We start from the raw sequence: 72,089 nt of genomic DNA on the forward strand, positions 1-72,089 counted from the left end.
GCCACCAGGTTTGCCGTGACAGTATCAGGGATACTGCTCCTGATGGCTTGTAGTCCATCTTTGTGTGGAGTGTTGGTGTAGAGGGCTTCTCCATCCATAGTGGCTAGGAGGGTGTTTTCAGGAAGTTCACCGATGGATCTTAGTTTCCTCTGGAAGTCAGTGGTGTCTCAAAGATAGCTGGGAGTGCTGGTAGCATAGGGCCTGAGGAGGGAGTCTACATAGCCAGACAATCCTGCTGTCAGGGTGCCAATGCCTGAGAATGTAACTATTGCAGGTGATAAATGTCAACCTTTAATGGCATTAATTTTATGCCCATTAATTAAGTGCAACATATATGCACAAATGAATTCTCTGCACATTTCACAAAACTTATCCTGAACTTAGAATCATAGAATATCAGGATTGGAAGGGACCTCAGGAGGTCATCTAGTCCAACCCCCTGCTCAAAGCAGGACCAATCCCCAATTTTTGCCCCATACCCCTAAATGGCCCCCTCAAGGATTGAACTCACAACCCTGGGTTTAGTAGGCCAAAGCTCAAACCACTGAGCTATAACTTGATGGCTTTAGTGAAATGACTATCACCTTCCCTGAAGTTTAGTGTTATACTCTAAGGGAGATTACTGTGTGTTGTATGTTTGTTTATTTTTTTGAAGCCGATTACATTTCCTTGGGAAGAAGCCATCTGTCATGTTGCCTCGGCATTAGCATAAGGTAAAGCTGTATTCCTAACTTGGCATTTCCTTGTTCTTAGGAATTTTTGTTGAGGGGCAATATAGAATCATAGAAACATAGAACTGGAAAGGACCTTAATAGGTCATCTAGTCCAGTGGTTTTCAAACTTTTTTTCTGGGAATCCAGTTGAAGAAAATTGTTGATGCCCGCAACCCAACAGAGCTGGGGATGAGGGGTTTGGCGTCTGGGAGGGGCTCATGGCTGGGACAGAGGGTTGGAGTGTGAGGGTAAGGGCTGTGGGGTGCCTGGAATAAGGGGTTCAGGGTGTGGGAGGGGGCTCTGGGCTGGGGCAGCGGGATGGGGTACATGAGGGGGTCAGGGCTCTGGGCTGGGGTTGCAGGTTCTGGGGTGGGGCCAGGGATGAGGGGTTTGGGGTGAAGGAAGGGGTTCCAGGTTGGCGGGACTCAGGGCTGGGGCAGGGGATTGGGGCATGAGGTTGGGGCACGGACTTACCTCCAGCGGCTCCTGGTCAGTGGCACAGCCTGGGTGCAGAGGAAGGCTTCCCACCTGTCCTGGCACTGCGGACCATGCTGTGCCCCAGAAGAGGCCAGCAGCAGGTTCGGCTCCAAGGCGGAGGTGCACAAAGGCTTTGTGCGACTCTCGCCCACAGGCGCTACCCCCCACCCCCAGTTCCCCTTGACCGGTTCCCAGCAAATGGGAGTGCGGAACTGGTGCTCGGGGCAGGGGCAGTCCACAGAGCCCTGTGGCCCCCCCATCTAGAAGCTGGACCCACTGCTGGCCACTTCTGGGGCTCAGCACGGTGCTTTAGCTGGGCAGCACCGCCGATGGGACTTTTTACGTACCAGTCAGCAGTGTTGACCAGAGTGACCCAGTGCCTGACACGCCGCAACCCACTACTGGGTCGTGACCTGACCTTTGAAAAACACTGATCTAGTCCAGTCCCATGCACTGAGTCAGGACTAAGTATTATTTAGATTCTAGACCATCCGTGACAGGGGTTTGTCTAACCTGTTCTTAAAACCCTCCAGTGACGGAGTTTCCACAACCTCCCTAGGTAATTTGTTCCAGTGCTTAATTATCCTGACAATTAGGAAGTTTTTCCTAATGTCTAACCTAAATCTCCCTTGCTGCAATTTAAGACCATTACTTCTTGTCCCATCCTCAGTGGATAAAGAGAACAATTTATCACCCTATTCTTTATAACAACCTTTTTTGTCCTTGAAGACTGTTATCATGCTCCTGTCTCAGTCTTCTTTACTCCTTCCTAGGCATTCATTTCCCATTTTGTATTTGTGCAGCTGATTATTCCTTCCTAAGTGTAGTACTTTGCATTTGTCTTTATTGAATTTCTTCCTGTATTTCAGACCATTTCTCCAGTTTGTCAAGATCATTTTGAATTCTAATTGCATCCTCCAAAGCACTTGCAACCGCTTCCAGTTGGTATTATCCCCAAACTTTATAAGTTTACTCTCTATGCCATTATCCAAATCATCTATGAAGCTATTGAATAGAATCAGAGCCAGGACGGATCTTTGCAGACCCCTCTTGATATGCCTGGAAAAGCTTGACTGTGAATCATTGATAACAACTCCCTAGTATGGTTTTCCAACCTTATAATAGGTTCATCTAGGTTTTATTTCCCTAGTTTGCTTATGAGAAGGTCATGTGAGACAGTATCAAAAGCCTTACTAAAGTTGAGATATACCACATCTACAGCTTCTCCACTATTCACAAGGCTTGCAACCCTATCATAGAAGGATATTAGGTTGGTTTGACATGATTTGTTCTTGACAAATGTATGTTCACTGTTACTTATCACCTTATTATCTTTCTAGGTGCTTACAAATAGTTCGTTTGATTATTTACTCCATTATCTTTCTGGGTACCACTGCTAAGCCAACTGGTCTAATCTTCTCTGGGTTGTCTTTATTCCCCTTTTTATAGATAAGTACTGTATTTGTCCTTTCCCAGTCCTCTTGGATCTCTCCCATCCTCGATGAGTTTTCAAAGATAATCGTTAATGGCTCAGAGATCTCTTCAGTCAGTTCCTTAAGTATTATAGGATATATTTCAGACTTAACTAACCTTAGTTCCCCTTAAAATGAAGTTTTTGTTTATGGTACATATAAGGAAATTAAATTGCAACTTTAACCTGAAAAGTGCAACTACCAGTGCTTTATAATATACATTATATATAAAGACACAACATAAGTAAATAGATACTGTGTCCCAAATTATGAAAAGAGGCCTCAATTTTTGGTTGCCTAATTTAAAAAAAAACTGGAGTTAGATTCTTGCTGAGACTTTAATGGTATGTCTACACTACATGGTAAACCCAGGCTCTGGCTCAGATATGAGCCCAAGCACCCCATCCATCTACACACAAATCAATCTGACACAGCTGAGCAAGCATTCAGGACTGGGTACTAGGACCCTGCTACATGCATGGGTCAGAGCCCGAGTCTTGTTGTGACTCAAGTCCAAGGCCTGTCATTTTTCAGTGTGAACACAACTCAAGCCATAGGCCTGAGTCAGAAGGTCTGCATATGGATGCATTAGCACAGCCTAGAGACATGGGTCCAACAATTGTAAACTGAGGTTTAAAATGTAGTGTGGACACTCAAGCCCGGACTTGGAAACACCGAGCCCACAAATCTGGGTCCCATAGATGTGGGTTTGCATTACAAACATACCCTAAGAGCCCTTTGCACCCTCCCAACTTTGAGTTGGAGTAGCCCCTGGAGGAAAGCCTAAATATGGTAGCCTCTTGTTGTCCAAACTCTTCACTTCTTCACCTACAACCTTGCCCCAGGAATATTCCCTGTACTGTCACTTATGAGGGAGTCCTGCACCAAGGCCATTCTCACTCCTATGATCTACAGCCTTTATGCTGGTCAAGCCACTTTACCTGTAAAGAGGGACTAAAGTGGAGGTGGGAGCCTCACCTCATAGTTTCAGAAGTGCCTAACTCCTACAGCCTCAATTGACAGCAATAGGCACTGTGAATGGTCAGAAGAAATAGTTAAAGTTATCTGAATCTTGATATATTTGACTAAACAAAGTGATCATGATTTTTTTTCAGGTTTTTCCTCAACTATAAAACTGGACAGAACTTTCTCTCTTCCCATCTTTTCTTGTTTTTGTTTTTATTTTTTTTTTTATTTTCTACCAGCTATACTGCTCAACAGTTCTGAAAGCCAGATCTTCAGTGCCAAACCTGAGGCACACAAAAATGTTGCAATTTTGGCCTTATACCTTTATTCTAAACAAACCTGTATTTACCAGACCCTGTTCTGAGCAAAAATGGTGATTCACAGTTAGTACCACCAAGAAAACATAACTGCATATAGAAATTTCCATCTACTCATAAAGGTGAGACCAAGCACAGCTGCAGAACTCTGTGATGCTTTCACTCTGATTTAAGAATATACAAAAATGATTCGTAAAGACTGAATTCACCACTGACATGGTAAAACACCATATGCTGTAATACATTTCCCGGAAGTAGTGCCTCCAGAAGGCAGTATTTGGGTAACTGACAATTAACCTAGTGACAGCCATGGTTTTGTTTGTGCATAACCAGCAAGCAGCCAAAATAATTTAGTTAGTAACATTTTGAAGTGAAAATATACATAAATAGCTGATCAATGAGCGACATCCGAAATTAAAGCACTGTTGCAGTTGACCGAAAAGTGTTGTAAGATAAAAAGTATTTAAAAAAACTTTAAAGTACACAGTATTAAACCAAAACACTATAGGTCAAGTTTTGCCAAAACAGGAGTCTGGAGTCAGACTTCTAAATCCATCCTTAGGCACCTAAATACCTATTTGCAAAAATGCTAAACTTCCAATAACTCCTTTTAAGGTAAATGGGAGTCGTTGATGTACCACAGTTTTGAAACTAAGTCACTTTGTTTAGGTGCCTAAATTTAGTCTCTTGTTTTGGAAAATCTTTTCCTTAAATGCTTTTGCTCATTTCTCTCAGTATTAATAGAAAGTCTTTTGAAAGAAAGAATGACAAACCAGACACATACAACTTTTTTTTAAAAAATAATTTAGTGCTGCTAAAAATGGCTGGATTGACAGCTCTGGAAATGGAAATTCTGCATGTATCGTAGACGTTCTAGAATAGAGACTCTGAAATGATGTGTCCATGCTATCCTGGCCTGAATGACCACTTCTAGGGCTGAGGAAGGGGAATCTGTCTCCTTGCCCATTCAGGGCTTGGCATGACTATGGAGACTACCCATAAGGGCTCCAAACATTGCTAATTGTGTTGTGGACCCATTAATGAAGAGATGCTGTCATTGCATTCCCAATGTTTTCATCTGCTTCTATGAGCTTGTGGCCTCCTGACATTGCACTGGGCTGCCCTGAAAGCATGAGAAAACCTCCAAAAGCTTTTGGCTCTGTTTTGAATAAGATGTTGCTTTTTGAACTAAGTGTTGCCAATCCTGACAATTATACCTCGAGGCTTGTGATAGGAGGTGTTTCACTTAAAGCTCCAGCTCTTAAAGACAAGTGATTCTCTGAGAATCTCAGCTTTCACTGAAATACAAATTAATTTTGTACACCTCATTGGTTGCAGAGAATACCTTGAAAGTATGAGCCTACAATAGTTCAAAACTCAAGAGACAAAGCCTTTGGGCTTGGCTACACTTGCGAGTTACAGAACAATAAAGGAGCCCAGGATGCACTAGCTCACTATCCGTCCACACTGGCAAGGCACGTAGAGCGCTCTGACTCCGTGGCTACAGCGCTCTGGGACTCCACCTCGGCGAGTGGAATAACGTTTGCTGCGCCCCCACTGGAGAGCCACAGCATCAGTGTGAACAAGGAGTTGCATTACTGCGCTCTGCTCAGCCTCCGGAAACATCCCATAACCCCCTAAGTCAAGTGGCCACTCTTGTCATTGTTTTGAACTCACTGTAGGAATGCGGATATGCCCTTTGAAAGCTCCGTTTCTGACAGCTGGCTGCTTATCTGCTCTGAGACAAAGCAAGCCATTAGTGTGGATATCTGTGTGTGAGAGAGAGAGGTGGGGGGGGGGTTGCTGCTGTCTGAACTTACAAGGGAGCATGCTGACATGCTCTCAGCCCCCCAGAAACACACTCTCTCTCCCCCCACATACACACAACACACTCCCTGTCACACTCCACCCCACCCCACCACATTTGAAAAGCACATTGCAGTCACTTGCATGCTGGGATAGCTGCCCATAATGCACTGCTCCCAATGCCACTGTAAGTGCCGCAAATGTGAACACGCCAGTGTGCTTGAACTTGTCAGTGTGGACAGACTGCAGCGCTTTCCCTATTGTGCTCTATGAATGCTGGTTTAACTCAAAGCGCTCTACATCTGCAAGTATAGCAATGCCCAAAGAGAACCCCTAGGTTTTTTTTTTTTAATTTTAAACTGGTCTCATGATTATCGAATCTTTGGAATTGGCAATACTGTTTCTGTGTTCATACATTAAGTCAATATATGTGCAATCCTTCTGCCAGGGTGTCAGCAGTAGCCAGGTTCAAGTTTCTAGAGGTTCCATCTGAAAATTTAAACAACATGAGCCCCCACTCAGAAACTGCATACATCATCCTGGGGCACCCTTACTAGATAATACATCCCCATGTGCAAGCACTGAGTCCAGAGGTTTAAAACAAAGATAATGTTATTGGGGGGAGGGCTGGTAGGAAAGGTGTCAAAAGAATAAATTTGCAATTGCCAGCAATTAATAAACAAACAATATTGATTAGGTAAGCCTCTCCAAGGTGTCTTAGGACTTGTCACAATCTCCATCCTCCTCTTGAAGCTATGAATACCCAATACATTCTAGCCACTTCCCTCCTGCCCAACTCCCCACTCACCATTTGTTGGCTAGGGACGGAGGAGTCCAAGACTGCTGGCAGGTCAGTTTCCACCCCCTAAGGAAAATCCTTCCTGGGCTGCTGTAGGGCCCTACTTCCTGACCCACCTGAAGTGATTTCAGTTTTGATTAGACTCATACTAAAGTCTCTGAGGGAGATTGCTATTCTCAGTAGATTAAGTGCAACCCACCTCAGTACCATCACTTGCCTCTGCCCAGCTCTGTCTACCAGCTAAGCTTAGTTCTGCGCATCATTTCAAAGTTGCCTTGATTCAACTCTGTCCACCATTCCAAACCATTCTCTGTCTTAAAGCTACCTATGTGCTGAGTCATCAGCAGGAAATGATTCCTATATAGGATCCCCAATTGAGTCCTTACCACCAGAGAAGCAAACAGAGCTGAAAAACACCTTTAATCTACTACACGCTCCCTTACCCAACTGCATGTGACTGCAGTAACAGTCAGGGTGACCCTTGCGTCAGGCATATTTAGTATAGTCCTTACATTTCCCTACAAGAATAAAAGCATTTTATTGCTCCCAAACTCAAAATTTACCTGCATTTTAACCAAATTGCCCCAAACTGTTACAAAATTTTAAATGTAATTGTGGCCTGGCCCATTCAGTCATTTTCCTTTGCTCACCAACTGGTGCCAGTAAAGGGCTCCCTCCCCTACAGAGCCCTGCCAATCTAGAATTCCCAAGGAACTTTAGGGAACTCTTCTTTGTATTCACCAACAAGGGTGAATAGTGAGTTCTTTTCTCTCTAGGGGTTCAGGTCACATGGCTAGCATATATATATATATATATATATATATATATATATATATATATATATATATATAATATATAAAGCCAACCAATGATTCTAAATGGGCAAACTCCTTGTTAACAGGAGAAAGATCTCAAAGAAATGTTTCTGTTCCCATCAGCCTGCAATGAGGAACAACATTCAAGCATTACAGAATGATTAGACCAAATACAATGAACAGGTACTAAAATTGCCCACATAGCCAGTACTACAATGCTTATATTCATAACATGTTAATTCTAAAGTGAGACTTTATTTTAAGTTGGTTTTGTAATTGTTTTGTCATAACATTATTTAAATGAGTGTTAATTTTTTAAATGTATTGTTCAATATAAAAAGCAATATTTCATTGACATTGTGTGGCATAAAAGGAGCCATTCAACCCAATATCACATCAATGAATACATTGATATTTACTGAGTTTTACAGATTATTTTGTTCTAAATATGCATGCTCTGTTAAAGGCCCCTTCAAATTAATTAAATTTTAATGTGCTTTAAATAATACTCATTTGCATATCACGAAAAATATAGTAGAATGTTTTATAAAAAGTAGCTACTTCAGATGCAAATTAGATGCTTTATAGATTTCCCCCAGTTCACTGACAGTCAAAACATACTTTATGTATGAACTAATTAGATGCAAAATGTCTGCTGTTCACATTCACCAGTTATTAATTTGCTTTTCTTTTTTTCTGTAGCATTGAGGGTCTGAATTGAATACTGAGGACAGAGCAGGTTGAAAAATGCTTTCTATTTTCTGAGAAAATTTCTAACAAAGCAAATTTTGTTTCATTCAAAAGTGCACAGAATGTGTTTATTTCACAAAGCTGGTTTTCTTCTACCTGTCTGTCTCTTTTTTCCCACTTTAGAAAAGGGTGGGAGGAGAACCTAAAAAAAAGGAGGGGGGTTTAAAAACCAAATAAATCTATGAAAAAATTCATTGTGGTTAAAAGCCCATGTTCATACCACACCCCCCAAAAAAAGTATTGAGAAAAATTCTACCAGATCTAATTTAGGGCCAGCTGGTGTAAATGAGTGAAGCTTCACTGAAGTCAATGGATTTATGCTAATACACACTAGCAAAGTATCTAGGCCTTAGTGCCCAATGTTTACATGAAACAGGATAAAGAAATGGATAAAGGATAAAAAAAAAGGATAAAGAAACTTCCTGATGGGAAGGCCAAAAAAGAAGCTTGCCAAAACTGAGACAAAATTCTGGATTGTTAGTTACAGTAACTGTTCAGCTCTTGGGAATGGGCTAAATTCTCCTCTTGGATCAGCACAGTATCTTTCCATTGAATGTTCTGAACTGGTTCTGGAAGTTTAAGTCAGAGATCAAGGAAATTGCTGCCCAAATAAAGGAAAACATCACAACTATAATTTACAAATGCAGTTTTGCTTCAGTTTTGACTTTCTCCCTTATGTCTCTGCCACTTCCAGTATTTCTTTATGATATATAAAAGAGAGAACTTACTGAAGAGCAACAGCAAAGGAGGGAAAGCAATGTGACATTAGGAAACTAAGGTGGAAATAAGATCTTGGCAATAGATTGTTCGTGACAAATCGTCCTGCCTCATTAGCACAGGTTGGAAAACCACACGGTGCAAAACATATGTTTACTGTATGTTCCAAACCATGAAATGGCAGATGAAGTCCTTGTGCAGCATAGAAGCCGAAGATATTTTTTTGATGAATCAGGACCCTTGGCTGCCAAATCTATTCCAAGACTGCTTATGGGAGCTTGTTTGAATCTGAGTGAACAGCTTGCAACAGCTCCCAAAAGTACAAAAGACAAAGTACAGTATTAGGCTTCCTGGCTAAATGAAAGAGGTTAGCTACATGAAGGCAGAGTGGACATGAGGGACCTCTAAGTCTGGCAGATCTCAACACTAATCTGACAGTATAGGTAGATGTACAATACCTGAATAAATCACTGAGTGGTTTATACTCTCCTCAGCATAAGAGACATTGCTTCTGAGACCAGCATGCAACAAATAAAGGGTTGAGTCTCTTGATGCAGGTTAAGCACAAGCATTTAGTTGCAGAAACCAAATATATTAACATTCATAAGTTTGGGCTTTCTTTTAATAATGTTGCTCTACAATTTAATGTACCCTTTTCTACTGCAGTTTAAAGAAAACCAAATGGCCTAGATATTACTATCCACATGATGAAGAGAAGCAAAGGAGCAGGCAAGGCTCGTAATAATGAGCCAAACTCACAAACTGATAGTTGCATTAACAGCATCACATGTTTGCCATTAAAATGGCCTTTCACAGAGCTCTCACCTTATCCCATGGCTTCTTCCTCAATTTCCACAGTTGGTTGTACCTCAGTGTCACTCTCCACTAGTATAGTAACTTAATTGAGTCCTGGCTATATTAGGAAAACTCCACTCTTCCTGAGGTAAATAAAAAGTCCAAACAAACAATAGCTCCCACTAGCCTTTCTTTGCTTTCCGCTCGATACATAGAACCATCCCTTGGAACGCCCAGCCGTGGGCCTAAAAACAAAAAGTTAGAGCTTAGCACACATCCAAAGCACTCTTTGTTCCCTTTGCCTGCAGCCTCTTCTTTCACTTTGCTGGTCCCTCTCTAGGCCTCCTCGTCATCCTTTTTTCATGCTTCTTCTCAGTGTCCTTCCTGGGCAGCTATCTACAGGTCCTATCTAGACCAGATTCTATCCACCACTCTCACATGCTGGGTTCTATTTTATGAGGATATTCAAATATGCTGCTCTTTTTAATTCTCTTTGCCTCAGTAGACAGACCCAGAGCTAATTTCTTCCCAGGAGGTAGTGTATAGGAATAGGGTAGCATCCCTTGACATAATTTCTGAGTGCTGCAGTTGAACTCACCATATTTTATATTTTAGAAACTGCCAGAAACCAGTCAAAGCAGCAGCCAATACGTAGCCAGACTTGGCACGTTTCTATATATTTAGTAAACATGGTTATTTGGGACCCAAGGGTGCCCATGTGGTTTCTTCACATGTTTTTTGTTGTATAAAGATCAAAAGATCATTACCTAGACTTTAGCCCAACTTTTCCAGACTGTCTCAAACAGAGTGCCAATACAGGTCCTACTCCCTCCTTGATCTTACTCAAAGAGAGCCAAAAAGATGATCTATTTCCTTACTCCTTTTGCCAGCATACATTGCTGCCTACTTTCTAGTCTCCAGGGTCCCTCAACTACACTTCTCAAAATTCCTCTGTTCTAGGCTGAACCAGGATCAGGGCCATGCCTGGCCAGCAGACTCCCTCCCTTAAAGGGCCAGCAAGTACTGTTACACACAACATAAATAGTGTGTGGTTGGGGCTTTGCAGAAAATTGGGGCTGTGGGCTCCCCGGCTGCAACAGGTGAGGGTTGGAGCTGGGTTTGGGGAGGGGCATCCCATGACAGGTCGGGGCCGGGGTGCCTCAGCTGGGGCCGGGCCAGGCTGCCTGGGTTCAGACTGCTCCGGTTGCAGCTGGGGCCGGGCCACCCGGGTTTGAGCCATGCTGTGCCACCCCAAAGGGGTTCAGGCTGGGGTAGGAGCACACCGGCCCCACAGGTCCAGGCTGCAGCATAGTTGGGGCCGGGGGGGCCACCCCAGCTGTGGCAGGTTGGGTGCCGGGCTAGATTGGGGTTGGAGGAGGGGCGCAGGTCTCCAGGCCGGTTCCCTGACCACCTGCATGGCATGAAATAGGCTGCGGCCATGCACTTTACAGGGAATTTAGATGTAAGGTTATAAGAATGGGGCCTTTAATCTCTTTTGGCCTCGGCTTCAGTTGTCTCATTTGTAAATGAAAGACAATATTTACCCAACTTTGTAAAGTATTTTTGAGATCCTGAGATGTGCAAGCTAAGTATTATTTTGAAATAGAATTATTGAAAACCAAAACTATATATAAAATATAATCTTGCTAATTCATCATAATAAATTTATTAATTTGAGATTAAGTGAATAAAAATGAAGATAAACATCACAAGGTATATTTTTGCTCGTTTTGTTTAACTCAGTTTTGTTTTATTTATGTGAATTCTAATTTAGGGCCAGATTCTAATAGCCATACATTGAAAGGTACTTTGAATTAGCACTCTTTGACTTGCATGGGACTAATTGTGCAATAAGAAATTATTTGGTATAATTAGGGAATCAGAATTTGGCCAGTAGTATTTATTGTAGGGTAATATATATTTTGCAGAGATAATGAAGTCTTTGTGTATGAAATCTCATTAAATGCTAATATTAAATCTTTGTTTAGAACTGAAAATCACCAAATTGGAGCAAAGTATAGGGTGCATAATATGTAAGAAGTGCAGATTAGTGATACTGTCAATTTAGCTAATACTAAATTGATCACTTCAGAGCACACTGAAGATATAAAATGCTGTCTACATGTTAAATGATATTTTCTTTCTTACAATATATGTGATCAAGACAGTGTGCCAATTTATTTAAGCTTAGTTCTAATTTTTTTAATTTAAAGAACTGAATTTAGAAAGAAATGAAACCTGCTTACCAAGCTCTCCACTTCTTCAGGAATAAATTTCTCTCCTCTATCACGTCAATGGAAAAAGTATTTGTGCAATAACTCACAGAACATGGGACTAAATATTTTTCTGAATAAAAAATAACAGTCATATCAGGTAAATAAAAGTATCATCTGCATATCTGACATTGGATTTGCAAGATCTAAGCTTCAACTGATCTTCGATATATTTTAGATAATGTTCGTGTAAAACAGAGAATTTATTCATCCTCACACCTCTGCTCCTCCCTGGATCTTTATTTTGTTTTGTTTTCATTTTATTTTTTCATCCTGAGAATCTTCCAGTTGCTTCTTCACTTAGCTCCATGGACTGGTTATATAAAATGTTTAATCAGTTATCATACAGGTGTCTGCTTGGGAAGATATTGACAATAGAATTCAAAATTACCTTGGAGACATTTTAAATTCTGTGAAGCTCCCATAATTTAGCTACAGATTATCTACTAGTCATGAACCTGTGACCTTCAAATTAAGTGAATTAAATGAGCTTAATAAAAATATTAACATCCCAAATGGATCGACTAGGCACTCCATTTTTAACTCCGGATAACTGGATGATTTAGTATTTCTCTTTCCCACTCTCTATCAACTGCCAATACATGTCTTCTCTGTAAACCATCAACAAAAAGTGTTATCTGGTGTACAGCATTCCCACCAGAAATCACATTACACCACTGCAAAATATTTAGCGCTAAGATGCGTAAATGAGGATCGGAGTATATGAAACTTATAACATAATAACATGTATTCTGTAATTCATAGGCAATAATTCTTCCTCCAAACACACCAGGGTTATAGATATTCCCTAACATAGGTTTCTCAGAGTAAGAGGGTGTGTTAAGCTCAATTTGTTCATTTTCCACACATGCAATCAGTACCTGAATGGCACATAAGAGTTTAGAAAGAAAGGATATGTAGTACTAAGTAGGCATTTTTGGATGCTTAAGAAGTCAGTTTGATGTTTGGCTGATAGAAAAGAAATAGAAACAGTAAGTGCACTGCGTAAATGAACGTAGGCCACTTCAGAAGTAAAACAAGACGTGAGAACAGGTGACATTTTTGCTTAGCAGTATCAACTCTCTGGTCACAGTGAACAGATTCATAAAGAATGTTTCTTATTTCAAAAGAAATTATTGCTGAGTAAAGCAATTTTTGAAAAGGGCGAAAGGTTTCTTGTTTGTTTTTCTAAAGTGTTCAGTGCTTATTCTCATATGAACTTTGCCTAAAGATTATGCTTGAGAAACTAGAAACCATGGTTTCATTTTAGAATAAATACAAATAAAATAAACCTAGTTTTTAAACACTTTTTCATCTTTAGCTCTCAATGTGGTCTACAAAAGATTAGTATCATTATCCTTTATTATAGAAAACCAAACCTTTTTAAAAAAATTACGTTGACATTCATAGGTGGTCCTTATTAGTGTTTACATGAATTTCTAAGATGCAAAAAGTATCTTGAAGGCCCATAACACCAAGTCACTTCTGTCTCTCCACATCAGAGGAAAACATGAATACACATGAATACACAAAATATCCCACACATATCAAACTGAGGTGTGTGTGTGGGGCGGGGGGATATACCAGTTCACTTTATCCCGTTTAAAATAAATAAATAAAATCAAAACGTTGATGTATTCCAACACGAAAATAAAGACTGTGTTTGATTTTTAGGACAAGTTATTTGGTTTGAGGGGGACTAGTGATACAAATGTTCATAATGGGTGTTCACTGTCCATCTAAATACTGACTTCAGCTCGGGCCTTCAGGAATTTCATTTATAATAGTCTGTTTCATATATGTACACAATATATTAAAACACAGACAAGATGGGTGAGGTAATATCTTTTATTGAACCAACTTCTGTTGGTGACAGAGAGAACCTTTGAGCTTACACAGAACTCTTCTTCAGATCTGGTCACAGCTGTCAGTTAAACTGTCTGTGACACAGCTAAATAATAGGTGGAACAGATTGTTTACCATAAATCGTTAACACATTTCTTGTAGGGGTGAGGACTGATATGAACTCATACAGGATCTTCGAGACCATAGTGATTGTCTGGATTCACCCACCTTCTCTGACCGCACACACCTAGTTGTCACCTGCCACCCCCACACTGGAACCCATGCTGGGATCATCCAACAATTACAACTCATACTTGAGTGTTTTGCCTAGCTATGTGTTCCCACCCCCTTATTCAATGTGTAAAATACCCAGTTATACAGCTCCAACATGTCTGATACCACATATGCAGTGGAACACTGGAGCATTTGGTAGAGATTCAAGCTTGTAGATAGCTCTATTGGGCTACATTTTGGGTCCATGAGAAAACAAATGTCAGACAGGCTGCCATGCTCTGGACTTCAAGCAGCATTTTCACTGGGAGCACGTAACACTGGTGATATGACTTCCACTGGCTGCCTGTGTTTGTTTTCACATTTAAAGACCTAAATGGGTTTGGTCTGTATTTTCTGAGAGACCTCTCTTCTCACCCCATATTTCCACAGTTGCAATCAGCAAAGTTGCTCAAGCCTGAGTTCCCCCAACACAGATGAGAGGCATCTATGGGCAAGAGGTTCTTTGTGAGGGCCTCTTGACTCTGGAACATGACACAGGCCCTAACTCTCTCACCCAAGCCTACCCTGGTCTGCCAGAGCTGAGATTGATAAGTCTTCCAGGCATATTGCAAGGTTCACCTTTTCACTCAAGAGGATGGGGTATTTGAAAGTTGTGATGTATGGAGGGGGAATGAACTATGATTAGAGCAAAAGTGAATTTTACCATTTTAGTATAATGTCAATTATTGTAAGCAAAGCTCAGAGGATGAGATGGTGCTTTTAACATTCATGTTTTTAAAACTGAAATAGGCACAGATTTCCCTCCCTCCGTTTGCCTGTATTGCCTGCTAGACTACAATCTCCTTAGGGCAGGGACTGTGTCTCACCAGCTGTTTGTACAGTGCCTCGCATAATGGCTCTCCAATTTCACCTGGGGCCTCTAGGTGTTATTGGAGTATTGACAAAAGTTATTCTCAGTTATCCTGAGATAAAGCAGGACAAATAACACAAGATACTATTTCCAGTGGATATGCTGTGTAATTACTGCCTAGTTTCCTTTAAATAATACTGAATTTGATATTTCACAATAATTATGCATAATTCATGTCACTACTGACTACTGCATATGCTTTATATGACTGCAAATGTAGATGCAGTAAATAATATACTTGTGCCTCATATGAAGCTGTGGTTAAGGGACTGTCAGAGTTTCTATTGCAAATCCCTGTGCAAAGAGGTTTATAACTCAGCCATACAAATGTCTCTGGACTTCAGCTAAGGTCAGATTATGATCAGTTTTCTTTTAAACTTTATTGCTGTGTATCAATCAGACAATCAAAAACACTCCTTAGTAAAATTACTGTATTTCAAATCATTACACAAATAAAATTCAGTGAGGAATGGAACAAAAATGAATGATCCAAGCTCTTACTAGGCCAATGCCAAGCAATCGCTTAGTAACTGATCATTTAAAACAATTTTGTGCAACCCTGCTGAGACTGCACAAGTTAACTGACAGCATCATTCTTTGACAATGTGGCTACACAGGTAGAAATTATCTTCCAATTCCATTGATAACGCACAAGCCAGAGGAATCCATTTCAATTTTTCAAAGCAGTTATGGCTCTACAGAGCTGACAAAAGTGAAAGGTAATAAAGTCTCAGAGTCACTTTCGTGCGCCAGAGATTCGCCCTAGAATCGAGCTGAATCACTTGGTGCAGGAGTGAGCTAGTGAGACATAGTGGATGAAGGCCCACAGCATCCACTTCTCTGAGGGCAAATGACCTGCAGCTTTAACTTATTCTGGGCCAAGCAGTTAAAATTCAGGGAGAAGGATTCTGCCTCCTATCATCCCCCCACCCACCCCACACACTTCTCCATCACGCCTCAGCTTTGTATGGACTCAGTGGAGAATTAATCCCTTATTACCCCCTCTGTTTTCATTGAAGAAAGAAGGTATAACTCTGAATACACAGTAAGAGCACATTTGTTGACACAGACATTTTACAGTAATAGTGTGGGAACACCGTGTAGTAAAATCTCATTTAGAGGGTACATTAGTGATGGAATGATAAGGGAAGTGTGATGTTACACCCCATATTGTTTATGGAAATATACTTATGATATGGATATGTGTCGTGTTTAGATGTTGCTTGTAATTATTAGAAGTGGGAGCACTGGCTGTTGGGAGTCCGAAAGGACAGGAAACAGGAAGGCGGGGGAGGAGTTGAGAAGCTGAGAGAAAGCTACAGCGGGTGCAGCAGCAGCTTGGTAAAGAGGTTTCCACTTTGAAAATAAAATCCTGTTGAAGCTTGTTAGTACCTTGCCTGGTTGATACAACATTTTGGCGATGAGGATGGATCTTCTGCCTCTGAACCCACCTGCACCCTTTCTGCAAAGCCCAGGTGAGCTTCCAATTGCTTTTACTACCTGGATCCATATGTTTGAGACTTATCTACTTGCAATCACTGCTACAGAGATTTCTGAAGTAAGAAAGAGTGCTCTGCTAATCCACTGCTGTGGAGCAGAAGGGCAGAGTATGTTTTACACTTTTTCCTCTTGCAGATGATAAATATGAGACTGCACTCACTGCATTAATGAATGCTTTTGTGCCAAAAGTGAATGTATTAGCTAATCGCTACAGATTTCACCAGCGTGAGCAGAAACCAGGGGAAACTATAATGCAGTATATTGCTTCCCTGAGGAGTCTGATTGTAATTTGTGACTTTGGGAATATGGCAGATGAGATGATTAGAGACCAGCACATTGAGAAAGCAACCATGCTTCATGGAAGAGAAGGCTTACTTCTAGAACTAAAACATACACTAGAAAAAGCAATAACCATTGCTACTCAGTCTGAGGCAGCTACAGGTGAATCCAAAATAATGAGCATGGATACAGAAGGCACAGCCCAGGCTGTGACTCCTTTGCAGAAAAGTTCACTACCACTGCAGAGACATAATTTCAAGCGGAAAACTAATGAAAAACCACCGAATCAGCAAATTCAAAATACAGTAAAAGCATGTTTTCGCTGTGGGTCCCCACAACACCTTGCAAGCTACACAGGATGTTTGGCAAAAGTAGCTCAGTGCAATCATTGCAAAAAGATTGGACATTTTGCTAAAGTATGTCACAGTAGCCAGTTCAATCAACAGGTGCATGCAGTTACAATACCAGATGTTACTGTGCTGAGCATGGAAAAAATCACGACTGCACATATTCCAGAACAGATAAAGTGCACTGTAAACGTTTCCTCCATACCCTCAGGCAAACCACACTATATTCAGCTAATGTTGGACACTGGCTCAGCAGTATCTATACCTTCTGATTCCATCTATCTGCATTACTTTAAAGATGTGCCTCTTACTGAACCCAAACTTCACTTGGTGTGCTATTTGAAAAACCATATTCCAGGACATGGCTGCCTGCCAGTAATATTTACTTTTGGTGATTTCTGTGTAACTGCAGAGTTCTACATTGTCCACAAAGGCACTCCTATCCTTGGCAGAGATTTATTGGCTGCTTTAAATCTCAGGGTAGTTAATGGATGGATTGATCTTCCTCAGCAAAGCACTCTTGTGGTACACACACCAGTTTCAGCTGGGACCCAACACCAGGTTGAGGAGAAACTCTGCTGTGCTTATGGGTTTCTGCATAAAGTTAAAATGTGGAATAGTGTGATGCCTGTATGACAGAAGTTACGGCACTTACCATTTTCAGTCAGGGAAGCTGTTTCAGGGGAAGGGCTTAGAAAACTTGTTCAAAAGGACATTATTGAAGAGATCGACTCCTCGGAATGGGTTTCACCTATCGTAGTGATGCAGAAGAAGGGTGGAGGCATACGCCTTTGTGTGGACTTACGGAAGCCAAAAAAAGCTATTGTTATTGACAGCCATCCTCTTCCTCACATAGAAGAAGTATTTTCAGAACTCTGTGGAGCAAATATGTTCTCTACTCTTGATTTGCAGAGCGCATATCACCAGGTTATGTTGAATGAAGATAGCAGAGACCTCACAGCATTTACTATACATGAGGGACTATTTCATTTTAAAAGTGTTTCATATGGTCTTGCATTTCAAAAAATGTTGTCATTAATTCTGAAGAATCAACATGGAGTTCAGTGCTATCTGGATGATATTATCATGTTTGGAAATACTTCTGAGGAGCATGACAATAATCTGCAGTCTGTACTAAATTGCATCAACACAGCAGGCCTCCAGCCCAATAGGTCCTAAGGCAAATTTAGACAAACTGAACTCTCCTTTATGGGGCATACAATTTTACAGGATGGACTAAAACCTGATCTAGATCATATCCTGGCAATTTCAAATACTACTCGTCCAACAGATCTGCAAACCTTACCTTCCTTCTTGGGTCTTACCTCCTGGTATGCAAAATTCATTCCCAATTATGTTTCTATCATTGAACCATTACGGGAATTACTATGGAGAAGTTCAACCTTAGTGTGGACAATGGATGCCAAAGCTAGTTTTGAAACAGTGAAAGAATTGATTGTACATAGTCCAGTACTTTCACTGTTCAGTCCTGCATTGCTCACAATTGTAACTACTGATGCTTCTGATTATGGACTTGGAGCTGTTCTCACACAACTGCATGAGAATAACAGAGAGAGGACTGTTGCATTTGCTTCAAGGACACTAAGCAATGCTGAGAGAAAATATTCTACAGTCAAAAAAGAAGCACTTGCTTGTGTCTGGGCTACTGAAAAATGGAGAACTTACCTGTAGGGCCGCATGTTCAAGATGCGCACAGACCACAGCCCTTTGATGACATTGCTCACCACGAAAGGACTGGGAAGAGCAGGATACCATATTCCTTGATAGTCTGCAAGACGACTCTCTTTCAATTATGAACTGGAATATAAGCCTGGAAACCAAAATGTGGTCGCTGACTACCTTTCTTGCCTGCCTTTGCCTTCACCAGATGGTCCACCGGAGGATGAGAATGTATTGGTTGTGCTTATTACAAGCACTTTCACTGCAGTTACAAGAGAACAATTTGAAGCTGCTTGTTCACCGTGTCCAATTCAAGAAAAACTATGGGAATTTCTAACAATGATGGCCCAGGCACCCTAAAAAACTTGACCCAGTTTTGCTGCCTTATTTTAGAGTTCGGGATGAACTTTCTTTGTTTGATGGCTGTGTGCTAGGAGGTACACACCGGCTACTTGTGCCAGAAGAATTACAGTCAAAATTCATACACCTGGCACACAATACTCATCAAGGAATTGTCAGAACCAAACAATGACTATGGGATCTGTATTGGTGGCCAGGGATGGACTCTCAAACTGAAGCACTCATAAAATCCTGTGTCACTTGCCAAATGCATGATAAGACAGTAGTGACATGGACCCCTCCATTACAGCCTGTTCCTCTTCCTGAATCTGCATGGGAAAAAGTGGTGATTGACATTGTAGGGCCCTTTGATACTGCTCCAAGTGACTGCCATTATGCCATCACTTTAATAGACTATTTCAGTAAATGGCCTGAGGTAGCTTTTACATTGAAAATCTCTTCTGCTACAGTAATTAAGTTCCTCTCTTCAGTTTTAGCAGGGATGGTAACCCCAAAGAACTGGTTTCAGAAAATGGTAGTCAATTTACTTCCCTGGAGTTTGAAACTTTTCTAGCACAGAGGAACATTTTACATAGAAGGTCATCCCTATATTACCCTCAAGTCAATGGGGAAATCAGACGGTTTAATAGAAGTTTGAAAGAGAGTTTGCAAACGGCTAAACTGGAAGAGCAACTGTGGATAACCTTCACTACTGATTTCTTGCACGCATACTGGGCTACACAACATGCCGCAATGCAAAGATCACCCACAGAGTTACTGGATGGGAAAGAGATGAATACTAAACTGAACATTGCTGGATTGTTAAAGACATGACCTGATGCCCCAACCGAGGATGATGTGAGAAAAACAGTTGAACAGAACCAAGTAAAGTATAAGGCTTTCCCAGAGAAGCAGCAGGATGCTAAGGAACCAAAGTTTGAGTGTGGTTCCTTCATTAGAATATGAAAACCTGGAATTTTATTCAAAGGGGACCATAAATTCATAGCTCTTCTTAAAATCATAGAGAAGAAGGAACCTTACCCCATATCAACTTTCTGATGGGCGGATATGGAATGCTTCTTATCTTGCACCTGCCTATGCACCAAGAGGAGACTATACCAACACCCAGTCTGCATTGGATGACTTCACCGTAGTACCAACACAACAAGACATTGCACTGGAATCGGGGCTTGAGAGACGGCCTGTCAGACCCAGACAACCACCTGTCTAAACTAGAGACTATATTACGTAGTATCTACAGTGTTTTCAGTGTAATATTTCTGCCAACAGTATATTGTCTAGTTTCATATTTGTTCCCGTGGTTAGAACAATAATATTCATTTTAAGTGGGGGAGTTTCTTAAGAGAGGAGGGAATGTGGTGTTTAGATGTTGCTTGTAATTATTAGAATTGGGAGCACTGGCTGTTGGGAGTCCGAAAGGACAGGAAACAGGAAGGGGGGGAAGGAGTTGAGAGCTGGGCGAGAGCTACGGAGGGTGCAGCAGCAGCTTGGTAAAGAGGTTTCCACTTTAAAAATAAAGTCCTATTGAAGCTTGTTAGTACCTTGCCTGCTTGATACAACATTCTGGCATAACTGAAATATATTTTATGCAAGATGGGACTTGTAAGGTATCATTGGAAAGGTTATAATTTACTGAATGTGATTATCCAATTTGTATGCATGTATCATTTCTGTATCTAAAGTTAGGAATATTGACTATGTAACTATTACAACTGTGTGTGTATTTGGGAGACCCCCATCAGACAACAGGCCATTAGGAAGAAACAATAAGACTTTGAAGATACTAATCTCTGTCCTTCCTGAGAGGTGTCCTGGGACGTAGCTGTGACACTGCTAGATCAAGTGGTCCTGTCATCTGGTACTAAACACCACCTTGGACTTTTAGTAACTTTCCACTAAAAGAGGGGGAGGTCAAGACTGAGAAACAAGATTCCTGCCTTATCTAAATCTTATTTAAGGCTGGGGAGTAAGGCAAACAGGACTCTTCTCCTTTGCCTTACTGCCCAAGAAGAAAGACAGCTGAAAGTATCTGAAGAGACAAAGAAACTGAGCAGTGGGAAAACAAGGGCTGAGTCCAGACTAAGACAGGAGTCTAGTCTGTAAAGAGAAATAACTGGAAATTACAGAAACTCTGCAACTTTCCTAAAACAAAATTTAGGATGAGAAATTATTTCTTGAAACCAGTCTTTTTAAGATCTTAAACTTAGTATGCATGTTTTGTTTTATTTGCTTGGTAATCTGCTTTGTTCTGTTTGCTATCCCTTGTAATCACTTATAATCTGCCTTTTGTAGTTAATAAACTTGATTTTGTTTATTATTAAAACTAGTTTGTGCAATTTCTAACTGGGGGGGGGGGCAAGTTGCGCACATCTTTCTCCACATTGAGGGAGGGGGTAAATTTATGAGCTTATGTTGTATAGATTTCTCTACAGCACAAGACAATATTATTTTGGGTGTACTTTCCAGAGGGGAGCTGCTCTTGAGTGCTGAGTGATTTTCTATCTGAAAAAACAATGAGGTGTCTAGTGGCACCTTAAAGACTAACAGATTTATTTGTGTATAAGCTTTCATGGGTAAAAAACCTACTTCTTCAGGTGCATGGAGTGAAAATTATAGACATAGGCATAAATATATATTGGCACATGAAGAGAAGGGAGTTACCTTACAAGTGGAGAACCAATGTTGAAGGCCACCCTGACTGAATTGGCCTTCAACATTGGTTCTCCATTTGTAAGGTGTCAGGGTTCCCTCCCCAGTCTGAACTCTAGGGTACAGAAGTGGGGACCCACATGAAAGACCCCCTAAGCTTATTTCTACCAGCTTCGGTTAAAAACTTCCCCAAGGCACAAATCCTTCCTTATCCTTGGATGAATACTGCTGCCACCACCAAATGAGTTAGACAAAGATTCAGGAAAAGGACCACTTGGAGTTCCTGTTTCCCCAAAATATTCTCCTAAGCCCCTTCACCCCCTTTCCTGGGTAGGCTTGAGAATAATCTACCAACCAGATAGGTAAAAAAGGTGAGAACAGACCAGACCCTTAGGTTTTTAGGACACTAAAACCCAATCCGATTCTTAAAAAACAGAACTTTATTATAAAGGAAAAAACGTAAAAGGAGCACCTCTGTAAAATCAGGATGGAAGGTAATTTTACAGGGTAATAAGACTTAAAACACAGAGGATTCCCTCCTAGGCAAAACTTCAAAGTTACAAAAAACAGGGATAAACTTCCCCCTTAGCACAGAGAAAATTCACAAGCTAAAACAAAAGATAATCTAACGCATTCCTTGCTATTACTTACTATTTCTGTAATATTAGATGTATCATTTCAGAAGGAGCTGGATTACTTGTTTGGTCTCTCTCTTTGTTTTGGAAAGGACACACACAGAGCACAAAACAAAGCCCCCCCCCCCCCAGATTTGAAAGTATCTTCTTTCCCCATTGGTCCTTCTGGTCAGGTGCCAATTAGGTTAATTGAACTGATTAATCCCTTTCAGGTAAGGGGATTCTGAACCTCTGGCCAAGAGGGATTTTATTTTACTGCATACATAAAGGTTGTTACCCTTCCCTTTATATTTATGACATGCCCCCCAAATCACAGACAGTGCTGGACAGCCTGTTCCACACTGGCTGTGATTTCTTCCTGGAGCTCTAGGAGAAAACAGAGTTAATAAGACACATGCACCTTTAGATATACTACTGACTATATAAAACTAACAATATTTTCCACATTTCAAGGACAATTTTAACCAGTTGATTCTGGGAAACTTCCATGGGAGAGTGCATCAGCCACTTTGTTAGAAGCTCCTGAAATTGTTGTATTTCAAAATCAAAATCTTGGAGAGTTAAACTCCACTGAAGAAGTTTTTTGTTATTGTCCTTGACGATATGAAGCCACTTCAGTGCAGCATGGTCAGTTTGCAGGTGGAAACGCCGCCCCCAAACGTATAGATGTAGCTTTTCCAGAGAGTAGACAATGGCATAACATTCCTTTTCGGTGATTGGCCAGTAGCTTTCCCTCTCAGACAGTTTTTTGCTGAGAAATATGACAGGATGGAATTCTTTATCTGGTCCTTCCTGCATTAAAATTGCTCACACATGACACTCGGATGCACCTGTGCTTACTACGAAAGGTTTGTCAAAGTCTGGGGCCCATAGCACAGCGTCAGACATGAGTGTTGCTTTAAGCTGGTTAAAGGCCTTCTGACACTCTTCAGTCCACTGAACAGCATTTGACTGTTTCTTTTTGGTTAGGTCTGTCAGTGGAGCAATGATTTGGCTGTAGTGTGGTACAAATCGCCTGTAATATCTGGCCAAGCCTAAGAAGGATTGGACCTGTTTCTTTGACTTTGGGACAGGCCACTTTTGGATAGCATTTACTTTGGCCTGTAGGGGGTTGATAATTCCTTGACCCACCTGGTGTCTAAGGTAAATCACTCTGTTTAGGCCTATTTGACACTTCTTAGCCTTAACAGTTAGTCCTGCCTCCCTTATGCACTCGAAGACTTTTTGCAGCTGCTCCAGGTGTTATGCCCATGAATCAGAAAAGATGGCCACATCATCAAGGTAGGTGACTGCAGATTCTCCGAGTCCCCTAGGAGACTATCTAAAAGTTTTTGGAAAGTGGCGGGTGCATTTCGCAGCCCGAAAGGGAGCACATTAAATTCATACAGCCCCACGTGGATGATGAAGGCTGACCTTTCCTTGTTGGATTCATCCAGAGGTACTTGCCAATACCCCTGGTTAAGTCTAAAGTAGAGATGAACTGAGCACATCCCAGTTTCTCCAATAGCTCATCTGTGCATGGCATTGGATAGTTGTCTGGGCAAGTCACAGCATTTAGCTTATGGTAGTCCATGCAAAAACGTATCTCCCCATCTGGTTTGGGAACTAGAACCACTGGAGATGCCCATGCACTGTTAGAGGGGTGGATTACACCCATCTGTAGCATGTTCTGGATCTCCCGTTCTATAGTAGTTTTGGCTTGAGGAGACACCCGGTAAGGTTGGGCTCTAATTGGGTGAGCATTACCTGTGTCAATGGAGTGGTATGCCCGTTCAGTCAGTCCTGGGGTGTCTGAGAACATCAGCGTGAAGCTAGTGCACAGCTCCTTGATCTGCTGTTGCTGCATATGTCCGAGGGTCATTGAGAGGTTCACCTCTTCCATGCCGCTGTCACTTTTCCCTTCATAGTAGACACCTTCAGGCCACTCAGCGTCATCTCCTCCCTGGGCTGTAAACTGACAAACCTTTAATTTTCTGGAATAAAAGGGCTTTGGAGAATTAACATGGTACACTTTAGGCTTTAGGTGGGGGATGCTATGAGATAATTAAATGCTCCCAGGTGCTCTTGGACTGTAAATGGCCATTCCCAAATGCTTCCATCTTATGGGCCTGGAGTGCCTTCAAGACCATGACCTGGTCCCCTACTTTGAAGGAACGCTTTCTGACATGTTTATCATACCAGGCCTTTTGCTTCTCTCTCTTCAGCTGAAGCCATACTCAATTATTTTTTACCCCTGGAGTGCATCCCACTTCTGCAGAATAACCAAATGAGATCAAGGTTCGTGAATAAAGAAAGTTCTACTATAGTCAACTTACTTGCTGCTTCTCTGAAAACTGAACTTCTTGGCTTCAGAATTTTGGACCTTGGTAAGAAAACTAGTGAGTCATGAAGCTCCTTGAAGAAACAGTTCTTTGCTGGTCCAGACAGCGTCGACCAAGGGGCACTGATCCCCATTAATACACTCCTGTTAACAGACCAAAACGGTAACATGAAGGGTATGTTCACCATCTGCTGCATCTTCAAGGAAGCCTAAGTTATTGGCAGGACAAAATATAAGTCTTGATGAGGTCTGGGGGAAAAGTACAACCCTTCATTCAGTTCCATGCAGAGAGGAATGTCATTTGGCATTGCAATCTCCAGAGTACTTTATTGTAGTCAATGGAGCAGTCAGTGCTGTGCACAAGCTGCATAAGTTTGGTACGGATTTTGGTACTTAGCCTTTGCACTGGCCATTGCCACCACTTTTCCATCCATTGGCACCTGTGAGGCAATTTATGAACTCCAGCTGAGTCACAGTTTGCGGTAGTAAAATCAGTTTGTTTCTGTTGTTTTCATCTTTTGATGAAATCCTTGGTGTAGCACTCAATGTGATATGCACTGTGATATGTGTGGGCATCGTTTGGGTCAATGCACCCACTTTACTTTCCATGCAATGTTCTTGCGACAGGTGACAGCTTCATACAATTTCTCACCTGCCTCACATGTTGAAACTGTGCTTAATGGATGCTTTTGGGCTTCTGGCCTACTGCAGAAGAACCAAGTGTTCTCAAAATGCATGCCATGATACCTAGAATAAGACAGATCTCACTCAGACCTAGCACTTGGCCCAGCATCTTCAGCTTTTCCCTGTTGTTTAATGTACTTCTTCTCCAACCTTGCCAAATTCAAATTATGGGTGAACTTTGTATAGCATGTAAAGTGCCACCAAGCATTACATTTAACAAGGTCCTCCATAGTAATATTCTCTAAAGATTCAGCTATTAGTCAATACTGTTCATCTCCCCATTCATGCCTAAAAATGATCAAGACCAAAAGTAAAACCAAGGATTTTGTCGGGGGTGCCCAGGATCCCACTATTGTTGGGCTTGCCAAGCTGACACACAGGACCAGACAGAGATCGGAGTTTTTGGTTACCAGATGACCATTTATTGTTGTAGGGACTTAGCCAGAAGCAAAAGCAAAGCAGTACCACACTTTTACCTCCCCCACATCCTGAGGAGTGAGAACTGAGATCCTTTTGCTTTTCCCCTTCACTGTAATCATCAACCCTTCCCTTCCCCAGGTGGGCAGTTTTGGTCTCAGTCTTGGCCCAATAATTGTCATCTAATTTCCCTGCTAAATTCTCCGACCTTGTTTATGTTTACCTTCACTCATGACCATTGTTGCCATATAAGGGCTTATTATTCAGCACTTATCTGTCTCTGTCAGTGAACACCTGCAAGCTTGTGGTTTGGGGGTTTTCCCTGTGTGTCTCTGATGGCACCTACCAGGCAGACTAGATGTAACTCCCCACAAATTTTATAATAAATTAACTTACAATCCCAAAGTATGTAATGTGTTATGTAACTATGTGCATACTGTTTGTGGATGGATACAGTAGTTTCTGACTGGATGCTGACATGTTAACCAGTGACTCATTACAACTCTTTTGGCATAACAGACAAGGCTAATAATCAGTACCACTGAATCGCTTCTTCGTCTTTTTATTTATTTATTTATTTTTAGGATTATGGCAAGCCAACTTGTAGCATTCCTTCGATTTCCAGTAATCTGTAACATTAACAAAAAAGGCAGTCAGGTATCACATTCTGAGCATTAGCTGACAACACAATATTGTCAGTAGAGGGCCACAATTTAACTTTGTGAGGGCTGCATGTTGATATGATTGTATAATTAAAAGATGTAGATTTTAAAATATTCTCAATCATAGAATCATAGAACCACAGGTTTAGAAGAGACCGCAAGGGTCATCTAATCAAACCCCCACAAATTGCAGGATTTGTTGTGTCTAAACCATCCAAGACAGCTGGCATACATAATTGTTTTAGGTTTGTCATGTTTGGTACCATTGTGTTCATGGGAGAAAGGGCTTTCCAATGGTAACCATCCCAACACATTTCTGACAATATTGTATTATCAAGATTTCCACCAACCAGAGAACCTGGATCAGGGTGGGGGGTCCCCCTGCCACACCACACAGTATGACACCATTGAAATTCTGATTCTGTGCATCCAATGAAATCTCTCTTCCCTTTTTATCATTAACTTGCCCACAGAATTACTCATGCTCCCAGACTATAATTTTTAAAAGGCACTTCTTCTCTGTTTCATTCAATTAGTTTCCTTTATATTAAAAACAAGTATAACAGAAAGAAAATAAATTTGCCAATAATTTCCAGAGATTGCTTTTTAAAAAAACAATGGGTATTTGTATCTGTCACACTCCCCGGGGTTACACCTCACCACCACCTGTCCTTAGTGTGACGCAGTCTCATCTGTGCCTGCTGCACAGCTCCTAAAACCATAAGTGTCTGGCACAATGAGCACTTCCAGGCACCTGTAGGCCTTGCTCTTTCTGTACAGCTCGCAATAGGCACATACCAACCCACAAATATAAAAGAAAATCATAATACACTTTTTAGAGATTAAACTTAACTAACAAGTCATTCTCTTGTCTAAAGAAGCTTCTCACCCAAAGTCCACTCCAGCGTTTTCAGCCATGGCTGGTTGAGACACCTTTTTCATGGAACAAATTGCTGTCCTTTTACTTTTCCAGTGAAGGGTGCCAGGATGTCTTCTATGACTCCCAAATATAGTGGAGCAAACCTTTGATGTGCACCTCCAGATAGGGTTCTCCTCCCTCACCCTACTGTTTTTCCTCTTCCTCTTTGTTTCTTCCTGAAGTCCCCACAATCTTTTATTTGCATTCAGTTCAGACTGGTGATAGGAGACCCCTTGTGAATGAGCTAATACTCAATTTACATGTAAACAAATAAGCCTCTCCTCTGACATAAAACCTCTTTCACTTTTGCTGATGACCAGGACCTAGACATAGATGTTAAGAACATATCTTCACTATGTATATACATACTCCTTAAATAGTATCTGAACATACATTTCACAATGCTATTGATGACTACTGTGACACTGGCTTTTATCTGAGACCTCACAAGACACTCTTTTGTGAACTAGAATGTCCATGTCAGTATCAAGAGATCCCTTTAACACATCTTAACCCTCTTGTCAGTTGCCATTAAGAGGTTCTTGAGTCACAGTATATGTAGATCAGATAGACAGACAGACAACTGCTTCATTTGGATCCACAAATCTCGATTTCTACAGTAAGACAACGATACATATAATACCTAGCTCTTATATCGTGCTTTTCATTGGTAGATTTCAGAATTCTTTGCAAAGGAGGTCAGCACCATTATTCCCATTTTACAGATGGGAAACTGTAGCATAGGAACAGGAAGTGACTTACCCAACAGCCAGTATGTCAGTGGCAGAGTGTCCAGAGTCTGAGCCTAGTGCTTTATCGTCTAGGCCAGAGGTTCTCAAACTGTGGTCTGCGGACCACTGGTGGTCCACAAGCTCCATTCAGGTGGTCTGCGGATAGTTCCCTCTAAGATGCGTGCCTGGTGGCCACACACAAGAGAATGAAGGCTGCTCAGGCATGGTTCCACTAATTAGGTTCCTGGACCCCAGAGAAGATGTAAGGTGAGGTGGTGGCCTTGGGGGGAATAAGGGGTAGGTGGGAGGGGGCAGTGGGGTGAGAAAAGGTGGTGGGGGGAATTTGGGATGTGCAGGGCTGCAGCGACCAGAGAAAGAGGTGACTTTCCCCAGCTCCAGGGCTGCGGCTGCTGGGGAGAGATGATCCCCCTTCCCAGCCACAGCTTGGGGGCTGCCACGGTAGGGGAGAGAGGGCACATCCATTGCATTAGAAAGGTAACACTACTGATATTAAAATATGAGTTGTGTGCTTTTATTTGTAGAATAAAATACATTAATTATTATTGTTTATATATAGTGCTTTTATCCAAAGCGCTTTACAATAGGTAGCTAACGGTACAAACAACATTTGGAAAGATCATTCAGTGGTCCACAGAGACCCTCAGCAATTTTCAAGTGGTCTGTGGAAAAAAAAAAAGTTAGAGAACCACTTGTCTAGCCCACATTGAATTGGAATGAAATCATCCTTCAGAAATCCACAAATCCTTCATGAAGTGGAATTACCGGCTTTAATTATTTTATGTGCTGATGTTATAAACTTTGGCTACTAGTAAGCTTTCCTGCCTGTTCAGACAAACCAAGGAGAGCAAGCTAACCATTACCAGACCACTGAATACTGCTAGCAAACAAACCTTATTGACCAGGCTTTTCTGACTGTTGTTAAGGTAGAAGGCCTGGATATGGAACAGCACACTGCAGTTTTCATTCCAGTTCTAAAAGATTCCTATGACACTACATTTTAGGCTCTCCCTAGAGTAAAATAGTCAGTGGAGAAAACCAAAGGGGAAAGATTTTGTATATATGTGTCTGTGAAAAATGGAGTATGACTGTTGTGCTGAGAACCCTGTACTGTGATGCAGATTTTACAAATCCATGAATATGTACTTTCCAGCTGTAAAGAGTCTGGAAAGCTGTGTAACAAAGATATGCTTGAGGTCTTACTACCTAACACCTTCTGTTTAAAAAATATTAAAGAGTACCATTTAAAATAAAATGATTGTTTTGTTTATATTAAAATGCATTTTTTTTTTATATTAAGCAGATATGTGGTATTCTCTTTCCAGGCAGTGCGAAGCTATTTAATCTTTAATTTACATCTGATTAAGTACAATAACCCTGGGCTGACTAATGATTTTTGGGGAAAAAATCCAAACTCTGCCATGTATTTCAGCAAAAATGTAAGCAGGAATACATGAAAGAACATGTATTACAATATTTTATATAGTTTGGCCTGCCATCTTGGTAACACACAAATCTTGTAGATATAATAGTGGAATTTGATTTAAAGTAGAATTAAAATTTGTCCCTTTTTCTCAGTCACGTACAGAAATAGTGAAATAACCACCAGGGGAAGATAACAGCAGTACACAGTGAAATAATAAAATATGCCTATTAGCATTCCTATTCTAACTGCTAACTTCCCTGTATCATACAAGCCACATTTAAATATCGATGCACAGATAATATTTTGGCTGAACAAAACTGACAGGTGCATTGCTTTTGTAGGAATGAGTGTAATTCTGTGTTATGTTCATTGACATTTTTGTACATTATTAGATATTGTATGGTACCAATGAGGTGAGGTAGACATAAAATTTCTGTTTTAAATCTGAATTATCTTATATTTGTGATTTTAAATAAAAGTATCTTTTTTTGTGATTGAGTCTCTATAATGTAGACTAAGCTAAGTACCAGATAGATGAAATTCTTAAAAATCAGTTCTAGAATTAGGGGGACAGAAAGTCTCAGGGATGAGGAAATTACTAGAGATTCAGATTGGGCTCACATAACTATCTGTCTCAACAGAGTCCTGGCCCATCTCAACCCACTATCCTGCTGAGAGAAATCTTTCTTCATCTCCTGGCCTGTTCTCCTGCTACATACTACCTCCCTTAAAGCTAGCTCCTGATTTGTCCCTCAGGATGGAAAACAGAAAGCAGATCTTGACTAGCCCCCATTGTTTCCTTGTATCTCCCGCTTCCCCCCCCTCCCCCCGCCGGATCTAGCTGTCCCCACATGTTGTCTCCTGTCTTAATCTTGGTCGGTGAGCTCTTTGGGGCAGGGACTGTCTGTTGTTCTTTGTTTGTACAGCACCCAGCACAGCGGGGATCTGATCTGTGACTAGGGCTCCTAAATCAATGGAGACAAAATAAATAAATAATAAAAATAAAATAATGGAACAGTCAGCACGGTAACCAACAGCAACCAGAGTGGGGAGATAGCAGTGTGAAATGGGTAGGAAGGATGAGTAAATTGAGAGTTGGATTAAAAAAGATATCTGTGAGTGTCAGCGAGAGAGTGTGCACATGTGGGGAGCAGGACAGGATTAGTTTTATTTTGGGGAGAAAGAGAAAGCAGGTGGGAGGAAGGGGCTCCCATTGGGGAGGGGAGAAGGAAAAGGGAAACCCCTGAAAATTATAGTCGCTTTCAGTGGATTGGCAGTAGTGGAGAGTTAACCTGTTCTAAGGGTTAATATAAGAGAAATGGAAATATTTTCAAGGACTGATGCAAATACGTTAGATTTGCTCCATCTCTTCACTCAAAGGTTGGGCAATGTTAATCCCACAGGGAGAAAAAATATCTCTGTTCAGCAAAAACATGAAACACCAATGTGAGAGGAACTCTTTAAAAATACATAGCCTGGATGACAGCGCTTTTCTCAATAACACATGCACTTTCTCACTAGGTGAAACAAGCAAATCAGTGGAGACTAGATCCTAACACCCTTGCTTGCAATGACTAGCACCAAAAAGGGGGACAATTTGTGAAATAAAGTTATTCAGCATCAGAAGAGTGTCAAAATCTGGTCCTGACTGAGATAAACAAAACATACCAACATTAGTCTACACAGCAAACTGCTGAGTTCATTGAGACTGGCATTGTATGACGCATCGGTTGCATTTTTCAGCCAACATTACTCTGTTTCACTTCCGATCTGTTGTAGCTTGTATCTGTTGTGTTACATATTTCCATGTAGTTTTGCAGCTAGGTCATTATAGTAGCATGACAGCATTATTCTGTCTTCCTTAGCAACACCACATTTCTCTTGGGGACACTTGAAGTTAGGCAGCCGGAGAGGAACGAACACTTTTATTCATAAACATTCAGGCCAGCAACTTTGATAAGCAATCGCATTCACAGAAAGCTAATGTGTCACACATTCTATTACATGTGAGGTTGCATTCATGCACCGGGAGTGGTCCTGAAGCCATTTTGAAAGTTGAGAGTTAAAACGGGAGGGGAAGAATTAAGACTATTGTACAGGAGCAGGAGGGCAATACGTAACTAAATTATTGAGAAGCACAGTAAGGAGGTGGTGGTGTTGCAACCATCACTACTGTCACCACGAATGGTAGCAGGGGATTCCCACAGACTTTGTTTTCGTCCTACCTTTGTACTTCTCCTGCTGCAGAGACATAATAACTGATACGACTGTAGCATTATCATCACCATCATCTCATTTAGAATTTAAAAAGCGCATCTACACCTAAAACCTGCAGATACACTGCCCTTGTGATGGAACAACAGCCCTCACCAAATTATCTGTACTTAAATGGGTCTCTCTGGTCCCTGACTTTCTTCTTTTCTCAGTCAAACTGGGCTGGTCTGATTTGGGTGGAGCACTTTTCTGTGACCTGACATTACCAGAAGCATTATTAGGTGGTGTCAAGGTTCCTCCCCCACTCTGAACTCTAGGGTACAGATGTGGGGACCCGCATGAAAAAACCTCCTAAGCTTATCTTTACCAGCTTAGGTCAAAACTTCCCCAAGGTACAAAATATTCCCCCCGTTGTCCTTGGACTGGACGCTACCACCACCAAACTAATACTGGTTACTGGGGAAGAGCTGTTTGGACGCGTCCTTCCCCCCAAAATACTTCCCAAAACCTTGCACCCCACTTCCTGGACAAGGTTTGGTAAAAAGCCTCACCAATTTGCCTAGGTGACTACAGACCCAGACCCTTGGATCTTAAGAACAATGAACAATCCTCCCAACACTTGCACCCCCCCTTTCCTGGGAAATGTTGGATAAAAAGCCTCACCAATTTGCATAGGTGACCACAGACCCAAACCCTTGGATCTGAGAACAATGAAAAAGCATTCAGTGTTTTACAAGAAGACTTTTAATAAAAAATAGAAGTAAATAGAAATAAAGAAATCCCCCCTGTAAAATCAGGATGGTAGATATCTTACAGGGTAATTAGATTCAAAAACATAGAGAACCCCTCTAGGCAAAACCTTAAGTTACAAAAAAGATACACAGACAGAAATAGTTATTCTATTCAGCACAATCCTTTTCTCAGCCATTTAAAGAAATCATAATCTAACACGTACCTAGCTAGATTACTTACTAAAAGTTCTAAGACTCCATTCCTGTTCTGTCCCCGGCCAAGACGACTACAGACAGACACACAAACCCTTTGTTTCTCTCCCTCCTCCCAGCTTTTGAAAGTATCTTGTCTCCTCATTGGTCATTTTGGTCAGGTGCCAGCGAGGTTACCTTTAGCTTCTTAACCCTTTACAGGTGAGAGGAGCTTTCCCCTGGCCAGGAGGGATTTCAAAGGGGTTTACCCTTCCCTTTATATTTATGACAGGTGGAGACAAAGCTAACCTGGGAGCACCCATGAGAGGACGGATGCTCTTGCGATTAATACAGTGGACATATGAGTTCTGAGTTCCATTCCCAGCTGTGACAGGCTTCCATTTGATGTTAAACAAGCTACTTAACTCTCTCTGCTTCAGTCCTCCATTTGTGCAACGGGGGTTTATGTTTCCCTAGCTCACAGGGGTGTTTTTATATTAAAATCATTAATCTTTGTGAGGAACTCAAAGAACATGGTAATTTTCTTAATTAGGTAGAGAAAGTGTCATGCTTCCCTCTTTCCATCTCTTCCGATGAAGAAAGCCACAGCCAGGTATACGACACCCGGAAAATGATTATGTAGTTTTGTGGCAATTTGTATTTTTTTTTCAATTAAAATTGCCCTTCAAGTGAAAATTGGTAATTGATGTTATATAAGTACCTAGCTAGACAGATGTGTGAGGCCTGCCCTGTAGCTACTGCACAGGGCCTAAGAATGTCTTTCTGAAAGAAAGAAAGAAAGAAAGAAAGAAAGAAAGAAAGAAAGAAAGAAAGAAAGAAAGAAAGAAAGAAAGAAAGAAAGAAAGAAAGAAAGACCTCCTTACTTACACTTCTGCTGTGGTTCCTTCTTTCATTATGGACCTGGAAGGCTCCCATTGGTTTCAGCTTTAGATCCAACAGTGTGCATGACCAGTACAAGTTTCATCCAGTTCCTAATAAGACACTGCTTGAAACAAACAGCAGGTAGATGGAATTATTTTTTTAAAGGAAAATCAAATCTTATCCTGGAGATAATCAAAGTCTAAGAGATTTTTCAGGCACGGCTCCAATTCATCGGTCTTAGGTCATCCAAATCAGGAAGTAGAAACACCAGCATGTGACCAAGAAGACCAGTTGCACAGCATGAACAGCTGACCACGAGCAATGAATACTCATTTTAAACAATTCTCAAGCAACCCATCAGCTGGAACTTATTTGCACAAAAGATTAAACTGTGATAAACAGTAAACAATATTCATAAAATCGTTTGTTCACTGATAATTCCAAAAGGAAAGAGGTTAAATCTGCTGAATAAATTATTCATCACAAATTATTCACTCAAATCTAGCTACACTCAGACTTCTAATTTTTCCAGCATATGTGAGAAATGCTTCTGGCCACTTAAGTCACGCCTGGATGCAAGTGTAAAGCCTCCAGCAGCATACAGCTAAAAGTGGGAAGAAGTGTAAATACTCTCAGCGGCTGCCATATCAAAAAGCAATCACGATTCTCATTGAAACAAGCTGAGCTCTTTAGAAGAATGTTAATCAGCACTCTTCAGACAGATCATCTCACTAGAGACAATGAACAGTGAGCTCTCTACTATTTACAATCTCTGAATGGATTATCCTCAACTGAATTATGTGTAGCTGAATTTAAACATACATTACATTTAACAGACTTTTCCTCTTTTTCTTTCTTGTTTATTTAAAACAACTTTGATCATCAGTCCTCAATTTATATCACATTATATTTGCATGGGCACTGACCATGAGAGCTCTTCAGGCTTTGGAGATGAAGCACCTCCATGAAGATTATTAAGTATAATGAAGGTCATTACTAGAATCTAAGGGTTAACAACTTCAGAGGCATGTGCGGTTGGCTGTTTAACTCAAAGCTGGTCTCTTATGCATACTTCAAAAAATGGGGTCTCCAAGCACAATCTATTCTGGGGTAGCCACTGTAAAAACAGACAGTTGTACCTTTGCTCCCGTCCCTGAGACCCAAAGTGCAGAACACTCAAGAGCTGGCCTCAGGAAAGCAAGGAGCTCTCTCTTTTCCAGGCCATAGAATCACTCTCACCATCTCTCTGGCCCAGTGACTATTCAAATATTTTATAATAAATGGAACAGCTTCAACAGGAGAGATTGAGAACAACCTTCCAACCCTAGATAATTCAACAGCCTAGTGATGTAGGCACCAACACGCACCGCTAGGATAACAGGGAAGACCTGGGTTCACAATTCCTGTTCCAGAGCAGAGATTTGAACATATTGAATTCATGAGTAATTGCAGTAGATCTGAAATTACATTTTTTCAGTGCATAAGCTATTCATGAAAAAATGTTTTCACCAGCTGTACTCTGGACTCTAGCATTTAAACACCAATTCCACCTAACCACCTCCATGTTTTCCTCCAATCTTTGCAAGTATGATTAATGTGGTGCCCCACCCCCATGCCAGATTGGGCTACAACAGCCCAGAGCGGCTGCGCAAGGCGACAGCCAATCAGGGAGGGCCTGTTAGAGAGCCAATCAGGGCCAGTATTAGAGGCAGCCAATCAAGGCTAGTCTAGGCCTATATAAAGGCTGCCCAGGAAGGAAGCAGGAAGTCTCTCCCAGGCCTTCAGAGGGTGAAGGTTTGTCTCCTGTGTGAGAAGACTAGCACCAGGGACAGCACAGTGCTTGGCAGGCAGGCAGGGGGAGCAGAAGGGAACTCCTGCCCAGTACCTGCTGGGCTGCGGGCCCTGAGAAAAAGGGCCTAGCTGGTGCAAAGGGGCTGAAGGGGAAATGGCCCAGGGAGAGAGATGGACAAAGGGAGAGAAGGAGGGCAGGCAGGAAGGCTGCTGCCAAAGGGTCCCTGGGTCGGGACGCAGAGTAGAGGGCGGGCCTGGGTCCCCCCATTTCCCCTTGTACTTCCACCTGGCCATTTAGAGTGGCCATCACAGACTGTCCCAGACCCCTGCCAAAAGGGGTTAGACTTTGGGGTGTGGTTGGCCATTGTGGCTGGGTGGAGAGAAGGACTGCTGATAACACCACACCCCTGGAAGGGGGTGAGACCGGGGCAGTGGGCTGCCAGAGGGCAGTGTCCTGAAGAGCTGGGAGCAATGTGGGTTGAGATGCCAATCTAGGGTGAGAGATGGATGGGACACAAGCGGCAGAGGGAGCTCTGCATGAACTGAGCTAATTCCCAGAGTGAACAGCAGTAGGCGCTGTGGTTGTAAGTCCCAACCCCGTCACAGGCAGTCAGAGGAGCAGACAGAGAGCTTCAAATAAACTATTTATAGATTTTTTTTCTTTAAATGAAAAGGATCAAGAAACAATTTTCTTAGTTTCTTAGGTAGAAAAAGTGTCACACTTCCCTCTTTCTGTCTCTTCTGGTGAAGGAAGATCAGGTAGAATTAAAAATAGCAAAAGCTTTGTTTTTGACACACAGGAATACGACACCCCACAAATGATTAAAGAGTTTTCTGACAATTTGTATTTTTTCTTCAATTAAAATTGTCCTTCTGGTGAAAATTTTTTTTGATCTCCTCTCAGAGACTCAATTAATACTTTCCACAAACCCAGCTACACAAGCAACATTTTACTTCTTAGGACCATTAATTCCATTTATTTATTTAACAAAAAAGTTAGTGATTTTAGTTCAGACAGAGTGAAACAATTTTAAAATGAATTGTCGCAGGGGTGTCTATTCACTGCTCGGGGACCTCCTTGAGGCCAAAGCTAGGGATTAGCTGATGCCTCCTCCTGTATGTCTCGCACTCAGGACTTGACTGCTCCCTCTTTATGGCTTGACCCTCCAGCCAGCTCGCTGTAGTTTTCTCACTTCTGAGAGGTGTGTGTACCAAAATCTCTCTATACAAGCTGTCCCAGGCAGTCTTCAAATTCACTCTCCCTGAATGGAACCACTTCTCCACAGGCATACCCTCTTCTCCACGTTCCATCCCAGGGACCCTACAACCACCTAGATAGGTCTGCACTGAACCACACCTTGATGCTGTTTCCTTGGACTGCTTCCTACACCCTGTCTCAGTCTCCCTCTCCACCCTCCTCAAGGTACACCCTTCCCTACTGGCCAAGCTCCCTTCTCTCCCTAGCCTCAGAGAGAGAGCAGACATCCTCACTGCAGCCCCATTCTTCCCTCAGATACTTGGCTTTATTTAAGCCCCACCTGTTCCTGTCCATGTGAACTTCATTCTTTAATTAGTCCTCATTGCTCCCTGGCTCCTCCTCCAGGTACTGCCTAGGCAGTTAATTGGCCCACCTAGCTACATTAACCCCTTCAGGGACCAGTGTGGAGTGAACACTCCATCACATGAATGCTTAGAATGGATTCCTTTAATTGGCAAATTAACAGACAAAAATTCAGTTTACACAGTAATGTAAATACCATCTCTTTTGGATATTTTAGGGACGGACAAATGGAAAAATAAGAATCCCACCTACACTCAGCCACAGGTCTTGATCCAATAAACTCATTCTCCCATGAGACTATTCTTTATGTTGGTAGTACCTTAGTCTGTGCGATTTGCCGGTTTGCCCAGATTTCTCCCTGTGCCCCTGTGATAAATGAAGGCGGGGGGACATAGGCACCAACTCCTCCTGGCTCCGGTGGGTGCTTGCGCCCCCGATCCCCCGCCTCCACCCCTGCCCTGCCCCCATTCCAACCCCTTCTCCAAAGTCCCTGCCCCAACTCGACCTCCTCCCTGCACCTATTGGACTCCTTCCCCAAATCCCTGCCCTGGCCCCACCTCCTCCCCTGAGTGCACCATGTTCCCACTCCTCTCTCAGCTTGTTATGCAGTGAAACAGCTGTTTTGCACAGCAAGTGCTGGGAGGAGAAGTAGGGACAGCGCGCTCCGGGGAGGAGGCAGAGACAGAGGTGAACTGGGGCAGGGAGCTTGGCTGCCGGTGGTTGCAGAGCACCCACCAATATTTCCCTGTGGGAGCTCCAGCCCCAAAGCACCCACGGAGTCGGCACCTATGGGTGGGGAGCTCCCTTTTATGGACACCCAGACAGCTAGTAGCTATAAAATCCCTCTTAGTAGCTGTTCTCTATTTGCTCTACCTGTAAAAGGTTAAAAAGTCTCACAGCTATGTATAGGTAAAAGGAAGTGAGTGGGCACATAGCCAGAAGAGCCAATGGGAAGGCTAGAACTTTTTAAAAGTGAAAAAAGACTCCCCTTTTGTCTGTCTGTGGTTGTTCTCCTGGGGAGAAGCAGAGAGGGCAACAGCTATGCTGTAAGAAGCTTGGGCCAGGTATGAAGAAACCATCAGTATCATATCTAGAAACTACTCATTTAAAACCCCAGATATGTAAGTAGATCAGGAAATGTATAGGAAGATGCAATTAGATTATCCCTTTTATTTCATTATGGCTTGTGGATTCCTCTGTGGTAACCCCAGGTGCTTTTGTTTTGCTTGTAACCTTTAAGCTGGACCTCAAGAAAGCTATTCTTGGTGCTTAATCCTTGTAGTTGCTCTTTTAAAATCTAGCAATAGCCTGAGTTCCCAGATGAATTTTCTTTCTGTTTTTTTATTAATAACATTTACCTTTTTAATGAACAGAATTGGATTTTTGTGCACATGTTGTTTAATTAGCTGGTGGCAACAGCTAATTTCCTTTTTTTTCTTTCTTAGCTCTTCCCCAGAGGGGCTGTAAAAGGGCTTGAGGGTACCCCACAGGAAGAAATTCCCAAGTGCACCTTCTTGGGCTCTCAAAGGGGTTCTGCACTTGGGTGCTGGCAGCATCTACCAATCCAAGATCAGAGAGAAGCTGTAACCTTGGAATTTTAATACCAGCCTGGAGTGACCAGTATTAATTTTTAGAATCCTTGCGGGCCCAGACCTTCTGCACTCGAAGTGCCAGAGTGGGTAATTAGCCTTGACACGCTGGCAGAGCATGGGATCATTTTGAACCAGAGGCACAGACCTCAGGATTTTAAAAGGACACATTTTTCCTTTTGGCAGCCCGCAAAGCCAGGGAGTTGTTTGTTCTTCCTTTCCTTTGCTGCCTGAGGGGGAACAGGCCCACAAAGGGATCAGCCTGCAAAGCCAGGGAGTCCAACAAGCAGATTTGTTTTTGTTTTTTATCTTCCTGGGAATGAAATAGCTAGGCTAGAGTAGGGCAGCCCTGTGCATGAGGTTGCATACGGGCACCGAAACCCTAGAGCAACCAGTCTTCCAAAGCAGCACACCATGGAGAAGACAGACCCAGATCAAGCCCAGACATCCAACTCCATGACAGAAATGCAGGGAGGGGATGGGGCACTGGAGATTTCCCCGGAGGGAATGGTCAGCCCTCCCCAACCCAAGATCCAGGTGCTAAGATGGAGGAAGGCCCTTAACCCAGACTGAGTTCCAATTGCGGAAGACAGGAATTTCTTCCTACAGATGAAGTGCTTGGAGGCAGAGGAGAGGAGAGAGGCAAAGCGCTTGGAGGTGGAAATAGAGCTGAAGCACTTAGAGCTGGGAAGGGCTAAGCTGGGTCAGGCAGGTAGCCCTAACAGTCCTCCTCCAGGTACCACTCCCCATTCCAAGAAATTCCCCACATACAAGGTAGGTGATGATACAGAGGCCTTCTTACAATTTTTTGAAAGGGCTTGTCTTGGGTACAACACCCCTACAGATTCTTAGCAGAGGTGGCAGCTGAAATGCCTAAAGAACACATGAATATGAACTTTTTAAATAAAAGGCCAGAATTAGGATGGGGCTAACATCTGAACATGCCCGTTGGTGGTTCAGAGCCCTAAGGTGGAAACCAGATGTGGCATTTTCCCAAAACGCCTACGACATTGTAAAAAATTGGGATGCCTGGATATCAGGAACAAAATGTTAAGACACTGGAAGATCTGTTTCTCCTAATACAAATGGAGCAGTTCTTAGATTGTGGTCCTAAGGAAATAGAAAGGTACATGCTAGATGGGAAGCCTAAAACTGTAATCAAGGCGGGGGAGATCGGAACCAAATGGGTGGAGGTAGCGGAGAAGAAGAAAGCTAGTAGCAGTTGGTGGGCATACCAGAAGGGGTAACCCGAGATGACACCCCACCATCAGAGTCAGCCCAAGACCCCACCTCACAAGGAGGAGCTCTCCACACAGCCAGGGAGATCCCGGATACTCTCTTGTCCCACGACCCTACTCTCCAACCACCCACCTCACCTCCGCCCACAGTCAGCTGGACAATGCTTTAAATGTAATGAGCTAAGGCATGTGAAGGCCAACTGCCCCAAGAGTACCAGCTGACTGCAACTAATCACCCTGGGATCCCACCGAGAGCCTTCAGGCCCAGATACCTCACAAATACCCTCAGAGCAAAGGGAAACTGTGAGTGTGGGTTGGAGGAAGACTACGGTGTGGAGAGACACTGGAGCACAGGTGTCAGCTATCCATAAATCCCTTAGACTTTGCTTGGTTCTGTTCAACTGTTTTTCTCACATCATCCTCGGTTGGGGCATCAGGTCATGCCTTTAACAATCCAGCAATGTTCAGTTTAGTATTCATCTGTTTCCCATGCAGTAACTCTGTAGGTGATCTTTGCATTGTGGCATGTCATGTAGCCTGATATGCTTGCAAAAGATCAGTAGTGAAGGGTATCCACAGTCGCCCTTCCAGGTTAGCCATTTGCAAACTCTCTTTCAAACTTCTGTTAAACCATTCGATTTCCCCATTGCCTTGAGGGTAATATAGGGATGACCTTCCATGTAAAATGTTCCTCTGTACTAGAAAAGTTTCAAACTCCAGGGAAGTAAGCTGACTACCATTATCTGAAACCAGTGCTTTGGGGTTACCTTCCCTGCTAGAAACTGAAGAGAGGAACTTAATTACTGTAGCAGAAGAGATTTTCAATGTAAACGCTACCTCAGGCCATTTACTGAAATAGTCTATTAAAGTGATGGCATAATGGCAGTCACTTGGAGCAGTATCAAAGGGTCCTACAATGTCAATCACCACTTTTTCCCATGCAGATTCAGGAAGAGGAATAGGCTGTAATGGAGGCGTACATGTCACTGCTGTCTTATCATGCATTTGGCAAGTGACACAGGATTTTATGAGTGCTTCAGTTTGAGAGTCCATCCCTGGCCACCAATACAGATCCCATAGTCATTGTTTGGTTCTGACAATTCCTTGATGAGTATTGTGTGCCAGGTGTATGAATTTTGACTGTAATTCTTCTGGCACAAGTAGCCGGTGTGCATCTCCTAGCACACAGCCATCAAACAAAGAAAGTTCATCCCGAACTCTAAAATAAGGCAGCAAAACTGGGTCAAGTTTTTTAGGGTGCCTGGGCCATCATTGTTAGAAATTCCCATAGTTTTTCTTGAATTGGACACGGTGAACAAGCAGCTTCAAATTGTTCTCTTGTAACTGCAGTGAAAGTGCTTGTAATAAGCACAACCAATACATTCTCATCCTCCGGTGGACCATCTGGTGAAGGCAAAGGCAGGCAAGAAAGGTAGTCAGCGACCACATTTTGGTTTCCAGGCTTATATTCCAGTTCATAATTGAAAGAGAGTCGTCTTGCAGACCATCTAGCAATATGATATCCTGCTCTTCCCAGTCTTTTCATGGCGAGCAACGTTGTCAAAAGGCTGTGGTCTGTGTGCAACTTGAACATGCAGCCCCACAGGAAGTTCTCCATTTTTCAGTAGCCCAGACACAAGCAAGTGCTTCTTTTTTGACTGTAGAATATTTTCTCTCAGCATTGCTTAGTGTCCTTGAAGCAAATGCAACAGTCCTCTCTGTGTTGTCCTCATGCAGTTGTGTGAGGACAGCCCCAAGTCCATAATCAGAAGCATCAGTAGTTACAACTGTGGGCAATGCGGGACTGAATAGTGCAAGTACTGGACTATGTACAATCAAGTCTTTCACCGTTTCAAAACTAGCTTGTGCATCCATTGTCCACACTAAGGTTGAACTTCTCCGTAGTAATTCTTGTAATGGTTCAATGACAGAAGCATAATTGGGAATGAATTTTGCATACCAGGAGGTAAGACCCAAGAAGGAAGATAAGGTTTGCAAATCTGTTGGAGGAGGAGCATTTGAAATTGCTAGGATATGATCTGGATCAGGTTTTAGTCCAGCCTGTGAAACTGTATGCTCAGAGAGGAGAGTTCAGTTTGTCTAAATTTGCATTTGTACCTATTGAGCTAGAGGCCTGCTGTGCTGATGCAGTTTAGTACAGACTGCAGGTTATTGTCATGCTCCTCAGAAATATTTCCAAACATGATAATATCATCCAGATAGCACTGAACTCCATGTTGATTCTTCAGAATCAATGACAACATTTTTGAAAGGCATTTGTGGCAGATGCGAGATGGTATGGAACACGCTTAAAACGAAATAGTCCCTCATGTGTAATAAATGCTGTGAGGCCTCTGCTATCTTCATGCAACATAACCTGGTAGTATGCACTCTGCAAATCAAGAGTAGAGAACATATTTGCTCCATGGAGTTCTGCAAATACTTCTTCTATGTGAGGAAGAGGATGGCTGTCAATCACAATAGCTTTATTTGGATCCCTTAAGTCCACACGAAGGTGAATGCCTCCACCCTTTTTCTGCGTCACTACGATAGGTGAAACCCATTCCGAGGAGTCATCTCTTCAATAATGTCCTTTTGAACAAGTTTTCTAAGCCCTTCCTCTGAAACAGCTTCCCTGACTGAAAATGGTAAGTGCCATAACTTCTGTCATACAGGCTTCACATTATTCCACATTTTAACTTTATGCAGAAACCCATAAGCACAGCCAAGTTTCTCCTCAACCTGGTGTTGTGTCCCAGCTGAAACTGGTGTTTGTACCGCAAGAGTGTTTTGCTGAGGAAGATCAATTCTTCCATTAACTGCCCTAAGATTTAAAGCAGCCAGTAAATCTCTGCTAAGGATAGGAGTGTCTTTGTGGACAATGTAGAACTCTGCAGTTACACAGAAATCACCAAAAGTAACTATTGCTGGCAGGCAGCCATGTCCTGGAATATGGTTTTTCAAATAGCACACCAAGTGAAGTTTGGGTTCAGTAAGAGGCACATCTTTAAAGTAATGCAGATAGATGGAATCAGGTAGTATAGATAGTGCTGAGCCAGTGACCAACATTTGCTAAATAGAGTGTGAGTTGCCTGAGGGTATGGCTGAAACGTTTACAGTGCACTTTATTTTTCCTGGAATATGTGCAGTATTGATTCTGTCCACACTCAGCACAGTAACATCTGGTATTGTAACTGCATGCACCTGTTGATTGACCTGGCTGCTGTGACATACTTTAGCAAAATGCCCAATCTTTTTGCAATGATTGCACTGAGCTACTTTTGCTGGACATTCTGTGTCGTTTGCAAGGCGTTGTTTGGATCCACAGTGAAAGCATGCTTTTACTGTATTTTGAATTTGCTGATTCCGTGGTTTTTCATTCGTTTTCCTCTTGGAATCGTTTGTCCGCAGTGGTAGTGAACTTTTCTGCACAGGAGTCACGGCCAGGATTGTGCCTCCTGTATCCATGTTATCGTTATTTTGGCTTCAGCTGTAGCTGACTCAATCTGAGTAGCAATGATTATTCCTTTTTCTAATGTAAGTTGTGGTTCTAGAAGTAAGCATTCTCTTGCACAAAGTATGGTTCTTTTCTCAATGAGCTGGTCTCTAATCATCTCATCTGCCATATTCCCAAAGTCACAAGTTAGAATCAGACTCCTCAGGGAAGCACTATAGTGCATTATAGTCTCCCCTGTTTTCTGCTCATGCTGGCTAAATCTGTAGCGATTAGCTACTACATTCACTTTTGGCACACAAAAAAATTCTTTAATGCAGTGAGTGCAGTTTCATATTTATCATCTGAAAGGGGAAAAGTGTAAAATATACGCTGCCCTTCTGCTCCAAGGCAGTGGATTAGCAGAGCCCGCTTTCTTACTTCAGAAATCTCTGTAGCAGTGATTGCAAGTAGATAAGTCTCAAACATATGGATCCAGGTAGTAAAAGCAATTGGAGGCTCAACTGGGCTTTGCAGAAAGGCTGCAGGTGGGTTCAGAGGCAGAAGATCCATCCTCATCACCAGAATATTGTATCAAACACGCAAGGTACTAACAAACTTCAACAGGACTTTATTTTCAAAGTGGAAACCTCTTTACCAAGCTGCTGCTGCACCCTCGGTAGCTCTCACTCAGCCTCCTTCACTTCCCCCTGCTTCCTGTTTCAGACTCCCAACAGCCAGTGCTCCCAATTCTAATAATTATAAGCAGCATCTAAACACCACAACAGTGCAACCCTTTAAGGGTAATTCTTTTAACTTGCCTATAGCCAAGTTGCCTGTCCAGTACAAGGGCTGATCAGGAATATGGACTTTTGCAATCTATGATAATTATCCCATTCCCATGCTGCTCGTAGAAGACTTAGTCCACCATGTGAGGCTAACAAAAAGGGTGAGGATGGTCACCTGCAGCCAGGCTAAACAGACCTCTACACCTAACTCCTAGTGCACCAGCAGAGAGTGGTTCACAGTCGACAGAGACACCCCCATCACCTGCATCACTTCCAGTGGGACCAAGCCCAAATCCACAACCCAGTGAGGAACTAATGTCTCCAGCATCAAGGGAGCAGGAAGTGGATGAAGGCCTCAAGGGAGCTTGGACGGTGGCATGGAACGACCCACTGCCTCTCAGCTCTTCTAATGTTACAGATGGGTGTAATCCACCCCTCTGAGAGTGCATGGGCCTCTCCAGTAGTTCTGGTTCCCAAACCCCATGGGGAAATCTGCTTTTGCGTAGACTACCGTAAACTAAATGCTGTTAGTCTCCCAGAGAACTTTCCAAGACCATGCACAGATGAGCTATCGGAGAAACTGCAACGTGCCGAATTCATCTCCACCTTAGTCTTAACTAAGAGGTACTGGCAAGTGCTGCTAGATGACCAAGCCAAGGAAAGGTCAGCTTTCAACACCCATGTAGGGCTGTATTAATTGAATGTGCTCCCTTTTGGACTATGAAATGCACCCGCCACCTTCCAGAGACTGGTAAATAACCTTCTGGCTGGATTTGGGGAATTTGCAGTCACCTATCTTGATGATGTGGTCATATTCTCAGATTCATGTGCAGACCATCTGGAACACCTCCAAGCTGTCTTCCAGTGCATAAGGGAGGCAAGATTAACCGTTAAGGCCAAAAAATGTCAAATAGGTCTAAACAGGGCTGAACCAGGCTGGCCAACACCATCTGTGATTTGGGAGGTGTGTGATAAAGGTATCCTGTTTGTAAATCTAATAGTTATCAATCAGATTATCCACTCTGACCTTAGCTCCAGCTGCCTGACAGAATCAGCAGTAAACTTTGCTCGGCACAGGGTACTAGGAGCCAAGTACAAAGCATTTTCAGAAATCCATTTACTCAGCATAGATACAATTTATGTTGTTTGTTTTTGCTTAACAAGCACTTGTGTTAGGAATTTTATCTTGTGAATTTTGATGGTGAATGAAGCATTGCAGTAATTTAGGCTGAATCAAGCGTGTATAACACAAAGAGTCAGAATTGGCTACTTTCCCCTTTCTAAACATTAAATGATTTTAAAAAAATCTCTTTCAAAATAGCTGTTTCTTTTTCATGCGTAGTTTCCTTAGCTATCTACTATACTGCATCACATAAGAAAAAAAGTCCATGTTGAAGATTTCATATTAAATTATTAGTAAATGTTTATTTCATCAAAAGAAACTAGATAGTCCTCCTTAGGGCAGAAAGACCTTCACAGTGGTATCATTATATAGTACCACAAGATTCCGTATGCTAGAGTTTAGGGATATCTCCAAATACCCTTATTTTCCCCATTAATTTTTGGTAGAAGGAAATGCAAATCTGGCACATCTCCAGTTAGAAACTGATAGATATCTAACATACCAATTTCCCCATCAGAAAGGCTACATAGTCCAGATGAAGCTTTCATAAAAGGACACAGCAATGTGTTGAGAATATTGTATCATGATCACATGAAGTGCTCATCAGTTAGATATCTGCAAATGCACAGTCACTAAAGCCCAGATTTTAAAAGCTATATAGGCATTGCTGTATTCAACATCAAAACACACAACTGATTAAGGAGTCTAAATACTATATATTCTTTATGCTTGTGAAGCCTGCCTCTTTTAATATCAATAGTAAATAAAAATGGGAATTTTGGGAAAAGGAGGCCAGACCTGGAAAGGGGACCTACAGCTGCAAATGGCTAGTAATCTTCTCCCTCCTCAATTTGAGCTGTGATGGTAACTTTTGTTGGCGAGAGAGGGAGAGAGAGGGAGTGAGTGTGCATGTGTATGGGGTGGTAATGTTGAAGATAAATATATTTTATTTTCACCCTGACTGGTCTGTAGCATCTTGTTATAAGTCAGCCCAGCTGCACAATCTCTGTGACAATACTATAGTTGTCGACTCATTTAAACCACTCCACTAGTGCTTCATTTTGACTTCTGTTCCATATATGGAGCAGCTGCAGGATCAGGCCCTAAAATAAGAACAATGAGCTTGATCCTCGAAGGTGCTAAGCATTTCAATAAAGGCGTTGAGCACCTTAAATCCCATTGGGTACAGTGGGATTTGTGAATGCTCATTGCTTCAAAGGAATCATTCTGAACCGTGCAGAACCAAGCCAAAAATGAGAAAAGATTGCTTGATGACTGATGGTTTTAGGTGGGACATAATAAATCATACACATTTTAATATTCTATTCTAATAAGGAATACCTCAGCACATGGTTATTGACCTGGTACTCAGTTGCCAAAGCAAACACTTTTAAAAAGAAACCTTTTAGCAACAATAAAAACACACAAACTCAGCTCATGGACAGATCTGACCTACAGCTCTAATTCCAGTCACCCCAGCTGACTTCAGGCTGGGACTTCATTTTAAGCTTACTGACACTAGAAAGAAAAAGAAAGGAGGAGATAAATTTGCCTGCTACTATGATGTCTAAATTAATATACAGAATGTGCTGAGAGACTTTTCACAGTTTGTTAGACCATTCAAGGAGTTGGTGACAGTAACTCCAATTTACAAAAAAAAAATCCGGTTTTAGTTGAAGCCCATTAAAATGGTTCCCATAAAACCTCCAATTCACATTTAACATCGGAAATCATATTAGCTCCTGTATGAGTGTTATGTTCTTTAAATTTAAAACACACCTATTAATAAATCTCCTCAGCTGTTCAGAGAATTCATTATAGGTCTCCTAGTGTAGTTTTTATTATATTTTATATTTCCTACCATTGGTCCACCCACACTGAACAGATTTTTCCCCTGAAAGCTGCTAGCACTTTTTTACAAAGAGAAAGACTTCCCTTCCATTTTGTTTTTTACGCTAGTGGCCAGATAGCAGCATAGCAAAATGTCCAGGGATAACTTCTAAGATATTTCCAGGCTGACTGCAAGCAGGAAGTATTTGAAACTTCATAACTGGTTCACCTGAGATTTCCAGTGCAAATATGGAGATCCAGTAGGCTAAGATAGTTTTAACAGTTATCCGACGTATACTTTGGCCTATTCTTAGAGTAGAGGAAAGTCTCAAAGGAGCTACTAAATAAAGCCTTTAAAAAAAAAAACTTTCAAGAATGATAAGTGCCTTACCTTACCAGAAGTTATGAGCTTGATGCAGGCAATCCTGGGTGAACCTATATTCTGTGGTCAGACTAGATCAGTTGTTCTCAAAGCCGGCCCGCCACTTGTTCAAAGAAAGCCCATGGCAGGCCGGACCGGTTTGTTTACCTGCCGCGTCTGCAGATTCTGCCGATCACAGCTCCCACTGGCCTGGAGTGGCAAACTGCAGCCAATGGGGGCTGCGGAAAGCGGCGCGGGCCAAGGGACGTGCTGGCCGCCCTTCCAGTCTGGCCCGCCAGGGGCTTTCCCTGAACAAGCAGTGGACTGGCTTTGAGAACCACTGGACTAGATGATCCTAATGGTTCCTTCTGGCCTTAAAATCTATGATCTGAAAATCAGAAGACTTATTTTCCTGTTTTAAATTATTCATGAAACAAAGTATCCCAATGTGTAGAAAGAATAGTAAATATGGCAGGCGACCAGCGTGGCTTAACAGTGAAATATTTGCTGATCTTAAATACAAAAAAGAAGCTTACAAGAAGTGGAAGATTGGACAAATGACCAGGGATGAGTATAAAAATATTGCTCGGGCATGCAGGAGTGCAATCAGGAAGGCCAAATCACACCTGGAGTTGCAGCTAGCAAGAGATGTTAAGAGTAACAAGAAAGGTTTCTTCAGGTATGTTAGCAACAAGAAGAAAGTGAAGGAAAGTGTGGGCCCCTTACTGAATGAGGGAGGCAACCTAGTGACAGAGGATGTGGAAAAAGCTAATGTACTCAATGCTTTTTTTGCCTCTGTCTTCATGAACAAGGTCAGCTCCCAGACTACTGCACTGGGCAGCACAGCATGGGGAGGAGGTGACCAGCCCTCTGTGGAGAAAGAAGTGGTTCGGGACTATTTAGAAATGCTGGACATGCACAAGTCCATGGGGCCAGATGCGTTGCATCCAAGAGTGCTAAAGGAGTTGGCGGATGTGATTGCAGAGCCATTGGCCATTATCTCTGAAAACTCATGGCAATCGGGGGAAGTCCCGGACGACTGGAAAAAGGCTAATGTAGTGCCCATCTTTAAAAAAGGGAAGAAGGAGGATCCTGGGAACTACAGGCCAGTCAGCCTCACCTCAGTCCCTGGAAAAATCATGGAGCAGATCCTCAAGGAATCAATTCTGAAGCACTTCGAGGAGAGAAAAGTGATCAGGAACAGTCAACATGGATTCACCAAGGGCAAGTCATGCCTGACTAATCTAATTGTCTTCTATGACGAGATAACTGGTTCTGTGGATGAAGGGAAAGCAGTGGACGTGTTGTTCCTTGACTTTAGCAAAGCTTTTGACACGGTCTCCCATAGTATTCTTCTCAGCAAATTAAAGAAGTATGGGCTGGATGAATGGACTATAAGGTGGATAGAAAGCTGGCTAGATTGTCGGGCTCAATGGGTAGTGATCAATGGCTCCATGTCTAGTTGGCAGCCGGTATCAAGTGGCGTGCCCCTAGGGTTAGTCCTGGGGCCGGTTTTGTTCAATATCTTCATAAATGATCTGGAGGATGGTGTGGATTGCAACCTTAGCAAGTTTGCAGATGACACTAAACTGGGAGGAGAGTTAGATATGCTGGAGGGTAGGGATAGGATACAGAGGGCCCTAGACAAATTGGAGGATTGGACCAAAAGAAATCTGATGAGGTTCAACAAGGACAAGTGCAGAGTCCTGCACTTAGGACGGAAGAATCCAATGTACCGCTACAGACTAGGGACCGAATGGCTCGGCAGTAGTTCTGCAGAACTACTAGGGTTTACAGTGGACGAGAAGCTGGATATGGGTCAACAGTGTGCCCTTATTGCCAAGAAGGCCAATGGCATTTTGGGATGTATAAGTAGGGGCATTGCCAGCAGATCGAGGGACGTGATCGTTCCCCTCTATTCGACATTGGTGAGGCCTCATCTGGAGTACTGTGTCCAGTTTTGGGCCCCACACTATAAGAAGGATGTGGAAAAATTGGAAAGAGTCCAGCGGAGGTCAACAAAAATGATTAGGGGACTGGAACACATGAGTTATGAGGAGAGGCTGAGGGAACTGGGGATGTTTAGTCTACGGAAGAGAAGAATGAGGGGGGATTTGATAGCTGCTTTCAACTACCTGAAAGGGGGTTCCAAAGAGGATGGCTCTAGACTGTTCTCAGTGGTAGCAGATGTCAGAACAAGGAGTAATGGTCTCAAGTTGCAGTGGGGGAGATTTAGGTTGGATATTAGGAAAAACTTTTTCACTAGGAGGGTGGTGAAACACTGGAATGTGTTACCTAGGGAGGTGGTGGAATCTGCTTCCTTAGAAGTTTTTAAGGTCAGGCTTGGCAAAGCCCTGGCTGGGATGATTTAATTGGGGATCAGTCCTGCTTTGAGCAGGGGGGTTGACTAGATGACCTCCTGAGGTCCCTTCCAACCCTGATATTCTATGATTCTATGAAAGTAAACAGAGTTGGGACACAAACATTGGATGACAAGGTGAAGGTCAGACTTGCATCCATTGACTTTTTATGGGAGATTGTCATTGCCATGTTTCATGAAAGTATGGTGCATGAGGAGGGACAGAAAAGGAGATGGAGAGGCAGAAGAACAGACCATTACTATTTTATTATTGCAGCAAGGGAAACAAACAAACAGGTCGGATGTAGGTCTCCCTTAGTCTCTCCTGTTTAAGTTGTTCCACTGTGGCTAGCTAACTAACTAAAGAGTTATTGGGCCAGAGAATGAGAGTGACTCTATAATCTGGTGGCTATGGAATCTACATGGAAAACCCAGGAGCCGGACCCCGCCCACTCCAGTTATTCTTAATGCTTTATCTAAAGTGGAACTGCTTCAACAGGTGACATTGAGGATGAACCAGATCATAATATCCCATAGCTCAGTGGTTAGCACATCCCCTCTCCCACTAAAAAAGCATAAGAGCTCCCTGTTCAAATGCTTTCTCCCTCTCTAGCAGAGAGGGAGTTGAATCCAGGTTTCCCACACCCCCACGGGAGTGCTCTAAGCATGAAGTTATAAGGTCAGCTCTTCCTCCAGCCATTTACATAGAGTTAGGCAGGAGCCTAACTCATTCTTAGAAGAAACAATTTAGGTGTCTAACTTTCCTGACATCAGGAGAGGGGTTCCCAGTTGTGGATCACAAACAGATATTGGCACTTCCGCGCAGGTCATAATTACACATACATCTCTGTGAGATGGGTGGGGCTTAAGACACACCCTTCTCATTGGCATCTCCCATTGGCTAGTTTAGGCATCTCCCTGCCTAGCATGCTGTGTTTGTGGATCATATTTTTAGGTGCCTACCTCTTCCCATTCATTATATAGGGAGTTTAGATGCCTAATCTAATTGATTGCAATGTTGTCCCTGAGACTTTCTGGGCACCTAAAAGTTAGGCATTGCAATTCTCAGTCACAACTCCTTGTGGATCTGGGTCTGAATGCCCAATATAATAAAAGAAACACATCATCAGGACTTGCCAGGTGCATTCAGCTACATTGGATATGGCCAGTACTTTTGTTCACCAGTGAACCAATTACAGGGATTGGGGTTTTAAAATTACTTCTCCCCCAATATTTACAATTATGTTTTCATAAAAGACTCTCTGAAGTGTGTTAAAGGAACAAACCCTATGTATCCCTTGGCATTAGCTGTATTGGATCTCCCATGGTTTTACCATTAATACATTTTGGATTAGTGCACTGCCATAGAAAATTCTGACACCCTACATTAGGTAGTATGTTTAACAAGTTTGTGCCGTACTGTGATGTGACACATGCTGTGGCAACTTTAATTAGGAGTTTCAATCTAAAAATTCAGTTGTCTAGATCCTTATTAGCTAATTCCCAGTGGGTTACTGAAAAATAACTCATCTTCTCTAGGTAATACAGTCTTGCTAATCATCCATTCAGAATTAGGTTAAGAATGGGATCTATATTTTAAAAGGGGTCATTCAAAGTAACTTATTTTAAAACAGCAAGAACAAGTCATTTATTTTTTAATACACAGTACTTACTATTTCCACATTCTCAGTTGACATGTTAATAGAGGTGTTCAGATAATAAAATGGCACTTACCAACCAATACCTCCCTCCCACTCTTAGCTGATACTCTGAAATGTCAGTTTTTGAGGACACTGTCTCTGGAAGGCAGAACTGCTCCAGTTGGTGCTTGTGGTAGTCAAAACAGCATTTCAAGCATTAACATGCAATTTATAAGAGTGCTAGCAGGTAACATCATGGATATTGCTGGCTGCTGAGAAGAATAAGAATTCTATTTCTACTGAGGGGTGATGGGAAACTCTCCTCTTTGGTGATCGCCACAGAATTTTTAATCCTTCTTTAGTCTTTGCATATGTTCCTACATCTCTGTCCTGTCATAACCATCAATTGTTTCTGGATGTGTCACCTAGAACATTAGGGATGCCTTTTTGCATCTCATCATCTTGTTGCTAGCCTGACATCAAGACACTGTCTGTTGCACTGATTTACAATCAGTGTCTGAGATTTTGTTTAACATATCTGGCTCTAATGAGCTGGGATTTCCCATCCAAACTGTTCGACAAGGAAAAATCTGATTTACATGAAAAGGAGAGAAACGATAAAGAAGAATCAGCCTCTCATTATGACAGAAACATCAGTGAGAAAAATTGAACACCTTAAATAGATACATCAGATCCTGCTTTATGGCTGGTGATCCTAAACTCTGCCGATATTGATCATACAATTTTGAACAGACCGGACAAAATTGAGGATATTACATTTCCAGTAAATGAGCGGAAGTGACACTTAAAGTCACACTGCGAAGAGTGCTCAAGGATGGTGAGAAACTGAATTGGCATTAGCTAGTTTACTCAAAATCAATTGACCAAGTATTCTGTTTTTGTTGTAAAATATTTGACAAGAATACCAAATCATAGCTTGTGCTTGCTGAGCACAATTACTGGCACAACTTAGCTGATGCTCTGAAGCAACATGAAAACTCGCCCCGCCATTTTATGGCCTACTCCAAATGGATGGAGGTTGAGTCCAGGCTCAAGCTGAATAAATGTACAGACACAGAAAACCAGCACATTATTAATATAGGAATACAGCATTGGAAGAACGTGCTGAAATGTCTGATCTCAATAACCCTTTTCCTTGCAAAGAACATTTTAGCTTTCTGGGGCTCTTGGATAAGTTGTTCACTGAACATAATGAACATAATTTCCTCAGTTTGGTAGAGCTCCTTGGGAAATATGACGACATCATGCATGAGCACCTATGTCGAGTATTTTGTAAATGGCAGCATTGCGGTGGCGGGGAGGGGGGGGTCCTTCAGTGCCAAAGACCAGAGCGAGTGAAGGACCCGATGCCAAAGTGCTGCTGCAGACCCGGAGCGCTGCCGGGTGAGTACCGGGGGGTGTCACCTTTTTTAATTTCCGTTCCCCCGACCCGCCGCCGAAGACCCAGAGCGCCGCCGGGTGAGTAAAAATGTAGAAGGTGCCAAAGAATTAAAAAGGCGCCACTTCTGCTTGGTGGGGGAGCAGCCGCTGCCCCGCTCCCCCCCCCCAGCTACACTACTGTTGAAGATGTCATCACTGCTGCCAAAGAAATGGTGGAAAACTTAGGAGTTGAGCCTGTCTTCTAGGAAACTTGTATTCATCGGAAGAAGGGGTGGTTTGCTTACAAGGGCAGAGATGAGGTGATGGGAAACTTGGAAGAAAAATTCATGAGGAAGTTTTTTTTTGCTTGCTCATTGACACTGCTCGAGTGTCCATCGAAGAAAGGTTCGAACAAATGAAGCACCATGAAAACACCTGAGAGGGGGGGTTATGTGATCTTAGTAAGCTGCTGATGTACAGGAACACACTCTTGAACAATTGTTGGGACCTTCACCAGACGCTGACACATGGGGAATGTTTGGACATTAATAATAAAGACCTTTTTGTTGATTTAGACAACATCCGTCACATTTTGTCACATGAGAAGCACTCACCACTCTAAGTTCTTCAATTCATTCATGGTTCAGAGCTGAAGGACACTTTTCCTAATGTGTGGATAGCTTTGGGGATTCTGCTTATACTGCTGGTCACAGACGCTAGTGGGGAGCACAGCTTTTAGAAGCTCAGAGTCATTAAAACGTATCTTCAGTTGACGAAGATTGACATCACTTGCTATTTTATCACTTGAAAATGCCATTGGCCAGTCTGTGGATCTCTCTGACACTATGCTTCAGTTTGTGAGGGCAAAGGTGAGAAAAGCGACCTTTTGAACTAAAGAACTAGCGTTAACATTCTAAGGCTGTTACCAACTGTAACACGATTTAATACTGGTCCACCCAATGTTGATGCACAGTTCAATTTCTTGATGTTAGTACATTTCAGTTATTCTTAAAATTAAGAAGTTTTTATAAGATTAGAGGAAATGAGTTTTTTTATTTGCTTTTATATGGCATGAATAAATACAGATTTACAGATCCTAGCATGCAAAATTAAACCATGCATGTAAATTGTGCAATCGAAGTCGTGAAATGGGCTACAAAGGCAATAAAAAATTAGGTATTCAAAAGTTTAACAAGTGGAGGGGGGGCACCAAAGATGCTTCTCACCTGGGTGCCATTTGGTCTGGGGCCGGCCCTGATCTCCACAATCATGCTGTCTGACTGTTTCCAAGATGCTCCTGGGATTGCCAGCACCAATGTCTGCCAAGTTGGGTTCTGTTTTATTAATTTGACACATGGCATGATGTGTCTTAGCTTTGCGTGTTTGAATTTTGTCTTTCAACATACTGCTTCAGGCCTGTTTTTTCTTGCGTCCCACTAGGGGCTGTCATTTTCCAGCAGTCAGCTATAGAGGCATAGTCCACTGACTCCATCTTCTGCATTCACTAACCTAATAAAAAATAGGCCCTGTCTACATTAAGGATATCTGCGTTGGTGTAAGTACATTGGTGCAAACACATAATGCAGATCTGCTACACTGGCACCTGGTAGCATACCGAAGTAAACTTTAGTAGTTTAAACCCCATTGTGCAATGGTGCCATTAATCTACACTAGGATTCTGACCAACCATAACTACCTGGAGGTAGTGCAAATTTTCTTAGTGAGTTGAAGAATAATTCAGGCTCTGTTTAATGTTATCTTCACTAAAATGTGGTGCATATAACAACATGGCTTTATATGATGTAACCTCTCTAATTTTTACAAATAATGGAAGACGTTGCAAATTACTGAATTTAGCAAATTGAGTACATAAACAATGGAAGAAACAAGGGATATACCATCACATGTACCCAGATCATTTGTCTTAGACAACTCTAGTTTAGTTTTAATTTATAACTCTTCATAATTTACTAGAAAATGTAGTACAGAATAGTTTGTAAAACTAGTGAATTCTTAGTCATTCAGTTGCACTGTCACACTCTGCCATTAGATCTTCACTAAGAAGTGAGAGATCCCACTCTTGTGTGCGCATATTGAAGTCTCAGTTGCCTTTTTCTACAGTTGAGCACCATACTTGAAAACGATCTACCTTAGTCCCATTCTGTACAAGTCTGGTGCTTCCTGAGAATTAAACATCCAGATTTAAAAGGAAGGATGGATACTCTGTCATAACCCAATAATCTGGATAATTTGGCTAAGCATTCAAACCTTTTGGCCACTAACTAAAAGGAAATTGACTTCCGAACCTTCAATCGCAATCCATCACTAACAGAATAATGCTTGATTCAACCAGTGGTTCTTTGTTGTGGATTTTTTTCCCTAATGACTGACTACACTTGTTAGAATATCTGTAATGATTATGTTTAGTATCCCAATAACGTGATAGGATTAGGGTGACCATGCGTCCCGCTTTGGCCGAGAGTCGGGACTGTCACTTTTTTAAGCCCTGTCATGGCTGTCCCAACTTTTTGGCAAAAGTGGGCATTTGTCAAAAAAGTGGGATGCAGAGGAACATGCAGGAGGTGAGCGACAATGCCAGCCCCATGTGGGGGTGGGAGGCAGGGGTCTCGCAGGGAAGAGGCAGGGCTCAGGCGAGCAGCGACATCAGCCCCAGCCTTTGGGAAATATGGTCATCCTATCTAGTATGTGTGTCACTGCTCATCCAAGTCCTGCCTGCTCCCGGGCGTGGGGAGCGGGACTAGGGTGAGCGGCTTGGGCCAGCTCTGTGTGGAGGTGGGGCTTGGGTGAGCGGCTCGGGCCAACCCCGCATGTGGGTGGGGGGAAGGGCATCGCATTTTCCCTTTGGGAAATATGGTCACCTTACCTAGGATACTTAGAGATGGGCAACGTTTTCTGATGAATAGTTTATTTACTGAAAAATGTAGTTTTGATCAACCAGAAACTATTTGTGAGTTTGACACAAATTTGCCAAATAGCTTTGGCCAAAAATAATAATGATAATAATCAGAGGGTGGGAGGAGGATAAACTTTTAAGTCTGTAGTTAGAGCACTCACCTGGATTCAATTCCACCACCATCTTCTCCCTAAGATGGAGAAGAGTCTCCCACATTGCCCTCACCACTCTGGTTTGCTCTGGCTCAATAACTAGCCACTATCATTCATAAAAGCAATTCATAGTCATCGATAATGACAATAAAGAGTCATTGAGAGGGGGGAGAGAGAATGAGAATGTTTCTATAGCTAGTGGGGAGGCACCTGAGTTCTAGTCCCCTTGCTCTTATGAGTATTTAATTATTCATAGAAAATGGAGCAGCTTCAAAAGGAGAGAGTGAGCTTTTTTTTTTTTGCGATTTTTGAATTTGGTTTGCGTCAAACTGAATTTTTGTTTTGTTTAATTTTGTTTCTGAACTGCCAGGGAACTGAAAAAAAATCAGTTCTGCACTAAGCTCTAATGTCACTAGTGTTCTAATGTCACCATCTTTATTTAACCAAAACTTCTTTACAGAGGGTAAAAAGTACAGATTGTGGGTGAAAAACTGGCTTCACTCAAGTTAATGGGGGTTTTGCCATTGACTTCAGTGGGTTTAGGATTTCACATTTTGTCTCTGAATTCACTGTTTATGATAGCTGATATTTACCACCACCACCACTGTGAAACTAGATTTTAGATTTTCAAAAGCTAGAAACTGCTGCTGAGAATATCAAACACTAGCCCATGGTGACCCAAGAACTGAATTATGGATGTCATGGATGGCCGATTGCCTATGTCTAGACCAGAGAAACCAGAAAAACTTGCAAACGATCACCTAATTTATGCTACAGGAATCGTATTCACAATTCCTTCCAGATGAGATTAGTTAAGAGATACAGAGATGTGAAGGTAACTATAATATTTTGTAAAAAGAAAAGAAACTGAAATCTGCATAGTTCTCTAATGAGTTTCTAATACAAAAAAACCCCATCAAAATAGTTAAACAAGTGTGCAGCTTGATTCCATTTTTTCTATATGCTCATGCATGAGGAGGATATCCTTTAAATGTTTTTCTCTTCCAATTACACTGTATCAAAGACGGAGAAGGACTGTCTTTGTACATTAAGGACAATATTGCTTCTCTTCGCAGAACTTATACTCTGTCTTTAAGGACCAGCTTTAAAAAGCATTTTCCATTTAAAAATTAACTTCTAGCTTGAATTGATTTCTAGCACTATAATTAAAAATACAATCCCAGATCTGAACTACTGGATTCCTAACCTGGATTTTGAATTGAATTGTGAGGTCACCATTGTCATGAAAGGTTGAAACAAAATCCCAGATCAGAACATCTCCAGGTTCTGTGGCTGGATGAAATCAGGACCTAAAATGTGTAGGTCCGGCTTGTTAATTAGGTAAGAAAGGTAAGAAAAACAGATGGATTAATGAAAAGTAGAAGGGTTATACATACTCTTCTTTATATTGCTGACTCCTTAACAGGCAGTGGCAAGAGGCAGGAAGGATTGAAATTAACATGCTATCTGCTGAGTCTTCCTTGGGATGTATATAAGGAGAACATCATCCAGGATCATATTTAGTTTTATTGCGTCTTTTATCCTTCTATGCTCTAGTAACCACAAACAGGATTCTTTAAAAAAAACCACCATAAATATCCTGTTCTAGTTCTGAAGGATAGTTCTCATATAAATGAGAGTGGAATACACTGTCCATAAATTAAAGAGGAGAACAACAAACTTCAAAATGAGAAATCAACTTTCCTGTTAGGGATAAGCAAAGTAACTCTTAAATCAGATATCAACCACTTCTATTTGCCAAGGTTCAACTGCCTCTGTTTGTCAAAGCTGGTTTGTTGTGTATCTGATCTACGCAATTTAATAACAAACACTAGGGTGAAGACTGAAACATTAGAGTTTGAATTTTATTGCCGAAAGCTCCCCCACACCAGGTATCAAATCCAGTAGTTCTAAAAAAACCTTTATGTGACTCAATGTGGAAATACCAAACTAATAAAGAACTGATGTAGTTTACCTTGCAAATAGTTACCTACAATATTGGTGTGTGGAAGTTTATCAAGTATGCTCTCAATGTTTTTCAGAATTTCAGTTGATTACAAGGTATGGTTTGATAAAGAAAAGTCAGAGTAGTCAGGGTTACATCAGACTTGTTGTTGCACCTGACTGAGTCTGACAGGCTCTGCCTGTACTGTGAGCTGGGGTGGGTTCCCAACTCGCCTGTACGTACTTGCGGTAGTTTGATGAGAGCTAGCATGAGTATAAAGAGTAATGTAGCCAGAGTACCACAGGCAGGGATAGTGCAGCTTAGGCATGCTGAGTGCAAAACCTCCTGAATGCTGTGGGTATGTACTCAGCACAACTAAGCCATGCCATAGCTGCCCGTGCTACTCTGGATGCATTACTATTTAGACTTGTGCTAGCTGTCATCAAGCTGCCATGAGTATGTGTATGCAAACTGGGAGTCACACCCCTAACTCAAGAGTTTAGAGGTAACCTTAGTCATTGTTCTCAATCGACTGACATTGTTGGAGGGCGAGATAGGATTTGTATCTTTGCGTTATCACCCCAAAATAAATTTTATTATATTGAAAATATTCTCAATAAAATAATTTTAAAATAAGGGTAATCCACACTTACCCAATGTCCCTCTCTAGCTAAAAGATGCAAGACTGTTAACCCAAAGGCAGCAGCAGACTCAAACCTCTATGTGGTCCAAGCACAAAGCCACTGAGCGTGGGCTACATAAGTCATATACTCTGTAGCAATACACTAGAAAAGTTGTGTCTGTAACTTACATTAGCAGCTATGGTATCATAACATACCATGGGTTTTCAGAATTACAGCATTTTGGACATTTTTCCCAGCAGTTCTGCCTTTGATAGGCAACTGTTTCAGGAGCTAGCTAATGTCTCAGTGCTAGCCAATTACCATTCAGAAATATGTTGCACCACTGGAAACTTGTTACACTTAACGTGCTTTGTGGAGGGTGACTCATTGGCCTAAATCCACCTTCTTTAAGCGAGAGCGTAGAAGCGCTGCTCCCCTTCCAATTCCCTGGCAACTTCTAGAGACTGTGCTGCTAGCCTCCTCCTCAGCCCACTTAAGAGCAGAAGACGGTCCACTCTTCCATATGCTCAGGTTATTCACTAAGGCATATTACAGACTGGGGTATGAGACACTTTGGATTATTCTCCATTTAACAGTCAGTGTGAATGTGTGTGTGAGAAAGAGAGAAAGATACAGGCACATATACCCAGAACAAGGATAGTCCAGTAGTTCCGGGCATTAACTTAGCACTGAGGAAATCTGGGTTCAATTCCCTTCTCTGTTACTTTAGGCAAGTTACTTAGTCTGCTTCAGATCTCAGCTGGAAAACAGTACTTCCCTACCTCAAAGGGATGTTGCAAGGATAAATATCATGAGGTGCTTAGTCATTAAAGAAATAGGGGTTATAAAAGTATCCTAGTGAGATACATTTATACATACAGGCCTGCTTCCTGGGTTATCAGCTTGACACCTTCCATGAGCACTAGGCCTGAGCAGAAAACCTACTTAAGTCAGTGGGACTCTTTTTATTAACTTGAATAGGCTTTGGATTAGGCTCAGAATTACTACACAAATCTTCCTTCAAAATTACCAAACCCATACCATTAAGAAAAAAAAATCCCTTTCCCCTTATATTATAATGATCTTCCAAATGGAAAGACAAGAATGCACAGTGATTGCAAGGAATTCTAATTTTCACTCTGAGTATTTATATATGAAACAAAAACCTCAATACTTGGGGGAGACTTCTTGAATTTTGTTGAGAGCAAGATTTTGTAATTTTCACCAGGAAATGCAGAATTTTGCAGTAACCTTGGGTGAAATTCCACACTCTTGGTAAAGTTCCATTTATATGAATCCCTTAAGTGGTATTTGCCAGCATGGAAGAAAACTTTTGCATATTTGTTTGTTTGTGAGGATTGCATTTCTTGAGGAAATGACAGTTTTCTGATCATGTAACTGCCTTTAACTTTTCACAAAGCATCCAAGACAAAGATGTTCAGTATTAGGTTAAAACAAATGAAAAGAAATAACTGATTGGCACATCTCTTTCTGAGAATCTCTCCCACCCAATCTCTGTTGTACCACTGACACTAGCCTTGTACACATTTCCCACAGCCATCTTTACTGACACACCTTACCTCCCCACTCCCTTGGGGAACGCTCTCCAGGAACTTAAGGCCAATAACTTCTACTCCTTCCAAACCCTCCTCACAACCCACTTTTTTTGGTGACACCTACACAAAGTTAGCCAACCAATGAAGGACACGTTGAAGGATACACTTGCTAGTTATATCAACTTATAATTAAAAATGTTCATACATGTATATCTAAAATACATAAGGCTGAATTCTTCAGTCCACTAAATTCATTTTGTGTAGCTTACATAGCACAATGGGATCTTAAAACAGCTGGAGAATTGCCCTTGAGAATTTCCACTGTGTTGAGGGTATCTCCATTAACATAAACCCGGAAGAGGTGACTCTGCTACCTCCTGTAATGTTTTTGTCACATGCCAGTGCGAGCTTTGGGAACTCTACTGATTGGCATAAGGGGCGGCAGATAGCATGTTGGAGGTAGGAAGGAGAGGGGAGATCAGGAGGCATTACAGGGTCAGACTCCACTGCAGCCAACTGCCAGCTGGCCTTGGATCCCTGAGAGACTTCCTGCCAGTCACAGTGAATGTTAAAGCTGCCCCTGTGCAAATTTAAATATATGTCAGAGACAGGTGCCCAAGAATCAGGAAGTCTCCATTAGTTCCCTGTCAGCCTCTCTTCTCATAGGCTTATCGACATTGGAGAATCAAGCCTGCAGAGATTCTGACTGTATCCCTCTTCCCAGCCTCTCACAGAGTGCTTGTTACCTTACAACGGAAATGCTACAGGGCAGGGACCTTATCTCCCTGTGTTTATACATAGCACATCGGCCCTGATCCTTATTGGGACCTGGGGGACTACCACAGTAAAACGAATGCTATTAATTACATGGGAATTTTTTACACACTCTACCAAGCTTTTATTTTTATTTCTAACATCACATGTTCTTCAATTCAAACCATAATTGATCCTATTTTGCTCAGTCACCTAGATATCATCATACCAATGATTCTTGGCTATTATTTTTAGTATCATCATCACAGAAATACTTGAACACAAGCAAGCAAATAAACCTTTTACTAAGGGCGCACTCCTGCTCCCATTGAAGTTAATGGCAAAACTCCTGCGGATTTCAATGGACTAAGGATCAACCCCTCACAATAGCTTTGGAAACTCCTTGCCATGAAAGCCACAGAAATGGCTCTCTTATTAACTTCCCTTCACTGTGCTCTGAAATGAAATAGGAGGAGAAAAACAAACTCAGTCAGTGGAATTGACAGCTTTAACTGTCATGTATACAAAATCTCTGCTGTTCTCTTTAGCATTCTTCAGGAAAGCCTCATTTCCAATCCTGTGAATGTTTGGCATGTTTGGTGGACTGTGAATGAAGAGGTTGCTACTAATAAGTTTCAGTTTCTTTCTGAAATGGTGCAGTGGTTTGTTCGAAATTGTGAAATTCACAGAAGGCAGCATTTTCAAGGTTTTCAAAACATAATTGATAGGACTTCGGGGTGGGATTCACAAAGGGGACAGACACATGAAGTGATGGACACCTTAAGTCAAACATATAGGGTGCCACTGGCATTAACAAAACCCCGGCTCAGCTGCTGCCTAACCCTATAGGCTCCTACACTAAGCTTCCATCAATAAAGTTCCCAAGAAACCTAAATTTGAGCAGCTGGGCATGTACACAGCTGCTTCAGATTTGACATTGCCCAGAAGCTCACTGCCTACTGAAGGGTAAGCCCCAGCAGGATTCACAAACTAGGCATTCCTTGCCTATGTGGTCTTCAGGGCCCAATCCATGTTACAGCTAAATTCACATAAAACAGCCAGAGGAGGATGTAGAGGTGGTTCTTTCCTCCCCTTTCCCCCTCCACCTGCTTATAACTTTTAGCCATATAAGAAGAAAAGGTCTTTATATTTACCAGATCCCTCAGGGAAACTGGCAATACTGGATTCATTTCCAATCTGAAACATTCAAAAATCACAAGTCAGATTCCCAAAAATCATGCCATTGGCTTAACAATACTCATGATCTCCTTCTATAAGAATGTTCCAATAACAGTTGGAAAGAGGCCCTCAGAATGAAGGTTTCATTGACCCTGAGTCTCAGTTCTCAGTTTGCTTTCCTCCCGCTCTCGATATTCTGAGTTCTCCTTATCTTATTATACTTCCCTGGGTCCTAACACTGTTCTCATTCTAGTAAGTAGTTTTTCCACTGATGTTAGTGAGAGCAGGATTGAGGCCTCAGGCTCTCAATTAAAGTTTAGATCCTTCAAACAATTATGCACATGCTTAAAACTTAAAGCCTTGATTCAGGAAAACATCTATATTCAGAAAGGCAAGATTCAATATTTCCCTAACATTAATAAGCACATGCTTAAATCCCAAGGGTTAAATCCCAAGACTAGATACCCTTCTAGAAGATTACCTATAGCCAAACACAAGTTACTGGTCTCAATATAAGAATAACTGAGTGAAATTATATGATCTTTGCTATACAGGAGGTCAGACAAGATGGTCTACCCTCTATGAACATGCTTAAGTGCTGTCTTGAATAGGGATGCACTTAAGTATATACTTAGTGTTTTCCTTAATCAGGGTCTAAATTATCGAGCCCAATTATCTGCAAATACAGGATATCTCTATAGACAGTATACACTATACTTGTTGTTATAAATCTGTCCTTGTAAAATATTCTTTACATTGATCATAGATTAGATCCCTAAAATGTTAATTGTAATGAATAAATACGGTTTTAGAAGAAACTCTGAATATATCTAATTATGAATTCAACACAGAGATGTAAATATTTTCTTGTGCTTATTCAAAAATAGTATAATGAGCAGCATGAAAAAAACCTGCCACCCCAAAGACTGAGCAAAGTAGATAATTACATAATTGGGAATGTGTCAACTCCCAAACATACCTGCTAACTAAGAGTGAATCACAGAAAGGACTTGAAAAGTAAAACATCTTCCTTTTTATTTATTTATTTTTAAATAAAGCAATCAATCAACTTTCCTTGAGAATAGTTGGGGTATTGGGTTTTTGTTTTCCTTTCAATGTAAACCAAATTGTCCGTCAATGTTTCATTTTGCTGTTTAATATTGTTGCAACTTTGAATAAAACATTTTTGTACATTGTGTGTTGTAAATAAATTGCTCCTGTCAGATGAACAGCTCATCATGGGAATATAGCAAGTGATTTATACTAGACAGTATTTTTTTAGTGCACCCATGAAAATTGAAGGCAGCTGAAGCAAAACACACATACACACACACAAATAAAATAATAATAATAATAATAAAAATAGAGCTCAGTTCATCTCAAAAAGGACCTTCAAGCACTGTCATGTCAGATATCAGAGAACAGCATACATTTATCCTTCAGGAAAGACATTTTTAAATTCATTTCATTGCTTGTAATTGAGTTTAACAGCCAAAAATCCTTCAGTTGACCTCCTGTCTATCTTTGTTTCTTCTTCTAATACAATCGCTCAGAGAGAAAAATAGTCTATCTAAACAAGCTGGAATGACAGGAAAAAAATCCAAAAGACACGAAATAAAAACAAAAAGTGTCAAAGCCATCTGTTTTGGGAACATTAGAACTGATGCAGGTAAATAATTGAAACAGTTTAAATTGCCTTTTTTTTCCATCAACAAAGAAAATCTCAGAGCCACATGGTACAAATAGATCACATATGGAAACTAATTAAAACCCTGTCAAAGTGAGCTTGTCATCTCTTAGACTTCAGTGAGAGAGCAAAAAACTGGAACAAGATTGCTATAAAAACTAGCACAAAAAGTTGCTTTCATTTGAGAGAGTCTTGAAGGAAGTTAGAAGGCCACCTCTCCACTCTTAAAAACAGTGTGTTAGACAGGAATGTTTTAGAAAATTTTAGGGTAATTAGTAGTCTGGGTTATGATTTCGGTTTTAGCCACAAAATTTCTCATACTTCATCTGAATCATGGTATCACAACATTTGCTGTCATGACGTTTGAAATATCACAATACCACCTGTGCTCCAGATAAGGAAATATGCCCAAGTGCGTGGGGCTTAGGACTGGGAGAAAACAAACAAAGAGGTCATCTTGGTTCTATTCCCACTATAATAATATAGACTAACATGGCTACCCCTTTGACACTGACTCCCTGTGTGACTTTCTATACATCAGCTAGGACTGCATCATGAATGGTGTTTACTACCTTCAAATAATTTCCATGTAGTCAGTGGACGTGAGGGCATTCAGTAGATTACAGGATCAGAACCTTAGGCCAAAAATTGAAACTTAGGTGCCTAAAGTTAGACACCTAAACTGAGTACCTGCAGCTCCAACTGAAGAAAATGTTTTCTTTTTTAATCTCACTTAGCCACTTTCTTAAGCATGTATAAGTAGAAAAATCATCCTCAGGTCCTTTTCTTCAGTTTTTTTCCCTCAAAACATTGCAGATACTATGATCACTGAATGGGGCCTATTAAGCTACAAAGCATAATAATTCTGTTTGACTAATTTTATCTAGATTTCTTACAACATATACTTTATACTGTACTTTTGACAAAAGTACATATGTCCTATATAAAAATGTGAAAAAGTACATTTTGCCAAACTGACACCATGATATTGTATATCAACAATATTTCACCTATGGATTAGTAGTGGCTCAGACACTCTTCTCCCAACCCTGTATAGTTGTCCCTTACAAATTTAGAACATAAGAACAGCTATACTGGGTCAGAACAAAGGTCCATCTTCTGACAGTGGTCAATGCCAGGTGTCCCAGTGGTAATCATCAAGGTAATCATCAAGTGATCGATCCCCATCACCCATTCCTAGCTTCTAGCAAACAGAGGCTTCTATGGACACCATCCCTGCCTGGCTAATAGCCATTGATGGACCTATCCTCCATGAACGTATCTAGTTCTTTTTTGAACCCTGTTATAGTCTTGGCCTTCACAACATCCTCTGCCAAAGAGTTCCACAGGTTGACTGTGTGAAGAAATACTTCCTTTTGTTTGTTTTAAACCTGTAGCCTAGTAATTTCATTTGGTGACCCCTAGTTTTTGGGATATGAGAAGGAGTAAATAACATTTCCTTATTTACTTTCTCCACACCAGTCGTGATTTTATAGACCTCTATCATATCCCTTTTAGTCATCTCTTTTCCAAGCTGAAAAGTCCCAGTCTTATTAATCTCTCCTCATACTGAAGCTGTTCCATACCCCTAATAACTTTTGTTGCCCTTTTCTGAACCTTTTCCAATTCCAATATATCTTTTTTGAGGTGGGGCGACCACATCTGCATGCAGTATTCAAGATGTGGGCATATCATGGATTTATATAGAGGCAATATGATATTTTCTGTCTTATTATCTATCCCTTTCTGAATGATTTCCAACATTCTGTTCACTTTTTTGATTGCTGCTGCACATTGAGTGGATGTTGTGACGGTGCCCCCCGTAAGGCTTATGGAAATATGCTTATGAATGTATATATGACATAACTAGAATATGTTTTATGCTACATATGCCATGTAACATATCTCTGTAAAGGTTATGATCTACTGAGTCTATTAATCCTATCTGTATGCATGCATCATTTTTGTATTCAAAGTTATGAATATCGGCTCTGTACTGACTTGATTTTTAAGTAGCCTTTGTAAAGCATTTGGTCAGCTTCTTGAGAAAGGAATGTGCAAATTAAGTGCCCAATCAAGAAGCACATAAGGGACAATGGATCTAGGAATGCTCCAATCCACATAAGAAGTCTACATGAGGACGTTCAAGGTAGCATGTGACCCATGGCTGCTACCTGTAAAAACTGAGTCAGACATGGACATGTGACTTACCTATGTGACTCCAAAACTCCTTCTTGGAGCTGGACTTTGCATAGGAGAGAGGATGGGGTCTTCGCCCACAAGAGAAAGTCTATTTAAGCCCGTGGGAGACCCCTCCATTTTGTCTTCAGCTGGCTAAGGAGATAGCCTCTCCACCCCCAAGGATACCTGAAAGAAACTGGAACAAAGGACAGTAACCACAGGGGGTGTGAGTGATTGCTGGACCCAGACTAGAAGGACACTAGTCTGTAAAAGGAAGCTTACTGGAAGTCCTCTAAGGGTGAGGTTTTTATCTGTATTCAGTTTTCTTAGACATAGACTTGCGTGATCAATTTTATTTTGCTTGATAATTCACTTTGTTCTCTCTGTTACTACTTGGAACCACTTGCTTCCTACTTTCTGTATTTAATAAAATCACTTTTTACTTATTAATTAACCCAGAGTATGTATTAATACCTGGGGGGGTGGGGGACAGCTGTGCATATCTATCAGTGTTATAGAGGGCAAACAATTTATGAGTTTATCCTGTATAAGCTTTATACAGGATAAAATGGATTTATTTGGGTTTAGACCCCACTAGGAGCTGGGCATCTAAGTGTCAAAGACAGGAACATTTCCTAAGTTGCTTTCAGTTAGTCTGCAGCTTTGGGGCACGTGGTTCATACCGTGGGTCTGTGTTGGAGCAGACTGGCATGTCAGGTTCAACAAGACAGGGTGCTGGAGTCCCAAGCTGGGAAGGAAGGCAGGGGCAGAAGTAGTCTTGGCACATCAGTAGGCAGCCCCAAGGGGGTTTCTGTGACACAACCCATCACAGATGTTTTCAGAGAACTATCCACAATGACTCCAAGATCTCTTTCTTGAGGGGTAACTGCTAATTTAGACCCCATCATTTACAAAATAAAGCTATTTATTTCATACCCCATTATCACAGTGTGGCTTTCCTCTCCAGCAACACCTATGGCTTGGTACTGCCTTTCAACTGTTCCTCAATTTCCCTTTCAGCTGGTAAGTTAGTATAAAATTTAGCTCTCTGTATAAATTCGGAAAGTCCAAAAAAAGGTCAAAACAAATAATGGTTCCCACCAGCCATTCTTCACCTTCTCTAGGCCAGAGCATTTCCTCACTCTATACTGGAAGCCCAACTCTGGAACCGTAAAGGGAAGTAGAGAGTTATCCTAGGAATCCTTACAAGCACTACTTCAATGCCCAGGGTAACATCCTTTCCCCTGCTCCCTTCCCCAGACATCTCTCCAACAAAATCCCCAAAACAAATGATCTCCCCTGTTCTTGGATTTCTTCCTCAGCTCTCTCTCTAGACACTTTTTAGTTGTCTTTCATGCCTACCTTAGAGAGAGACATTCCTCACCCATCCCAGTCAGTATTGCTTTGTCCAGGTCCCTCTCTATACAGAGACCCATAACAGATCTAGCCTTCTTCCTACTCTGTCTCTTATGGAGGAACAGGGAACTCTTATTTCCCTACTACCTTTCTTAGCATGGCGGTCAAAAGCAGGCACTGGAGTCTGACAGGTCAGCCAAGGACCTGTCCCAGGAGACAGGCACTCCTGTAAGGATCCAGCCATTAGAGAGACCCCAGAAGGAGTGTACTAAAGAAGTCATGAGGGCTGCAGTGGCATCTGAATCATAGAAGGTGACTGCAGAAAAAAACCCTGCATCTGTACATGCCCAAACTTTGCTGCATAGGTCCACTTGTAAACAGATACCAAAACAATAAACAGTCCAAATGTATATGTAAACCATGGAAGCCAAAAAGAAACAATCATTGTGCTATCCATGTAATGAATAATGACCTGAACCAAAACTCCAGATTTGAACAGCCCACAGATTATAGTGTTTGAAATGCAGACCTTAATTTCTGCAATGTGAGCCCATCTCTATTCATAATATGCTATGTGGCTAAGTGGGATCCCAATCTCCCAAAGACTTCACCAAATTCTACTCTCCTGGCTTTTCTTTTTAAACTGCCATGCAAAATGAAAGCCCTTTAATTTCTAGTGCCCTAACGTTAGCCTGTCCAGAGGTCCACTCCTTGATTCACATACAACCTTCCTGCCCAAGACAGATGATCTTATCTCAAGGGAAGGCATTTACAAATCTATATTTCACAAAACGGTTGCCCTTGTGCACCACCTTTGTACACAGAAGCTATCTGAAGGGCAAGGAGGAAGCTGTTACAATCCTTTCCCCTTCTCTTCATTATAGTATTAAAAACAGACTGCTCATGGCTTCCTGCAGCTCTCAGATGTTTCCCCTTTCTGGGGTATTTCCAGTCTTACCAGCAACGGTACTGGAAATCTTGCCAAAATCTAATTTTCTGTGAAATTTGTATTTCAGGGCTGCAGACCAAAGAGTTTTGATGTCTAGAGATGCATTAGAGAAGCAACCCAGATTTTGGAATATTATTCAAAAGAAACTTTCAAAGCCTTTGAATTTCACCCAATCCCTATTTACCAAATGATGACAGTGTCTCCTGGAACTTTTGCTCTTGCCCAAATTCATTTAGTGCATAGAGCTAGTAGCCATAATGCAGATTTTGATTTGATTATATAGAGAGGCAATTTTTACATTGGCTCCCACAAGGGAGTTTGGAAAAGTGCAGAAATACTTAAACAATCATTGATCATTTGAACAATTGGCTAATTTGAAGAGCTATCATTTTACTGTTTTGTGGTTGACTTTGATTCTCTGATTTTTTGAGTCTGACAATATATCCATAAACTTTCTCTCATTTCCTCTTGTTCAGATAAATTATTTCTCCTATCCCCAGGTTAGCAAAGATGCAGAAAACAGACTTTAATATCTTAATTTAGAGCAGAGCAAATAATTTGTAGGATTTTATTTGATAAATGTATGTCTTTTCTCCTGGCATTGTTGCCTTGAACCTATTGAACCAATAACTGAATTTTGTTCTCAGTGGATCAATTAAGAATATTCTTAATTCAAGCTTTATTGCTTAGTTGTGATGAGTCAGCTAAATTACAGGGAATTGTTTCTATTCACTGATTGGATAAGAGCTCCAATAAGCACAAATACAAAAATTCACTTAAAATGTGCTTTCCATGAGCCAGCGTACTGCATTACTGGAATGTCTGTGGAAAACAAACCTTAACAGAAGTGGAACTTAGCCAAAGTGAATTAATTTATCATTCAAATGAATAATCACAGAGAATATTTTGCATGACTCATTTTGCTTTCCTTAATTTTAAGAATTTCTATTGGCTCATGAGATACCTCTTACACACTGCAGCTGAAACATGGCTCAGGGCTGGAATAAGAGGCAAGCTTACATTATTCTTTGGGACATTTCTTCAGGTTTGGACCACTCAGTCACCCCTTTAAATATTTTAGGAAAAGATAGAAAGGTTGGATACATTTTTAATATAAATGTTCTTGTTTCTGAAAATGGTTCCAATGAATCATTTTACTGCTGAACAAGAAACAGATGCTGGTTAATTAGTGATCTGAATTTAGTGAAATGGTTGTATAGGTATGGCATACAAAACATCTGTGTTCTAGTAACTAACATTAAATTAATTTCTTTACAAGAATCCTTTAGATTGCTCTTCATTTCCAATACATATTTTTTCATATTGTGTAAAATTAACACTCTATTTTAGAATCCATTAACTTCCTAAAAGAATGGCCCTGGAGAGAGTTTATTCCACCCTTTCAGCTTGGTTATATTGACAACACTTGCTCCTCAATATAATCTTGTGCACTTGTATGAAAGTAGGGAACAAAGGGAGAAAATTGAATGAACTGCAGATACTACAGACCTTGCAGATTTTACATGTTGATTGTGTTACCTGTGGCTCAAGGGACAGAACATGTGACTGCAATTTGTGATGCCAGGTTTTGGAATTGATGTCTGTTCCAAGTTTGCTGAAAAACTACCATGTCATCTGATAAAATGCCAAAAGAGGTGATACCAAATGAAAACAGTTTCAGCGCTGTTCAGATTGACTCATGAATTGATGTAGTTTCTCCTGTTACAAATCATGCTATTCTTGGGTTTTTGATTATTAACTGAAGAATTCAAATCAAGAGTTAATCATTTCCTCCACAAGGACACTGAATGTGTGCCCTATGCTTCATGCAACTTGACAGAAGAAGTGCAATTAATCTGTTACTTCAAATTGCATTGCTGACTCTATTTATAATATTCACAAGTCTGAAACAGGCCAGACAGAGGAATGTAACAAATTAGATGACAACTCTGGAAAATACTGATGTGTTTTTCTTCCTCATTGGGAGCCGAGTTTTGAAAATATTAGAGTATTGCCATAAAAAAGGAACCATTTTATGATTACAAAATATAAGCAAAGCTTATGATCAGCAAAGGTAACTGTCAATATTTGGAATAGAGAACAGATGCAAACTTAGTTCAAATGCTGTAGCAAACAAATCCATAGTGGGTGATGAATGAAATATACCAACCACAAATAAATGATTATTACGCATAATTGTAAAGGTCCTAATTGTATAGACTTTACAGATATAAATTACTACCTGTAACCAAACATATGAAAAAAGTTCATTTTGGTACTTATATTGCTATTTTTTCACTGTTAACTACAAACTGCACTGGGTACTGCATTATTCCACCAAAGGATTTCCAACATCCAATAGTGATCTAATTCTCTCGTCCGGTGTATCCCAAACTGTGGTTTGGGGTTTGCAACGGGAACCAGGGGGGTCACGAGATGTTTGGCCCATCTGCTCCTCCATCTCCCGAGGGGAAGATGGCCCAAATCTGAATGGTGCTGCAACAATGTGTTCCAGGTTGCAATGCCCACAGCGGGGAGGTGAGCCCACCCCTGTGGCACACAGGAGCTGCCGCTTCCTCGAGTGAGAGCAGGGTTGGCTCCCTCTCTACCCCCTCCCCACTCCCCTTCCCACAAAGTATAGAAACCACTGACACCTGAGGAGTGAGTGTGGGGAAGGCTCCCTTTCAAACTTCCTCCCCCCCATTTTCCAGCCTGCGGGTCACATTACCAGAAGTGAGCCCAAAAGGAGTCATGACCTGGAAAACTTTGGGAACCATTAGCCCATATGATTGTCTCTCTGGGGCATTGTTGTACCTTCAAAATAACAGAGTTCCTTTCAAGTACAGTGATATATAGTGGCAGATATTTCATGGTAAGTTGTACGTTAGAAGTAACCTATAAAGGAGGTGCCCCCAGGAAGCAAGCTCTGGTTCAGAGGAGACAATGGACCACTTTTCACTATTCTGCTCCTCTAATGTCTGCATTTGGCATTTGCTGGCTTCCAAATGGAGAGTCCTGCTGTTGCATAGCCAGACTTATGATCAATTGGCTTTTGGCCTCTTTCAGACACCAGAGCATCTGCCTTGATAAGGAAGGAGAGACATTTGCCATGTATTTTCTTTGAGATTCTGGCAGTTGTCAACTCAGTGGTTTTATACTACCTATGGTGGAACTGCTGTTTGGCTTGTCTTCAGGCACTGAATGACACATCTGAAACTCTAATTCACATTATCTGTGCAGTTAGTCACTGGTGGGCAATGGCGGAGAAAAAACGAATGAGGTTGGTGGAATGCTAGTTGGCAGAGGGTGCACCGGATTTGGATGGTTATTTTTTTTTATCTGAGATTCGTTCTGAATGTGGCCAGAACTAAACAGTGGATAGTTGAGACAGGGAGTAGCTAGAAGCCTATAGCTAATTCTCTATAGAAGCCTAAAGTCTGTTAACTGGGAGATTATTAATGGTGGTCAGAGGGAGGTGGGTCCATGGAATGTTGAGGTCTGTGGAAAAGGGATTTGTCATGTTTGGAGGCCTTAGAAAGAATTGGAAAAAGAATGGCAAGATGCTCCACGTCTCTCAGGATGGTGGTGTCTAAGAGAACTATAAGGACAATTTTCTAGGAGGATGTGAGAAGTGGCTGGAAGGGAGAGCAGAAGTGCTGTTGAAGAAGGATCACACAGAGAGAAGGCTAACAGGTGCTAGGGGCATATGGAGTGATCAGAGGGAAGGGAAACTGGGGTTATACCCAAGAGATTGTAGATGGCAACCGTAGTTTTGCACTAACTTTCTAATCGCAGAAAACCAAACACCCTTGCCCTGCCCCCTGCCCTGCCCTTGCCTCACTCCTTCTCTAAGGTCCCGCCCACTCCTCACTCCATTCCCGCTCCTTCTGCCACTCACTCTCCCCTCACCCTTGCTCACTCGCTCATTTTCACTGGGCTGGGGCAGGGAATTGGGGTACAGGAGGGGGTGAGGGTTCTGGCTGTGGGTGTGGGCTCTGGGGTGGTGTGAGAGATGAGAGGCTTGGGGTGCAGGCTGGGGCAGGGGCTTGGGGTGCAGGAGGGGGAGGGCTCTGGCTGGGGGTAAGGACATGAGGGGTTTGGAGTGCAGGAGGGGGCTGAGGGGTTCAGAGTGTGGTAGGGGGATAAAGACTGAGGCAGGGTGTTGG

The sequence above is a fragment of the Lepidochelys kempii genome, chromosome 1 (genome assembly GCF_965140285.1).
Source record: "Lepidochelys kempii isolate rLepKem1 chromosome 1, rLepKem1.hap1, whole genome shotgun sequence".
Taxonomy (NCBI): Eukaryota; Metazoa; Chordata; order Testudines; family Cheloniidae; genus Lepidochelys; species Lepidochelys kempii.